The following is a 72,089-nucleotide window of genomic DNA, read 5'->3' on the forward strand; positions in this document are numbered from 1 at the left end:
TTTTTTTACTATTGAAATCTGCTTTGTTAATTCTTTATTTTATTTTTGTTATCTGCAGAGCCTTTTCTCTCCGACGGCACTGAGTTACTCAACACTCTACATTGTTCGCTATGAAGAGCTAGGTGAAGGTGCGTCAATAGCTGGCAGGTTGTGTCACATCTGCATCTGCAGTGAAGGACTGAAAGCAGGCAGTAAATGTGATTTGTCTTGCAACATAAAAAAACAAACACTTTTATGAACCAAAGTATCATTCTGATAAAGAAAAAAAACTAATTTTAGATGTCATTGAAATTGCTGCTTATTGAGTCTGTCTGTGCTACTGTAGTGTTGACAGGGGCATAACTACAGGAGAGCAGCCTCTGTGATCACAGGCGGGCCCTATCTTCTAACCTTACTTTCTTCCAGTACGGGGACTATACTTCAGATCAGGTGTTTTTGTGGCTACTCTTTTTCTGGGTGTGAAGATCATGATGGCCACACTTGTATTATGACCCCTGTGAGATGGGCACCAAGGTCTATACCTGAAGCCTCATACATGTACCAGATAATCTTCTGCCAAAATAATTGTTTGGGGTTTTATCACAGGCATCATTAGTAATCACAAGCAGCAGAGCTCTAAATGATAGCTATGGATTAGTGGCATGGCGCTCCTTTGTATCCTGCACCGTATAACACCACTCACTCGTCCGATGTCCCTTTCATCTCTGCCTAATTCTTGAGTTAATGAGGCAGAATGAGAATTTCAACTTGGAAGTCATCAGGGCTGATTTTAGACAAAATGGTGCCCAGGGCAAAATAGAAAACTGGGACTATTTAATACGCCAACTATCTAATGTGGATATCCATTCTGTATAGACATACATCCAACATCAGTATTCAACTGCCCAGTATTCAACTGCGCACGGTCAATGAAAAAGAATGGATCTTTGCATTTGGGTCATTTTGAAATGAACAAAATTAACTAAAAATCTTGACCAGCACTTGCTGAAACTTGCTGCTTCTACTCGTTTGGTTAATTACTTTAGAACAATTGTTAACCTCTTGAGGACTGCAAGGCTAAACCCCCCTAGTGACCAGGCCATTTTTAGTAAAATTGACCACTGCAGCTTTAAGCCCAAGCTGCAGGGCCACACAATATAGCACACAAGTGATCCCCCCCCCTTTTCTCCCCACCAACAGAGCTCTCTGTTGGTGGGGTCTGATCGCTCCTCCGTTTTTATTTTTTTTTTAAATAAATATTAGTGTTGCCTTTTTTTTAAAACCCTGTTTCTTTAAATACCCTCCCCCCTCCCCCCAGCCAGCCAATCATAGCGATCAGCTCTCATAGGCTTCACCCTATGAGAGCCGATTGCTCTCTTGTCCCCCAGGGGGACAGCCGTGTCATACGGCTGATCGCAGCACTGCACCATGTAAATAGACGTCGATAACGCTGTCTAACAGTCTCCCGAGCGGCAATAGATGCTCGGAGACTGAAGGCGGGGCAGAGCTCCGCCCCCCAAGCAGGAGATGCGCGCGCAGCCTGCACACGATCTCCTGCAAAACGGAGCCCTAGGACTTTACGCCAATCGGCGTTAGGCGGTCCTGGGGCTGCCGCTGCGGCCATGCCCATCAACGTGACGCGGTCGGCAAGAGGTTAATGCCTGATTTTTTTGTTCAAAAGGATACAGAGAAATGCAAGGGAGATAGCAAAGATTAGTGAAGATGGGGGGACATTACATGTTTCCCTTACATCATTAGAAGAGAAACAGTTTAAGCATATGCAGTGGTCCATGAGGACTCCCACTTGGGATACCAAAAGTGATTCATCAAATATGGGCCATGTGACATCCCCCTCCAATTCCTGGTTTCATTGTCACAGTTTGAAATTTAGCCCTCTGTCACTGGGGGACTTCTGAAGATATTCAGCACTGTAGGCAAAGTAACCTTTTGATTTGGTTAGTGGGTCCACACACAATGTAATTTTGATTGTATTTACAATCAATACAATCTGGGATCCTGTTCAGAGATCGGGTATGCTGCCACCACTTCTCAGATCTGTGAGAAGACATTTTACACAACCTCCAACGTTTGACACCAAATTGGCATGTCATTTAACCCTCCTGGCGGTCTATTAAAAACCACCAGGGGGCAGCACTGCCGTTTTTTTTATTTATTTTTTTAAATCATGTAGCGAGCCTAGGGCTTGCTACATGATAGCCGCTGCTCAGCGGCATCCCCCCAGCCCCTCCGATCGCCTCAGGCGATCAGGAAATCCCGTTTCAAAGAACGGGATTTCCTGGATTTCCTGGAGGGGATTTCCTGGAGTGCTAGCTGCGTTCAGCAAAAAAAAAAAAATTACGCAGATCGGCCCAGCAGGGCCTGAGAAAACCTCCTGCGCGGCTTACCCCGAACTACGTTCGGGGTTACCGCCAGGAAGGTTAATTAATGCTTGAAACTGTCTAGAGTTTTAATGCCTTTAAATGAATGCTGTCCTTTACCTTCTGATTGCAGGAATACAGTGGCATAACATGTATTCATCTCCAGTACTTAATGACACTTTCAGTTTTGGCTGGTTGTGCTGGATATTACTGATCGATGCTGCAATTTACTTCATCATCGGCTGGTACATAAGGATTGTTTTCCCAGGTAAGGTATTTTTTTTATGGGCATAACATGCTATACATCTCTGTATCTAACTGTACTGCTTATTAAGGACTTTTCATTGACGCCACTATCTGTGCCTCTCTATAAGGAAAATACGGTATTGGTGCTGTCTGGTATTTCCCATTCTTGCCATCTTTCTGGATGGAATGCTGTGGATTCCAAAGGGCATGTTCCAGGAAACCAAGCGGATTGTTGATGTCTAACCTTATTGCGCATGGCATGCCTGACAAAAAGGGTAACTACAGCTTATAAACATCAGCATTAGCATGTACAGTATATGTGTGATGAGCTAGTTTTCTCCTATGCAAATGTGTACTTACAAAACCCAATTAGAAAAATGAATATGAGCATTTCATACATATTTGATAACATTATTCACATTGCATTATACACTGGTTACACATATATTTTATAAAAAATAAATAAAATAAAGCTGTAACATTTAAATAAACCTATGCACTTTGCAGTATTCTAACTTCAGCTCTAGTTTGAATAAAAAAAACAGCGTTACTCCAGCTGCATGCACTCGCTTTGTGCTAGGGATGTTTTTACCATGAGAAAAGGTCTAGTATAGTTTCCGTAACGCTCAGATTCAATTTCAAGACCATTGCGCCTCTAAAATCACTTAAAAAAGTTTTTTGGGGTTTTTTTGTACATAAAGGTCCTCTTGGACCCACTGAAGACTAAAGCCGCATCTACACGCGTAGATGCGGCCGAGATGTTCCTTATCAATCGAGCCCCTGATGCGGCTAGATTGATAAGATCCGACAGGACGGTTCTCCCCACCGCCGATTCCCTGCCCGCTCCCCGCGAGGGGACAATGGCAGGGAATCGAGCGGAAGATAACCGAGGCGGTGCGGGGACACGCGGGAATCGAGCGTGTATTGATTCCGGCGCACGCACGGCGAGCGGGGCTGCGGAAGAGGCGATCCAGCGGCTAATCGAGCCGCCGGATCGCCGCCTCATCTACACGTGTAGATGAGGCTTAACAGCAGATCTGGAAATATTTCCCTTTTTTCTGCCTTCCAAAAGTTTCCACCACTTTTCTCAGCATGGTACTCCCTGGTACAACCCCCAGTACGCTCCTCTACAAGTTACTTGACCTATTGCTGGGAGATGCTTTGGCCCATGCTTGTGACTAGCGGGAAATATAGCAATATGATTCTACTCAATAATGTTAGCTTTCAGCTATCTATTCTAAGCCTTTAGACACATTTATTAATAAACGCTGACGTAAGTGTAGGAGTGTAGGATATCATATACCCATTCTGTTTTCTTTCTTTAACATTGAATCAAAATAGTACCTAACTAACTAACTAACTAACTAACTAACAGGTGAATAATCAACAAGATATCATATTTTCTCTTTACAGATGATGAGCTTTATCCATATAATGAACAGGAACCTACTGATTTGACACTGGGAGTCTCACTTCATGGTTTAACAAAAGCATATCAGTCAAAGGTTGCAGTCAAAAACCTGAACTTAAATTTCTACGAAGGTCACATAACAACGCTCCTGGGGCCAAATGGAGCTGGAAAAACTACCACACTGTAAGAAAGACAACTTGATCTAAGTATATGTTGATGTAACATGCTCAAATGTCATTGTACTGCACTACAGTACTTTCTGTATAGCAAAGAAAACTCTAAGGGGGGTGATAACAGAATCAGAATCTATGGTATTATGAGCTAGCAACTAACATTTTTGAGAGGCATACAATATCAGCAGGTATAAGACAAATGACACCATCGAAGAGCAAATACCGTAGCACACTAGAAAAGCTGCAAGCAAAAAGGAGGTCATAGTTATAGTAACTAAACCTACCAGAGAAAATACTCTGCTTGATCTGTTCATTTCAAATAGACCAGACATGGTGTCAAATGTGCAAGTTGTGGAGCATTTTAGGAATAGTGATATCAATATGGTAACATTTTACTTGGCATTTTTATTGCACAAAATGTTTTTGGTGCACTTAAAGGGAAAGCGCGCATGCGCAGTACTTTCACGCCGGCCGCCGTGATGACGCGAGGCGGCCGGCGTGTGACGTAATCCGCGTCATACGCGGAAGCTGCAGCCCGACACTCCACCGAGTGTCGCCCGGGCTGCGGCCTGTCAGCTATACCGGAGCGGGGAGAAGGAGAGGAGCCAGGACGCCGGCGTGGGACCTCCCGACCAGCACTGGGCTGGAGAAAGCCCCTGGTGAGTACAACTTTTCTTTTTTTCGTGAGCTCGGAGTCCCTTTAACTCTTAAAAATCTCAATTGAGTTTTGATTGTTACCTTTGCTACTTTACTACAGGAGAGGTAAGCTTACAGTAAGTCTCTTTTTCATATTGATTTTGTTTTATACATTTTGGGCACCTCCACTGTTAGTTTGTACTAATTTTTTATGAAAGTAGAATTTCTTTTTAAAGAGAATCTGTATTGTTAAAATCGCACAAAAGTAAACATACCAGTGCGTTAGGGGACATCTCCTATTACCCTCTGAAACAATTTCACCGCTCCCCGCCGCATTAAAAGTAGTCAAAAACTGTTTTAAAAAGTTTGTTTATAAACAAACAAAATGGCCACCAAAACAGGAAGTAGGTTGATGTACAGCATGTCCACACATAGAAAATACATCCATACACAAGCAGGCTGTATACAGCCTTACTTCTGAATCTCAAGAGATCACTTGTGTGTGTTTACCTTCTGTCCCCAGCTTCTCTCATGCGCTGAACATTACAGGCTTCCTGCAGACAGCTCTGCCTATGTCGTTAATTCCTTAGTATGTGACAGACCAGCTCCTTTCACAGCCTCCAGAGGAGGATTTTTATCCAGCTCTCTTCTATCACTGATAAGATAGCAGAGAAGCTGCTGGCTTATGTAAATAAAACACACACTGGAGTGTGCATAGAGGAACAGTTCAACACTGAAGAACTTGGCAGCCTTCCAGACACAGGCCGACAAGTCTGACAGGGGAAAGATACATTGATTTATTACAGAGATGGTTATAGTAGAAAGAGCTGCAGCAAGCCAGATCACATTAGAATAGGTTTAGGAACTTGTAGGAAGGTAGAAAAAACGTTGTAATTTTTGTTACAGAGTCACTTTAAGAGTATAAAGTGATGGTCTGATACTGGTTATGAAACCTTAGGATTGAGGTCCCTTTTACACGTCTATGGTGTCTTTCACACTTATTGCGGGGCCTTGTGGTGCGCCAGAAGTATCTGAGCCAAGGACAACAGCGTGTTATTGCAAGCACTGCTCTTAACGCACGGGTTTGTGGCAATGGACGTCGCACTAAGTGTAACCGATGGAGCGCAGTGCATTGCCGCGTGAATGCGTGGACCATTGGGAATCCCAGTGGTGTACTTCCTGCTCGGCAGGGAGTACATCACTGAGCAGGGGTGCAGCTATGTATATGACGCTGTTGGTGCACTCTTAATGTAGTGAGGCATACCTACCATAAAATTAACCAAATATAATACGGGGCCTACTTATAAAGATCTTAAAATTAAATGTATTGACTGCCTCTTGTTTTACGTTACTTTGAAGGTCAACATGAACTGTTACAGTTTGAAGTATATAAATGGTAAAAGGTAGACAAGGAAAAAAAAAGTGATGCAATGTAGACAATAACCTCACTGAGAAAAGTTATTTCGTCAGTTTTTCTTAAACCAGGATTGTCGCCATAAAAATTTTATTTCAACAGCAACGGGTCTGAGTGTATTTAGTGATAAAGATGCTAATCCTGCATTCAAAACTTTAAAAACCTTTTCTGCTGTTATGGTTTGGATTTATCACATGCTTTAGGAGCACTGGCTCTTTAATTGCCATTGCCATTGGCTGGCAAAACAGTTGCATGCTGGGGATCTTTTTATCTATAATATATTCCTCCTCTTCCTTGTATTTCTCCCTCCTTTTATGACCTAAGGCAGTGCACTCCCTAGTATAGACCTCAGTGGGAGTGTCTGGAGACTCTGTGGAGAGGGCAGGTAATGAATACACAATTAGCAAGAGGAGAAAAATAGAGTGAGGGAGGAAATGCTGTCAGGATTAGCTTCATTCAAAGGTTACCAAGATGGAAACTGTCTAGAATAGGATGATCTGCTTTTCCTTTATAAAATTCACAGGAATCATAATGTGAACAGTGCAATACATCTATTATGTAAGTAGAACTTGTATTTATCTACTTGTATATATGTTTTTATTTCTAGGTTAGCATGGGTGTCACTTGTTCTTTAATGGATGATCATACTGCCATGTCTAAATACAGGATCAGAGAGAAAGCGGAGTAGCTATATTTAAGAGTACAATTGGTGAACTTGCATGCAGCAATGTAAAGAACAATAAAACACATTAATGCAGCACTAGTGCCTGCTTCTGTAATAAGCAGATATAGATACCTATTTGTGTGCATACAGTATAATTGAAGATTGCACATTGAAACTAATTTCTGGTACACACAATGCAATTACCCCATCAGATTGACGGTCAAATTGATCATTTCTGACAGGTTCTTCTGTTTTTTTTTATCAATTTTCCGATCACTTCAGTACAAAATTGATCAGAAAAATGATCAGACATCAGATCAGACCTGTCAAAAATTATTGATTTGACCATGAATCTGATGGGAAATTGCATTGTTTGTACCAGGCATACGTTTGTTGTATTTTGCATGTATATAAAAAATTGTTTTTTTACAAAAAATTCTCCATTCACAGCTCAATGTTGACCGGACTGTTTGGTGCCACTTCGGGCACTATCTATGTGTATGGGGATGATATCCGCACACGTTTGGATCAGGCCAGAAGGAGCATGGGAGTTTGCATGCAATACGATGTGCTGTTTGATCACCTTACCACAAAAGAGCATCTTCTGCTATATGGATCTTCTAAAGCTCCACACTGGGATCAGAGACAGCTACATGAAGAAGTAAAAAGGTATGAGTAATTATTAGCCACATAATACAAAGGAGTGAATAGACACATACACAGCTGTCATCTTAAAAATAATTGTTATACTGTAGACACAGTGATGTAGTTGTTAGCACTCTTGACTTGCAGTGCTGGGTCCCTGGTTCAAATCTGGGCCAGGAAACTATCTGCATGGAGTCTATATGTTCTTCATGGGTTTCCTCCGGGGCCTCCTGTATCCTCACAAATTTCAAAAACATACAGATAAGTTAAAGAAAATCTGTGTTCACAAAATGAAGTATAAACAAACATCCCTGCCTGTTTGGGGTCATCTCCTAGCCCCCTCTGTAATATTTCCGCTGCTCTCCGCTGCAATAAAGAGGGTAAAAAACAGTTTTATAAACTGTTTTGTAAACAGAAAAGATGGCCACCAAAACAGGAAGTACTTCAGCAGAGCAGTGAACTCAGTTAATACTAGAGTGACCAGATTTTTGAAGGCTCAACCTGGGACGGGGGGAATTGGGGGGGGGGGGGGGGCGGCTGCGCCGCGGCGAAAAACAGGGGATGCGGCGCGCGTAGCGTGCCGCGGCGAAAAATGTGGTGTCTGCAGCGCGCGCGAAAAATGGGCGTGGCCATGACATTCTATGGGCGGAGCTAACGTAATGATGCAACAGCGAGGCATAAGAAAGCAGTGTTTACGCCGTGATGTGGTCAAACGTGGATTCACATCATAGGTGTGCAGAAACTGTGTGATGCTATTTAATAGTATGCCATAACCCCAAAGCAGCAAACACAGCCAACTATGACCATTAAATAATAAATGCAGCAACAGTTACCCCAGACACCACAAAATAAACGCAATGGGCAACATTTCAGCACAAAATAAACGCATTGCGGGCAACATTTCAGCACAAAATAAACGCATTGCGGGCAACATGTCAGCATAAAATAAACGCAATGGGGGCAAACATGTCAGTACAAAATAAACGCAATGGGGGCAAACATGTCAGTACAAAATAAACGCACTGCGGGCAACATGTTAATACAAAATGAACGCACGGCGGGCAAGCATGTCAGTACAAGATAAACGCACTGCGGGCAAACATGTCAGTACAAGATAAACGCACTGCGGGCAAACATGTCAGTACAAGATAAACGCACTGCGGGCAAACATGTCAGTACAAGATAAACGCACTGCGGGCAAACATGTCAGTACAAGATAAACGCACTGCGGGCAAACATGTCAGTACAAGATAAACGTACTGCGGGCAAACATGTCAGTACAAGATAAACGCACTGCGGGCAAACATGTCAGTACAAGATAAACGCACTGCGGGCAAACATGTCAGTACAAGATAAACGCACTGCGGGCAAACATGTCAGTACAAGATAAACGCACTGCGGGCAAACATGTCAGTACAAGATAAACGCACTGCGGGCAAACATGTCAGTACAAGATAAACGCACTGCGGGCAAACATGTCAGTACAAGATAAACGCAATGCGGGCAAACATGTCAGTACAAAATGAACACAATTTGGGCAAATATGTCAGTACAAAATGTGGGCAAACACTTCACCTGCAAGAAAAAGCATTTACTCACCTGGCAGAAGACGTCCCCTCACGCAGCCGGCCTCTGGTGTGTTCAGCTCCCCCTGGCCTGGACGATCTTCAATCTCCCGCTCAGCCTCTCACAGGCAGAGCAGGGCTACGGCAAGATGGCGTCCGGAGGCGGAGCCCTGTACTGGAGACAAATAGTCTCCAATACAGGGCTCCGCCTCCGGACGCCATCTTCCCGTAGCCCTGCTCTGCCTGTGCCTGCCGGAGGAGAACATTGCAGGCTGGAGCGGGGCTGCGGGGAATGAACTAGCGCAGCGTCTAGTAGACGCTGCGGCTAGTTCACTGTACGGTGGCCAGAGTCCCGAGGCCGGGACGTCCCGCTGCTAAAAGCGGGACGTTTCCCGGGACCTCATGCAGCCTGGGACAGCGCCCTCCGAAGGCGGGACGCGTCCCGGGTAAAGCGGGACGTATGGTCACCGTATTAATACACAGTGAGTACTCAGAGAATTCAGTGAGTTACACATTGAATTCAGTTTCCAGAGGTTATGTGCAAGTTTTGAAAGAGCTCTGTGTCAATGAAGCATGACAAGCTGTGTCTTTAGAGCCTGGAGTCTCGGCTCTGCACTGGTGTCAGCCTGACAGGCAGCTTCCTCCTCAGCCAGCTATTCTTTGTTCAGTTTATCAGTCTGTGTTTATCAGCCTCACAGATCATAGACAAGCTGACAGTGAGAGCAGGGACGTTGTCTGTGAGGAATAAACATCACACGAGCACTGGAGCGGCGTGGAAGGGGTTAACTTGTTCACATTACTGAAGAGTTGACAGCCTTCCAGACACAGGCGACAAATCCGACAGGGGAAAGATAAGTTGATTTATTACAGAGAGGGTGCAAGTAGAAAGTGCTGCAGTAAGCCAGAGCACAATGGAACAGCCTTATGCTGGGTACACATGTTGCGATTTCCCGCGCGATTCGCGGGATCGATTCGATTATTTTCAACATGTTCGATCGGGTTTCGATGGATACAGCCGTCGATTTTGCATACTTAATATGCAAAATCGACGGTTGTATCGATCGAAACACGATCCAATATGTTGGAAATAATCAAATCGATCCCATCGATCCCGCAAATGAAGCGGGAAATCGCAACGTGTGTACCCAGCATTAGGAACTTGTAGGATAGGAGAAATACTGCAAAAACATTTGTTACAGAGTCTCTTTAACCTGCCTGGCGTTCTATTAAGATCGCCAGGCAGGCTGCGGGAGGGTTTTTTTTTAATAAAAAAAAAACTATTTCATGCAGCCAACTGAAAGTTGGCTGCATGAAAGCCCACTAGAGGGCGCTCCGGAGGCGATCTTCCGATCGCCTCCGGCGCCCAGAATAAACAAGGAAGGCCGCAATGAGCGGCCTTCCTTGTTTTGCTTATATCGTCGCCATAGCGACGAGCGGAGTGACGTCATCGACGTCAGCCGACGTCGTGACGTCAGCCGCCTCCGATCCAGCCCTTAGCGCTGGCCGGAACTTTTTGTTCCGGCTGCGCAGGGCTCAGGCGGCTAGGGGGGCCCTCTTTCGCCGCTGCTCGCGGCGAATCGCCGCAGAGCGGCGGCGATCAGGCAGCACACGCGGCTGGCAAAGTGCCGGCTGCGTGTGCTGCTTTTTATTTCAGCCAAATCGGCCCAGCAGGGCCTGAGCGGCAGCCTCCGGCGGTACTGGACGAGCTGAGCTCGTCCAGACCGCCCAGCAGGTTAAAGTGAACCTGAAGCGAAAATAAACTGATAAGATATTGAACTGTATGTGTAGTACGGATAATAAATAGAACATTAGTAACAAAGAAAATAGTCCCATACTTTTATTTTCAGTTATACAGCTTCATTTATAACATGTCATCAGACTGTCACAGTTGCAGTGTAGAATCCGCACTCTGCTTTTTAAGCCGTAATTATTTGTGTGGTTTTAGTTTACGCAGACTTTGACTGTCTGTTGTTGTGACTTAGATGAAGATCAGATCACATTTTATGACCAGTTTGTGCAGAAATCCAGACAATTCCAAAGGGTTCAAATACTTTTTACTACTACTGTATGTATATGTTTACCTCATCGTGTCACATGTCACTACAGGTGCACTTTAATTGGTTACCCCAAAACAGTTTTTAGTCTACAATAGGGCAAATGACTATAGCAGGGACTAGATAGACTGTGAGCTCCTCTGAGGGACAGTTAGTAGCATGGCTATAGACTCTGTAAATTGCTACAGAAGATGCCAGCACTATATAAACAAAAAATAATAATGAACATCAATTTTCTATCTATGGTATAAAAGTAGATGGAAAAAGCAGTAAATACAAAGAAGAAATTTCTACATGGTGTTTTGGTGATTGATTATATTTCAAAGAAAAGTTTTGCAGCAATTCAACAAACGAATGCGCGAGAGGATGTGAACTTTTATATCTCACAAACCTTTTCCTATAATGCACTGAAACTGATTAATTTTCAGGAACAGTTATTTCCTGGCTGTTTGGGATGAATTGTGGTTATGAAAACAAATTTAAGGCATACTCATAAGACCTTCTTCTGAGTACCTGTCTAGACATAACATTAAATATCATTCATCACTAATGACTTCTTAAAATCCTTCCCCGAGTTGTTAAACATCACTTTTTCATTCTTATTTATTTAAATGAAAGTACAACACAAAACTGCTTCTTAGTGGGTAATTCCCAGTCGAATGTAAGTGAGATTCTTACTTCCCTTTAATATACGATCAGAGCGGTCTTTGCTGTCCCTGTGCCTACTGTCTCTGGTGGAAGTTATGGACAGAGGTACTGATTCATCATAGTTAAATATCTCCAGCTCAGAACTTTCTGATCAATGGTCCAGAAAGATGATAGGAGATGGCAAAACGATGCCTTGTTGCATTTTTTCTTCTACCGAATGATCCCTTATTGATTGCTAAGTGTTGATGGAGCATTTTGGAATTCTGTATATACATAAAGCACAATATAAATGCAAATCAAGGTCTTCTTCCTGCTGAAATGCATCTTTTCTGTTGCTGAATATTTTCTTCCGTTCACAGTATGTGCCATTCTTTGTACATCATGCATGCCGTCTATAAAGGCACACTATATTTCCTTCTTCCTTAAAAGAGAAGAATAAAGAAACAGCCATTGCTGTTGCCTTTATAAAGACGGCAATATCTAGACTGTTGGGCTAACAGTTTGGCTGCAGATAAGTCTGAGTCATACGCCTATAACATGAATGCAGCCCAGGGGGATCTGAGCAGATTCAGAACCCCTGGTCTGCAAACTTGCTTTGGGTCAGTAACTCAATGAAATTATGAAACGCAAACCTGAAGTGGAAATACAGATAAAATATGAAAATGGATGAGATAAACAATTGTATCTTTTGCCCTATTAATACAAATTGGACTTTTCTGAAATACTACAGACTTAAATTGCCAGATGGTTAGCAGATTCCACAATCAGATAGATCCCTCTGTGAATCTGATCAGAGAGGGACTTACTGCTGCCAGTGTAGTGCATGAAATCCATTGAAAACCTGTCTGGCCTCTGCCTGCCAGGCTCCCACAGGTCTTCACCATGTATAGTGTACCCCCTGGACCCATGGTGAATGTCACAGGCTCACTTGTCTGCTAGCGCCTCCCCCCCCCCCCCCCTCCTGTGTGTTCCTCATCTTTCGCATCTTTCTCCATGGTTGCCAGGGGAGCCTATACCATGTGTCTTATGTCACATACATGCAGCCTATGTCATGTGACTTACATTACATACATGCAGTGGAATCACAGGGTACAGGCACCCCCGGCGGCCATGGAGAAAGATGTGGGACACCGGATGAGGTGGAACAGTGGACAGATGAACCTGCGACATTCACCAACAGCCCAAGGAGTACATATTTTCCATGGGAGGTGACAGGCCAGGGGTCTGTCGGTCATGAAGAAATCTAACGCTGTTACCGGCTTGTACTCAACCGAGATATTTCCTAAGGACTCCTTGTACCTAACCCTAATCACTCCACCCCTGCTGTTAACCCTACCCACTCTACCCCCCAAGCCGAACCTTAACTACCCCCCGTCTAAAACCTAACCCCCCTGCCTAATTTTAGTTACTCTTTGCCATCATAGGCATCATTAGTAAAAGCCACAATTAGCAGCAAGGAAAATAAATTGTGGTGCTCGCTAGGCTTATCGGGAAACATAATTTAACTTCCTTGCTGCTAATCGTCTCTTTTATTATTGCCGCCTGTGGTGGTACCAATTTTGTATCAGTGCTCATCCTGTGCCATTTTTATCTTTTGCGGAATGGGGCTGCCTATCCAGCCCACTCATCCAGCTATTTGTGCTAAAAGCATGGAGTGGGGGTGGTCAGCCCCGAGGGAGCATAGATAGCTGGATAGTAATAATAATAATGTGACATAAGTCTACAGATGTCAGCTAACAGCTTTTATTACATTTGTTTTTTGACTTTTTTTCCTGACCGAAAATTCAGACTCAGACAATGCAAACCCAAGTGTTATATGTAACTGTTTTACAGTGTTATGAAAATCCAACTATCTGCTTTGTTTACAGTACACTGAAGGACACTGGACTATACAACCATCGGCACAAGCCTGTGAAGACCTTATCTGGTGGCATGAAAAGGAAGCTATCAATCTGCATAGCTCTGATTGGTGGCTCCAAGGTTGTCATATTAGATGAACCCACCACTGGAATAGATCCGTGTTCAAGACGCAGCATCTGGGAGGTTATTTCCAAAAACAAAAAAGGTACAAGGAGAAACTTACTACTGCTATACCACTGTTATATTCCATTTGTTATTTATTATAACTGTAAGAAGTCTTTGGGACCTTCTCACACTGGGAATCACAAGTGCACTGCGAAGCGATTGCGAGTTAAGCATGTAATTCTTCTTGCGTTTTGTGATTTTCATTTAATTGGTCACAATAGCAAATGCAGGAAAAATGCAGCACTCACTGCGGAAGTGTTGCCGTGATTCCTAATTTTTGTGGTGCCACCCTTGCGATCGGCCAAAAACAGGTGATAACCACAGTGTGACAATAGAGGTTTCTGTGTGAAAATAAATCAGGGCCCTCCCCGCAACTAGCTCTCCTCCACATTGATTTACAAGTAATCCCGCACAAATTTAGACTAATAACCACCCACCTATTATGCGCCACCAGAAACGCCATAGTTCATAACTGGAAAGACCCTACGCCACCTTCTACAGAGGACATAAAAAGACAGGCCCTCCTCAATTTAAATATGGAACACAGACTTCGAGGCACCTTTATGGAAGGGGAAGTCGAACATTTCTGATTTATACCCAATTCGCCACCATATTTTTTTTTTTTTTTTTAATTAACTTTTCTGTGCAATTTCACATTGTTCATGTATTTCAATGCAAAAAATGTGTATTCTGTATGAATACCGATTAAGTTAATTTACATGAAAAATACACCTAATTAACTTCAAAATTGCATGTGATTTTTCATGCAAAATGTGATTTTTCTCATTTCCCACTGACTGACATTGAAACAAACATCGCGCCTATTTATAGTAGTTAAAGAGGCACCAGCAGAATAAAAATTAGTAAAATTAGTAGTCTATTAAAACCAAATAAAAAATTGGGAGACCGGGGTGGATCCATCTCCCCAATATATATGACACAACCACCATATATGGTATCCAGAAAAATATATATTTAATCAGTACTCCACATAAAATTATACAATGTGTTTCGCGGGTCCCAAGCCCACTTCCTCAGGCAAATACAAGAGCAGGAGTAACTCCGAGGTTGTGCAGATAGGTGCAGCGCCTCTCAGCTAGATTGTTGCAGGCAATTCTATAAGCTCTCAGCAGTTACACCTAACTTTTGTAAGCAGGGCCAGGCCAAAGGCAGAGGCGAGAGAGACTCCAGCCTCAGTGAAGGAGGGGGGCGCACAACTCACTCAGCTATCATTCCCCTATTGTGTTTTAAACAGAGAGAAATAAGAAAATAGGATACATAGCAGTGACTGCAAGCCAGATAACTAGAGGCCTGGGAGCCTCTTACTCTAATAGCAAGCAGTGTCTGACGGCAGGGGATGGAGGGGCACACTTTTGTGTCTCAGCCTTGGGTGCCGGAGGAACTTGTCCCGGCTCTGTTTGTAAGAATCCCTTAAAAAAGATTGAACAAATAGTATGAGTGTTCAGGGGAAACGTGTACTGCAAGGCAAGGAAGGTGCCACCCACTGAAAATGAAAGAAGCAAAATAAGTCTATGTGTTAATATCAGTATTACACACTCTCAGGATATAGTAGTAAAAGTAGCAGCAACCTCATTGAAAGGGACTCTTTCCATGTGCTATAAACTGATTAGATTTTTATAATATTGATTGATTGATTGATTGATTGATTGCTTGATAAATAATTGAGGGGCGGGCAGCTCTTCCTATGGTAATTTATTTTTCCAGGTTATTGTAATGTGGCTTAAAAAGTATGTACTACTCCAATTTATGTTTAAATTTCAACATATATCACCAGGGGTGCCTTTAGTCATTTTGTCACTCCAGGCGAGAAAACTTGTGGCGCCCCCCACAAGCCCCTCCCCCCCAGGAAAATAATCATAATGCAGCATCGTTTCACCAGAAAATAATCATAATGCGGCAGTGTTTCATCAGAAAATAATAGTAATTATCGTAATTCAGAATCGTAATTCACCAGAAAATAATCGTAATGTGGCAGTGTTTCACCAGAAAATACACTTATTGCAGCAGCATTTCACCAGAAATTAATCATAGGGCAGCAGCGTTTCACCAGAAAATAATCGTAATGGGGCAGCGTTGTCAGAAAATAATCGTAATGCGGAAGCGTTTCACCAGAAAATACACGTAATCCGAGCAGAGGGAAAGAGTAGAGAGGGAGAGGCAGCATAAGATATAAGAGGGGGGGGGGGGGGGGTAGAGGAACAGAGAGGGGCAGAGACAGCATAAGATGGAAGAGGGAGCAGAGGAACAGAGAGGGGAGAGGGAGAGACAGCACAGCACTAAAGCACAGGTTTACAGCTTTACCAGCCTACAGCCTAACCAGCTTTCAAAGAAAACTCTAGTATCAAAAGAGCAGGGCACATTTTTGCAGTTATAACAGTACTGGGAGTCTGCACACAGGACAGGAAGTGTTTTTAGCAGCCTGCCTGCATACCTTCTCTTCTGCCTGTGCATGCAGCCTATCATCTCTCTGGAGCAGAAACTTCCCTTCTCCCGGGCTGTGTTGCTGTCTTGTGCGGGGGCGGGGCTCCAACACGGACACATCACATTCTTCTCTCTGTGACTGCATCTGTCCCCTGGCTGTCTCGCTCCAGTGTCTGTGTGCAGCCAGTGACACAGGTGGGGGGTCAGACTGTCGGGGGCATAAGCTGGCTGGCCGCTGGCTCATGGTTTGCCTGGCGTGGGGTGGAGTTAAAGGCTGGGCCACACGAGGTAAACACTTTACCTGTGTGGCTACTGAGAAGAAGGGGCACGACTTTAAAGAAGGAGCCTGGCAGAGAAGAGCAGTATTGATTGCTCTATTGGCTGGGGAGAAGTGAAGGTGGAGACACTGCTGAGCACATGGTAGCGTGCCGAGCACCGGGGACTGAGTCGGGAGGTAATATAATATTAAAAAAAAAAAAAACATGGTCACGGTAGCAGCGGCGGGGGAATGCGCCTCACCACCTCATGGCGCCCCAGGCAACCGCCTATACTTGCCTGGTGGGTGAGACGCCCCTGTATATCACTGTGGTTTCAAAAAGCACTTTCTATCAGGTTTAGAAACTACAGCTACTTATATCTCGTTCTAAGCATTTTCTACTGTATAGTGTATAATTATAATAATGTAAAAAGCACTTTGAATGCTATCTTTACTACTCTGCGACTGCCTAACGCCGATGGCTGGCCACAGAGTGGCTCTCCTGGGACCGCCTAACGCCGATAGGCATGGGCGGGGATTAGCAGGGAATGCGTGCTTGCATGTGTAAGCAGAGTGGGGATCCGTTAGCAGCCTGCCAGCCGCGATCAGAGCTGGCAGGCTGCAATGTAAAAAAATCCCAAAAAGAAACATTTGTACAGAGCTGCGATCTAGCGCAGCGCTGTACAGGGGGCAGCCCAGTCATTTAGCTGTCCCTCTGATTGGCTCACAATCTAATCCCTCTTATAGGCATCAGCCTATGAGAAGGTAGTGTAGAGTATGGAGCACAGTCTAGAGCCAATTTAGGGGGCAGAGAGGAAGAAAATAGGTTTTTCCATTAAAATAAATCTATTAAAATTAATTTTAAAAAAAGCCATTTGGGGCAGTCTCTGCTGAGAATGGCCTCAATTCACGGAGCATTATCAAACGTTTATCAAACACTTTATCAAACGTTTGATAATTTACCTCATGGGTAAAATCTCATTTTAAATTCACTGAGGTGTTATATATTTATCGAATGTTTTACCGATAAAACGTTCAACAAATATATAACACCTTAGTGAATTAAAAATGAGATTTTACCCATGAGGTAAATTATCAAACGTTTGACAAAGTGTTTGATAAACGTTTGATAATGCTCCGTGAATTGAGGCCAATTGTGTACAGGGTGCTACCAACAGTGCATGTTTTGTGGAAATCCACAGAGGTAGTTAATCAGCTCTGCTGAGACACTAATTATCTCACCTGTGAATGTAGGTTGGTTTTCTGCAAAACATGCACTGTTGGTGGGCCTTGAGGACAGGGTTGAGGAACACTGCTCTACAGGATCCAGAGGCTTCCCTCTTTTTAGGTATGTGTTTTTTTACCTGGGTTTTTCTTGGGGAACTCTGCAGTAGAGGCTTCCTATGTTTTCCATGACACTCGCCACAACCCTCCAGAAGATTTGGGCTGCAATCCTCTTCATGCACAAGCTTGGCTGTGCTGCACCAGTGCAAGAATGGCCACATCTGCACAGTAGCATGGAGCCGCATGCGCACGAGCAGTTTAGGCTTACTGCACAGGGGAGGCCATACTCATTCAAGCACATTACAGCCGCACATGTGCATGAAGAGGAGCACATCCCGGATCTTCAGTCTGACAAGCTTTTGCCGGATTTCTTCGACGAGCAGCAACGGAGGTCCACAATACAGCAGGGGACGCATCACAGGATTCAGAGGCTTCCCTTGTTGTAGGTAAGTATGTGTTTTTTAACCAGGGGTTCACCTTGGGTATACTTTAAATGTCTCACCATTTATACCAGGCAAAAATGGACTAGCCAAAAACACTTGTTATGCAGATGTTAATTGTTTTAAGTTGCCTGGTTGAAGGTGCACCTTGTTTTCAAAATATCTGGATAAATATGATAAAACAGTATGGTCTGCTGATGATAAATGGTGTTGGAAGTCCTCTACTGTTCAGGGGCAGTTGCTGTACTTTCACATAAGACGTCTTTATCATTGGATTCCTCTACTGACATGCTTTCAAGCATAAACTATTATTTGAATATGAAAATGTATTTTGCACAAAAGACATAGCCTAATGATAGTCTATGTTCTAATTTCAGATAAAACAATAATTTTGTCCACTCACCACTTGGACGAGGCAGAGGTACTAAGTGACCGCATTGCTTTCCTTCAGCAAGGAGGTCTGAAGTGCTGCGGGACCCCGATGTTCCTAAAAGAAAAGTTTGGAAGTGGATATCATCTCACACTCACCAAAAAAGTATGTAAATGCCCTGCCCGCCATAAGGCAAGAGTAATATGAAAGGGCATACGCTCAGGAGCAGGGGCATAACTAGAGGGGAGCAGTCCCTGTGATCGCAGGGAGGCCCAGAGCTGTGGGGGGCCTCAACTACTAACCTCCCCTTCCTCCGATACAGGAGATTATACTTCAGATCAGGTGTTTTTGTGGCTACGCTTGTAATGGTTGTTAGATCATGATGGCCACACTTGTTGTATGACACTTGTGAGATGGGCCCCAAGGCTGTGAAAGGCATGAAGGGGAGGCAAGGGAAGGGGTGTGAACATTGGGGGTCCACATCAAGTTTTGCTGGTGGGCCCCATGAATTGCAGTTACACCACTGCTTAGGATGTAGGCACCACAACAGGAAAGTCAAAATACATTTTTTGAGGCTGGGTGCACACATGACTGTGCGTGAAAGGTTGAGTTTTAGGTCACACGTGGGTTTTTTTTGTGTGCGTTTTTAGTGTGTTTGCGTTTTTCCCTGCATATGTGTTTTTCCAGGCGTATTGCGTGCATTTTTATGTGTTTGCGGTTCGCATATACAAAACGCATATGCGTTTCCATGCATTTTTACATTGCATTCCATGCAAATCACTAGGAAGACAACAGGAAGCGGAAATACATCACAATAAAAAAAACGCATATAAAAATGTATGAAAAACGCATATAAAACGCAATACATTGCGTTACTATTGACTTTTATTATATGCGTTTTTGATATGCGTTTTTTTTTGCAGCCCATTGACTTCCATTAGCGTCAAAAACGCTATGTTTTCCGCAGCACTAGCATTTCTGCTAAGTGTGTTACTAGCCTGAGTTTTGCATTGTACATTCTCACGCTATCCAAAACTTCAAATAAGTTTTGGCGAGAGTTTCAGATTAAAAAATGTGTTTATTCTTATCTTGTTAAAGTGTACAGGAAGTGACTTGATATTATGAGATAAACATGTGTATGCACATTTTCATTCCTACATAGAACTAGCCTATACTTTTTTTTTTACTTTCTCACTGTAAGGGTTAAGAACCCAGGGCTATGAAAACTGCGTGGCTCTGACTAATAAGTAATTACAGGTCATAAAACTTCTGCGTGGCCAACAAAAACATCTGTGAGAGCAGAGCACTGTATTTTAAAGCAAATGTGTGACTTTAGGGTAGGGAAAGGTCAGATACTTACCTCCATCCACCATCGCTGTCCGGGACCCTCTGAAAGATTGCGGTTGTGTTACTGTATGTAAATGAGCGAGGCCACATTGGACTATCCAGAGCCCAGAGGCTTCACTCTACTTTGGTAAGTTTCTACTTGGGGCACCTTTTTCCCTACAGGTATACTTTTAAATATACTATAAGTTCTATAGAGCTAGAAGTTTTAAATCAGGATGATACCATTTATTGGCTAACTAAAAAGAATAAGAATAAGCAAGCTTTCGGCTTTGCAGCCTTCGTCTGGCTTAAATCCTGTTTGCTTGCAGGCTGATGGTACAGACAGCTTTATACATGCAACATTAAAAGGAGATAAATAGTTTTTTTTCAAGCATAAATACATGACATTAAGATGCCTTAAGTGAAACAGAGCATCTAAATGGGGTGGGAGGTTGTCAGTGTGCCAGAGTACATTTTTAGTATAGCCAAACTCAAGCTATTGGTGGGACAGTAACATAGCTGAGAGGCAGAAAGGAAATTTAAGGGGCTGGGTTATGGTATAGGTACTGGATTAATGTATTTTATAGTTAGATGGGTAATTTAGGCACCAGGTTTTCATAAAAGTGCTTGACTTTGGGTGCCACGTTATCTTTGTTTATGTATTGGGGGGGGGGGGGTTAGTGTTAGGCATATATAGGGGGAGATTAGTGTTAGGGGTGGGTAGGGGGCGGTTATTGTTAGGCGTAGGTAGGGTGCAGTTAGTGTTAGACATATAGAGGGGGAGGTTAGTGTTTTGCAGTAGGAGTTTAGTGTTTGACGTAGGTGGGGAGAGGTTGGTGTTTGGTGGAGGTGGAGGGAGGTTAGTGTTAGGAGTAGGTGGGGGAAGCTTAATGTTAGGCATAGATAAGGGAGGGTTAGGGTCTATTTCCACTAGGATGTTACTTTTCCCATATGCAAATCTTCGTGTTTTTATGCAAATTCGCATTAAACCAATGAATGTCAATGGAGTCATTTTTCATTAAATGTGAGTTCTTGTATGCATCTAAGGATCATTACATGGGAAACTAATGCATGGTGCAGAAATCTGCTGCATGCAATCTATATTTCTTTTCGGCATCGCACCCCATGCAAGAATTCGCATTCAAAGAAAATTACTCCATAAACGTTGGTTTAATTTTTTAGAATTGGCACTTAGTGGAAACAGGCCGTTAGTGTGAGAATTAAGTTACACAGGGGGATTGTAGAATATTTGTATAATGACCGATATTCTACTGTCGGTAAAATTACCAATATTCTACTGTCGGCATTACCTCACGCCCATTTTACCAGGTGCCCCTATTAGATGTGTGCATACATATAAGATAATTCATTAGGGTACCATCGTTTGCTCCTAGAAATTTAAAGCAGCAAAAAAGGATCTAATAAATGTTGTTGTGAACAAAGCAAACGACATTAGTAGATACATTTACGTTGCCAGTGCCATTGTGTTTGTGCAATGTAGCCAAAATGTATAACAAATGAATATCTTTTCTTAGTCCAGCACAACTGTCAGCTCCAAAGCCGCCATCCAAATTATTCTCCTCTGGGTTTTAAACATCAGTCCTGATGAATTTTACGGGGTTGACCTCTAATGTGAACCAGCTTATTGACTCTAGTAGAAGTTCTAATTCACAAGCTAGACAGGCCTCGATCACAAGGCCGTGAAATACAAACAAAAGCAAAATAATGATGCTCTGTACATGCATAAACTACAATAAGTGGGTACCAGAACATGGAGCAGATTCTAAGTTCCTTTCCACTGTTCCCATAATCCCATGAATAAAAGAATTGTGACTGAATACACAGAACATACATTAATGAAGGCACTGGAGATATTCAAGGCCAAACAATTAGATACAGACATGCTGCTCTTGTTCCATGGAAACTCGACAACTGAGAGCTGAAAACTGCATGCTAAATACAAGGATTTTGCAAACCAATTAGTAATCTCATTTGTATCCTTTCCACTGTTCCCTGCTATCAGTCTGACCTTGAATGAGCAGTACAAACAATTTAAATGTCTGTTGAAGTTTCAAACATTGTAGTAATATTATGATGATATGAGGGGAAAGGAAAAAAAGTGTTTATTGTTTGAGTGGGACACTGAAGAGGGTTGTGAATCTATTGGCAATTCTGTTACAATCTGCAGCATGTAATTAGTAATATTACTGAAAATAATATTTAACCAACATATGGTGTACTTTTACTGAGCACATTATTATTGTAGCAAGTATGTAAGTTTGTACATTAACCCTCAGAGCAGGGCAGGATTTACCATAAGGCACTGTAGGCAAGTGCCTACAGGTGCATGATAATGGAAAAGCGGCACACTTTCCTCCCAAAGTGACTCTGCCTCCTTCCCTATACAGAGTCCTGAGTGGAGTGAAACTGAGAAGTTACTCACAAGGTGTAACGATCGGTGTCAGCACACAGAGAGAATCTGATTATTGGTGATCTGCAGTATCACAAAGAATACAGATTATACCTGATTATTGATGATCTGCAGAATCACCGATAATCCAAGTATAACTAACCTCTGGACACCTTTATAGTGTGAGTGTTTGGTGCAACAGTAATGACTTTGAGTAAGACCACCCGAGGAGCAGGTGGTCTTTGGCAGTATGGACCATACCGCCTTTTGGGAAGTGCAAAAACCTTCCAGCAGCCTGAGACCTCCAAAGGGGTGGAGTCCCAGGGCTGAAAGTAGGAAGGACCTGTGAGTGAGTGACACCTGAAAGGTGGATGTCACTAGCAGGTCTGGAGACTATCTCTTAACCACCCTGGCGTTCTGATTAAATCGCCAGGGTGGCTGCGGGAGGGTTTTTTTTAAATAAAAAAAAAACTATTTCATGCAGCCAACTGAAAGTTGGCTGCATGAAAGCCCACTAGAGGGCGCTCCGGAGGCGATCTTCCGATCGTCTCCGGCGCCCAGAATAAACAAGGAAGGCCGCAATGAGCGGCCTTCCTTGTTTTGCTTATATCGTCGCCATAGCGACGAGCGGAGTGACGTCATCGACGTCAGCCGACGTCCTGACGTCAGCCGCCTCCGATCCAGCCCTTAGCGCTGGCCGGAACTTTTTGTTCCGGCTACGCTGGGCTCAGGCGGCTGGGGGGACCCTCTTTCGCCGCTGCTCGCGGCGAATCGCCGCAGAGCGGCGGCGATCAGGCAGCACACGCGGCTGGCAAAGTGCCGGCTGCGTGTGCTGCTTTTTATTTCATTAAAATCGGCCCAGCAGGGCCTGAGCGGCAGCCGCTGGCGGTGTTGGACGAGCTGAGCTCGTCCAGACCGCTCAGCTGGTTAAGGAGAGAGATAGCTCTCGAGGTCGGGCAAGCCAGGTCGGCAACACACAGACAGACAAAGTACATAGACAGAAGGCTGATTCGGTATCCAAAGGCAGGCAGGGTTTGGCAACAGATAGTCAGATTTGCGTAGGTACCGAATCAGAAAGCAGAGGGATAGTCAGGAATGCAATAGGTCATAACAGATATCAACAATGCCTAGTCTTGGGTGTGAGGTCCATGGTCTCTACACCCTGGAATTAGTCTGAAGTATAATATGATGGTACAGCGTATTCCTAGACTTAGGTGTGAGGTCCGTGGTCTCGACACCCTGAAACTAGTCTGGAGTATAACAGAATGATAACACAGAGTCCCTAGTCTTGGGTGTGAGGCCTGTGGTCTCGACACCCTGGAACTAGTCTGGAGTATAACAGAATGATAACACAGAGTCCCTAGTCTTGGGTGTGAGGTCCGTGGTCTCAACACCCTGGAACCAGTCCGGAGCACAACAGAATGATAACACGGAGTCCCTAGTCTTGGGTGTGAGGTCCGTGGTCTCGACACCCTGGAACTAGTCTGGAGTATAAAAGAATGATAACACAGAGTCCCTAATCTTGGGTGTGAGGTCCATGGTCTCGACACCCTGGAACTAGTCTGAAGTATAACACAATAATACACAGAAGTAATCTGGCTCAGTGTGAATTCCCAGGTCCTCCTGGTTCTAACACACTGTAGGATCTGACTAAGGTCTGAGTGCTTCCACGTAAGTGTTCGCAACGGCAGACAACTTGAGACTGACCAGCAGTGACTATATATAGTGCGGCGCTCTCTGGCGCCACCCATCAGCGATCAACCAATAGTCACTTGCTTTGAGGTCAGCTGACCAGCCTGGTCAGCTGATCCCTCCTTGTTTGTCATAAAGGTTCTGCATCTCAACGCACGCGCACGTATTCCTCAGCCCGTGTGAACTAACAGGCCCAGCCACACCAGACGCACGCTGCTGCGTGCAAACCGCCGCTCTGAACGCGGAACCAGCCGCCTTGCCGCCAGTACACGCGGCGGCTTTTCCGCGTTTTATCACACAAGGCTCTCAGCATTCTACTGATGAGATCTCCGTTCAGTCGGGGGCACCTCCAACAACTTAAAGCGGATTCGGGATGAAAAACTAACTATAACAAGTAACTTGTCTATATATCTAAGTTTAGATAGTTTACACAGCAAATCTAGCTGCAAACAGCTTTAATAGAATATGACTATTTCTTTCTGTGATACAATGACAGCAGCCATGTTGTTTGTAAACATTACACAGAGGCAGGCTTATCTGCATCTTGAGCAAAAAAAAACTAATCCCCCCTCCTCCTCCCTCCTCCCCTCTGCCTCTGCAATCTCTGGCTAATAATACCTCCCCCTCCTCCTGCCCAGACTGAGCTCCCATGAGCCCTTGCTACTGTCTGAAAGAGCCTTGGCTCTCTGAAAACCTGTGGGCGTGGCTTGTTTAGTTTATCGGGAATTAGAGTATTAAAACAAAAACAAAAAAGTATTTGGCTTGAGGAATGCCCTATAAACAATAGGAAAGGAACACAATTATGCAATGAGTAAAAGTTCATCTCGGATCCACTTTAATACCGGGGGTACCTCTGGATAACTACTAAAAGGTGCACCTGTAGCAACTTACACTTGGCAGGGGAAGTAAGGGAGAGGTGAAGGCTGGGCCACCCAGCACATTTGTAGTGTGGCAGGGATTTGAAGTTCCATGGAAGGCGGAGTCTAAGGTGCCAGGTTATCTGTGCCTATAGGCGCCTGTGATGTAAATAACAATAAGTAATTCAATAAAGAAATTCCCTTGATTATGACATAAATAAGCCTGCTTACCTTAATAGCAGCTGCAGAGAACTAAGAGCTCCTTTTTGCTCCTAGTGAAGGCTTAAATAAATGAAATGCAGAAGAAAGCTTTGTTCAGCGTCTATGTGTGTGCGTATGATGTCATGCCATGGCATACGTGTGATGGCTGGGTGTGTAGAAAGTTGAAGATGGCTATGTTACTGTAGTCTTCCTGGCAGTGGCCATCATATTTGTTACAGGTTTGGTCAGATCATACAACTGATTTTGAATTATGGGTTGCTAGTCAAGTGTAAGCCAGGGTTCATAGGTCAAATATCAGTCTGCAAAGACCTAAGCAGGACATAATTGTAGCCCCAGGAGTTGGAGATTTTTTTCCAAAAACGATTTTTCATTCTAATGATGAAAATTGTTGTGAGACTGGGTGGTACTGCCAAACCCAACTGATTCATTTGATCAAAATTGTCTTGTCTTTGGATACCACTATACTGGTCTCAAGCATTTTACCTTTAATCACTGTAAACTGAAATAGATTCTTATGACATATTGACATGTTTTATTCCAGTTCCCTAACAGAAAAGATGATAAGCTCTGTGATTCTGAGTGTGTGACAGCTCTTATCCAGTCGCATATCCCTGAAGCCAAGCTGAAAGAAGATGTTGGAGGAGAACTTGTTTATGTCCTTCCACCATACAAAGCTGAGATATCAAATGCCTACTTATCTCTTCTCCGAGATCTGGACGCGAATATGAGTTCCCTTTCTATAAGCTGTTATGGCATCTCAGATACCACAATAGAAGAGGTACGTTGATGGGGTCTGTAGAAATCGGCTACTGTCTTTACCAAACATTTAGTCAAAATGTAAATTCATAAAGGTTGTTACCAAATGGCAAGCTGAAATTACCAATCAGTGAGGTAAATTACCGACTTGTGAGGTAGATACCTCAACACATGTCAGTAAATGTCAATTCAAATAAATTAGAGCATGTGGTAAAGCCAAGTAAGATGTTCGGTATTAAGACCAGTTCTGATCACTTGGAAACTAGCTATCAGAGTATCAGCATGCAATAACATATGACAGACTGAAGCACAGAGCCAATTGGAAGAGCCTCCCTTTCCTGCTACTCTCTCTATTGGTGCCGATATGCTCTGGGCAGGACAAATTTCTCTCCCCCAGGCAGCAGAGAAGAGAGGCGGCACAGAAGAGATTTCCCTTGCAGCCCTTCAGACAGGGATTCTTTAGATTCCTGTTTCAAGATGCCGTGGAGCAACTGATGAAATCATCTAAGCATGGTGTGTCTTATGTTTACTGGAAGTTCACCTAAACTCTGGCCATTAAATGAAATGTTAAAAAAGACTAATAGACAGATTCAGAGGGACTAGAAGGGGAGATGTAGATTTAAAGGGATGCCAGAGATGCCTCTAACTATTGTAATTATGTCACCACACAGAAGTGGGAGATCATGTAATAGAACAGAGACCTACTACTCAACTGGTTTACTGTTTACGGAACAGGTCTCTTTGATTTGAAGCCATGTTTTTCGGTTAATACCCGAACTTCTACCGCACCTGTGAAAATCTTTATGAATTAGGACAAAAAAGTCTAAAATACCGAATGCAGTATTTTTCCAACCTGATTTTTATTATTGAACAGCCCTGGTTGCTATTATTTCATATAGGAAAAGTAATTGGTTCCCTATAAAGCTAACCTTAAGAAGTGGAGGAAAAAAGTACCAAATGTAAGCTAAAATAGTTACAGAGCCCCACTTACTTGCCTGAGAAAACAAAGTGGTGAACTATCAGTTCTCCACTTGTGAGCTGTTAGTTCACAGGTGTACCCTTATGTGTAAAGTTGCAGATTCCTTATTGACATTCATGTATGATTATTTTAAAAATACAAACGAATAGCAAAAGTGGTGGACATTGTGATTGAAACAAACACCGGTAGTCTACGCTGTTTCACATGGCATTCATCACTATAAAGTCACATTAATCGTGGACCTTTTTAAGGAAATACTGTAGTTGTGTTAGCCTATTTGGAAAAAGAGGAAGAGATGCCAGTAAATAATATTTTCTCTCTTCTCCCCATAGCAGTGCAAAACACCATTACATTCAACTTTAAAGCATTTATATTCTCTATATTAATTACCTGCATTTTTCTGACAAACAGTCTGCTTGCCAGTGGCACAGCAAGAGGGAATGCAGAGGTTGCGATTGCACCGCGGCCCCTGGACGAGAGGGGCCCACCAGGGGTCCTCCTTCAACCATCTTATTAGCTTTAATTTGGTGTAATGCTGGTAATGAATACCTCTATATGTGCAGTGAACAGTGCTAATCCTTAAAGAGAGACCGTAACCAAGAATTGAACTTCTTTCCAATCAGTAGCTGATACCCCCTTTCCCATGAGAGATCGTTTCCTTTTCTCAAACAAATCATCAGGGGGTGAAACCCCTCCCACAATGTGATGTCAGCGCCTCACAGCTCTGAGGTCCTGACATCACACTGTGGGGGCCTTGTTGCACTGTGGGAAATAGCAGCTGTTTCCAACTGCCAAAAAAGCAAGGAGCATCTCTTTCCAGTGACATCACCTGCCAGCAGTAAAAATGTCACCATGTGATTAACCATTTCAGCCCGCAGGGATTTTTCACCTTATGCATCGGAGCAATTTTCACCTCCCATTCATTCGCTAATAACTTTATCACTACTTATCACAATTTATTGATCTATATCGTGTTTGTTCCGCCACTAATTAGGCTTTATGTGGGTGGTACATTTTGCTAAAAACCACTTTACCGTAAAGGCATTTTAACAGGATTAATAAGAAAAAAATGGAAAAAATTCATTATTTCTCAGTTTTCGGCCATTATAGCTTTAAAATAATCCATGCTACCATAATTAAAACCTATGTATTTTATTTGCCTGTATGTCTCGGTTATTATACCATTTAAATTTTGTCCCTATCACAATGTATGGCGCCAATATTTTATTTGGAAATAAAGGTGCATTGTTTCCGTTTTGCGCCCATCACTATTTACAAGCTTACAATTTAAAAAATGTTTGTAGTATACCCCCTTTCAAAAGCATATTTAAAAAGTTCAGACCCTTAAGTAACTATTTATGTGTTGTTTTTTTTTAATTGTATTTTTTTTTTCCATTAAAAATTTTATTTGGGGAATATTTTGGTGTGGGACATAAACAATCCATTTTTAATGTATTTATATGTGTTAATTGTAATGAAAATAATGTGTAGATGTAGTTTTACTATTTGGCCACAAGATGGCTACCTTCATTTTTGGTTTCCCTCCTTGTACTTCTCGCTAAGCGGAAGTACAAGGGGGATGCGGAAATCTGTCCGGGCAGAAGAGCCGGAGCCTCACAGGTGAGCGCTTCGGTTTTTCTGCGGGGAAAAGAGATCAGTGATCGGGAACCATGATCCCAGGGCTACCGGGGGAGACCACGGGGAGGCGGGGGCGTGGCCGGGAGTGCGCCGAAGCGCGCTACCGCACCAGAGCAGCTACCCGGACGTGAGCTAGAAATAGTTAATGTCTGAATGTAAATCAGGGAGAGGAAAGATTTTACAATGGGAAAACACTGACTAAATCATATATACATAATTATTGTAAAAATTAAAAACTTTTTTTATTACATTATGTTGACTGGAGTTCCCCTTTAACAAATTGTTTCCTCACCCTGATTACAACTTTATGATACTTCAGCTGTTCTTGGTAGGTTTTGGGGCTCCACATCAACAGAGTGCATGGGGCCCCATGTAAAAGTCTCACTGGGGTCCCAAGCTTTTTAGCAGTGCCACTGCTGCTTAACCCTTATAAACTTAGCTGTGTTGACTGTACTCTGACTCCACAGGCTGTATGTGTTTTCCAGGTGTAGCTCCTACAACCTACTGAATCAGCACGACAGCCTGGAAACTGGTATTATTAAAAGAAACAGCAATACTAGGAACCATATTCCTGTTAATTTAAAATCTGCTTTAATGATAAGACTGCAATATCTGCAATTAGATGACTGCTTTTCTACTTCTACAGGTGTTCCTTAAACTTACGGATGGAGTCGAGGACGAGGACTATGACTTTTTACAGCGGGCTGTGCCAATTCCTAACAATGAGGGTTTTGTAATGGAGGATGAGTCCTCTACAAATTCTTACAATTTCTCTGATAGAGATGGTGAGTTCTAAACACTTCTTAAAGTCTTACTTAGCTTGGAAAGTAGGAAGTTAAAGGAATATTGTAGGGGGGGTCGGGGAAAATGAGTTGAACTTACCCGGGGCTTCTAATGGTCCCCCGCAGATGCCCTGTGCCCGCACAGCCACTCACCGATGCTCCGGCAACACAGGCACAGTGGTTTTCAGACATTAAAGGTGAGTGGCTGCGTGGGCACAGGATGTCTGCGGGGGACAATTAGAAGCCCCGTGTAAGTTCAACTCATTTTCCCCCGACCGCCCTACAGTATTCCTTTAAGGTCATAGAATATATGGGACTAAAGTGTTCTTATGTTTACATTTCTTCTGTTTACAATCAAACCAGATTCATTGATATCATCAATGGAGAAGGCAAACATAAGATTAAAAAAAAAACATTCTTTAGCCTAGATTTGTATTCACTTTAAAATAATTTTAATCATTTTTATTTGAGTATCTACAACTACCTGAAAGCTGCATATAGTCTAGCTTGACCAGACGCCTCTGGGGACCAGGAAACAGATCCAGTCACTACTGTTTACATTGTACACTGCTGTCAATCAAACATGTTTTAGACAGGGAGAAATAGGGAAAGATGTTAAGGAGATTATCAATAAAATACATTGGGGTATTTGCACAAAAATGCATTAAGCAGAATTATGTGCATAAAGCAAAAAGAAAAAAAAACTCAACGTAAGTTTTTACTTACTGTTTTTTCCTTCATTTTAACTTTTGCAAAGTGCTGAAATTGTACTTTGTAAAGAAGAGAAGGAGAATTATCTCTTTGGACAAAACTCAAGAGAAAAGTTAATTTCATATGGTCAATGGCCCATATGCAATTTACTTTTTCTCCTAAGTTTTTTCCTAGTAGATCATTTGTCATCGTCTCTTTAAAATACCCCTTTTTTACAGTTTACAATTGAAAAAGTACCAAAAGGTAAGTGAAAAAAGTAGTATCAAAAATATGCTGTGTATGTTCTTGTTCGCTGGTGGCTTAAAAGGCATTTAATTTGTGAAAATATCACAAAGGAGAAAATTCTGAAGAAAAAGCTAATTGCATATGGTCCAATATGTCTTTTAGATATGCAATGTTCAAAGATTGTCCAAAAGGATATGTAGCAACTATTATGCCCACTCCAGAAATTAAAGGTACCCGCTGGTTGTACATTCTTAGCAAATGTATGTAGTAATAGGGTAAACTGAATAACTATACTTTAAATGGATAACATTCCCTCATGTTACATAGATGTGGTAGGATTGTACAGTCAGGATTGTATCATCAATGGGGACCTTAACCTGCTGGGCGTTCTGATTTCCGTGGCCATGCGGCCGCAGGAGTTTTTTTTTCGCCCGATTTTTATTTTTATTAGGTAGCTAGCCTAGCGCTAGCTACATGATTCCCCCCTCTCTGCTCCCTCCCTCCCACCCTTCTGATTGCCGCCAGCGATCATGCCCATAAGGAAATCCTGTTCTGAACGGGATTTCCTTTAGGGCTTGTCCGTCACCATGGCGACGAACAGAGTGACATCATCGACGTTGTGACATCACATGGAGTCCCGATCCACCCCATAGCGCAGCCTGACGGGGATTAGCGGAGGGGGTGGGGGGCACTTTCGCGGCGGGTAGCTGCGCATCGGCGGCGATCAGGTAAGACACGCAGCTAGCAAAGTGATTATCCAAATCGGCCCACCAGTGCCTGAGCAGTGCCCTCCGGCCCCCTCCAGGTCGATCGCTCCCTCGCCGTCCTCCTCTGCCTCCTGGATTGTCCGGTAGAAGCCCCATTAACTTTGCTAGTCGAGGTGTACTGCACATGTGTGGCCCGGCCATGCTCCGTCACCAGAAGCGCTCTGCAGCTGCGCAAGTACTACTGCACAGGCGCAGAATGGTCCCAGCTTCAGGAGCATGACAGAGAAGTGCAAGCGGGCGGTCTGCATCTTCCCCTGACTGGCGAAGCTAATCTGGCTTCTACCGGACAATCCAGGAGGTGGAGGAGGACGGCGGGGGAGCGATTTGTTGGCAGTGGGATGGAGGAAGCCCCAGGTATGTATAAAACTTTTATATCCTTTCATCTGAGTTATGCCTTTAACCCTCACCACATGATGTCTTAAAATATTACAGAAGCCAGCCATGTGTTACCCAGCAGGATGAGAACCAATTCCACTGTGCTCCATCTGTCTGTGCATGCATGTTATGCATTCCTGACTACAGAACTCTGCCCAACTACATGTTTCATGCCCTAAAAGGTGGTTCATAAGTTTGATTCATAAGCTTGAATAAAAAGGCATGGGGTGAGCACTGCCTGGTAGAGGTAAAGCACATGGAATAACAGTAGATTCTGCACATAACGAATTTCTGTATGATGGGGGAGAGGTTACTACTGTACCTGAGGGCTGCACATGCACTGGACAGCTATTTTGTATATGGTGGAACTATAAGGAAGAAGTAGCCTGATGCACCTGGAAAGGGTCTGCACTTTACATGGGAGCAGCCATGAAAGCAGCAGCTGCACAAAAAGGTGGGAAGTTGTTGTACATGGAAGAAAAACAGTTCTTTACTTGAAAGGCAGGGCTTCCATCACAGTGATATAGGTGACCAGTACCTGGCTTTGGGGGAAGGCCCTGGAGTTTATCTTTTTGGGATGGAAGCAGAAGATTCTGATGTATTCTGATGGAAGGGGAAGGATGATCAAAGACTAAGGGACAAAAAGTCTAATGAATACATACATCTTCATTCTGAGAGTCTGTAGATAGAAGTAGCTCAAAAACTATAATTATTATTATTTTTTGTTTTGTTAAACAGACCATCCTCTAACTCAGAATGAAAAAGCAAAAGGAGTGAAGCTCCTGTTGAAGAAGATTGGTGCCATATTCATTAAAAGATTCCATAACTCCAAGCGCAACTGGAAAGGTTTAATATCTCAGATCCTCCTCCCTGTGGCATTTGTGATTGCAGCAATGGGCCTTGGATCACTTTCAACGAGTTCTGCAGATTATCCCAAACTCCTGTTATCTCCTGAACTGTATGGCACCACAGAACAAGCTGTGCCATTCGGGTAAATAATCTTTTAATCCATATTACATATTATGTTGTAGGTCTTTGGTGCTGGTCTGTGGGTTGACTCTGACTGTTCTCACCATTCGTCGCTTATGTTTATCCAAGATTTTTCTTGGCCTGCCACTTCAAGCCTTAACTTGAACTGAGCCTGTGGTCTTCCTCAATATGTTCCTAACTGTGGAAACAGACAGCTGAAATGTTTGAGACAGCTTTCTGTATCCTTCCCGTAAACCATGATGATGAACAATCTTTGTCTTCAGGTCATTTGAGAGTTGTTTTCAGACCCCCATTTTGCTACCCTTCAGAGAAAATTAAAGTGAGGAGTGAAACTTACAATTGACCCCCTTAAATACCCTTTCTCATAATTGGATTCACCTGTGTATGTAGGTCAGGGGTCACTGAGCTTACCAAGCCAATTTGAGTTCCAATAATTAGTTCTAAAGGTTTTGGAATCAATAAAATGACAACAGTGCCCAGATTTATGCACCTGCCTAATTTTATTTGAACAATTATTGCACACTTTCCATAAATCCTATAAACTTTATTTCACTTCTCAAATATCACTGTGTGTGTTTCCTATATGATATATTTAATTTACATTTTTATGGTAACCACCAACGATTTATAATCTTTAAATTCATGAAGATTAACAAGGTTGCCGAAACTCGAAACTTTCGCATTCCACTGTGTATATATATATATATATATATATATATATATATATATATATATATATATATTTCAGTTTATCTTTTTCTCCATTTTAACTATACTTTATATTCATTTTTCAGCTTATATAATAAAAGCAGTGCAGCACAACTGGATGCAATGAATTCATTTCCTGGGATAGATAATGCCTGCTTGGACAAAAGCATGTGAGTTTACAATCTGTTGTGTAAAGGTTTGTAATTCTGATTGCTTCCAATGAGCTTCTACTCTTTGCATGTTTTTGATAGCTATAGCTTCTCTCCACGATGATATTTTTTTTGCAAACTCTTTCTCTGTTCTAATCCATACTCTGAGTCAATAGAGAGAGAGAGAGAGAGAGAGAGAGAGAGAGAGAGAGAGAGAGAGAACGAGAGAGCACCAGCATCTTCTACAGCATGGTTCCCCAACCCTGTCCTCAAGGCCCACCAACAGTACATGTTTTTCAGGAAACCACAAACATTCACAGATGGGGCAATTGGTGTCTAAGCAAAGCTGATTAACCACCTTGGTGGATTTCCACAAAACATGCACTGTTGGTGGGCCCTGAGGACAGGGTTGGGGAACACTGTTCTACAGCACTGTACTGAGTATATATTGTCTTGTCACTTAACTGTTCCTCAGAGGTTCTCACAATCTAATCCCTACCATAGTCATATGTCTATGTATGAATTATGTAGTGCATGTATCATAGTCTAGGGCCAATTTAGGGGGACACCAATTAACTTATTAGTATGTTTTTGGGACGTGAGAGGAAACCAGAGTGGCTGGAGGAAACCGACACAGACACAAGGAGAACATACAAACTCTGTGCAGATAGTGCCCCAGCTGGGATTTGAACCAGGGACAAGCAAGAGCTCAAACCACTACGTCACTACGGTTGGCAACATTTGGTAACACTCTGTGTCCCATTTGACACATGGTGGCATTACCTCCTAGTCTCGCAGAGAACAACAACGGTTGTGCTCCAATGCAACTCCATTGGGGGGGAGCCTGTCCACCGCCAGTGCCTAGCACTAGCAAGTGCACTGTTGGTGAACAGGAGCAACTGACATACAGTGAATTCACACCTTCAGCTGCCCATAGTAAAGAGGCCTAAAAGTTTCAGACAGCATGGTGCAGCAGGATTGTTGCTAGGATTTGGTGAAGGACCAGCACTGAGAACACTGCAAAAAGAGGTCTCATTCAGATTTTCATTGTAATAAGTCTGCAGCCAGTGTAATAAGATCACCAGATGTCCATATTAATTCTGGGCTACAAATTCAGTACATGGGGGAAGCTCAGTATGATAGGAGGTCAGCAATAACAGACTCTGCACTTCTCCCATGGCAGGTTTTATAAAACATTAGGCTTTACTAATATAGTACTGTTTCTAAAATTTAGTGTCTTCTTCTATTGCGATCACTTTCATATATGTAAACCCAAACATGCTGAACGCAAGCATTGCGTGCCTAGTGCACATAATGAGCTGCAAGTTGATTTATTTCACGGTCCATTTAGAGAGGAAAGTTAAGACCAGTAGCAATAAATAACTAATGACAAGAAATCATGGTGTCAGAAATGATAGAGTTCATCCCAGGATATTGCTGTCAGTAGATGTGAGAGAATGGAGTGTGTGAAGCATGACGTTGGGAGATATCTGACTACTGATTACATGAGTGAAATCATTATGTCCATTTGCTATGTTTCTTGAAGACAATGCTTGCCTGAGAGCAGCTTGGGGGCGTGGAACTTCACCGGTGACCAGACAGTAACATATAGCACCTGCAACTGCTCAACAGCATCTATGGTAAGTACATGGCATGCTCTCCATTTGACTTCATAAAATAGACTGGTTATGTTAAAGCAAACCGGAAGTTAAAAGAAACTAAATAGATAAATAGATGTATAGATAGTACTACTCCTAAATAGAACCTTCCAAGATCCCATAGTCTTAATTTGTATTTAAAGCACACTTAAAGTGAAACTGAAGATCAGGTAGGTTTCACTTACATGGGGTTTCCCCAAGCCCCTAGCAGCCTTCCTGTCCTGTGGCGGTCCTCCACGATCCTCCGTCCTCCCGCCGCCAGCTAGTTTCGTTACCGTCGGCTCGTAAGTCAACAGCAACTGTGCCCTGCCGGCCTACGTGTAGCTTTCTTTGCATTCCCGAACACTCTAGCGACCTGGAGGTCCAGCGCGTGACAGGATGGCTGCCCAGGTAAGTGAAAATCTTTAGTTTTTTAAGATCTTCAATACTGCTTTAAATTGCAAAAAAAGGATTTCTACTTACCTTTGGCTTCTTCCAGCCCTTTGGTTCTTTAAATAATTTTACCACGCATGTGGAGAAACCTCTCGGTGATGGGAGCGAGATTAAGGAGGTGCACGAACGGGACCACGCATGCGCAGTAAGCCAGGGACTCAACCTCAAGTTGCTGGTCTTTAGGAAGGGGCAGCAGCACATAGCAGAGGACCCAGAGGACACCGAAGGACCTAACAAACTAAGGAAAGCTGGAAGAAACCCCCATAGTCTTTTTTTAGGCCTGGCCTGGCCTCCTATGGCTTCAGAATGTGCTGTGTGACTTAAAATCTCTTTAGGCCATAATTTCACAACAAACATTATTCATGAAGAGATGCCCTTGTGCTGCCTTTAGAAAAAAAATAGTTATAAATATACTGTACAGTAAAAGATGGAAATGGAGAAATTGTGATTACAATAATCAGGTACTGTAGAAAGAGCCATTATTAATGTGCTTTGTTGAGGTTATCATGTAATCTCCAGGGTTTTTTTTTTCAGCAGTTCTTTTGTCCTGGCAATTGAGCAACTAAAATAAACAGTATTTTCATTCTTTTTAGTTTGTTTATATACTGTCTAAGATTGGAACTTGTGAAATAAAAATGAAATGTGTAAACGTACACAGCATTGCTAGCAACATCAGGCTTTGTGCGCCTTATACATTCAAAATGTATGCAAAAGTGGGTGAGAATTTGCATCTCAGTGTTTGTGAATTCGTTTTTGTGCACAAGTTTTGTATTAATTTTCCAAGTCCACGGACTAATGTGATTAAGGATCTCCGCTTTCTGTAGAATTTCTTTGGAACACCGCGGAGATCGGAATTTCCCCACATTGATTTCCGTGGAATGTCATTTTATTTGTTATTTTGTCAATAAAGTTAGTTAGTTGTAAAAATAAACATTTTCAGGAATCCGCTTATTTTTTTGCAGTTGTACACTATTATGTGAAATCCGCCTTTCCCATTGGCAACTACAGTTAACCTCTGCATTGGCCTAATGAACGCTATTATGCGGAATCAGCATTTCCAATTCGTGAAACTTCTGCATTCTCTGATTGGCCTAATACTTCCTAGTTTTCTGATTGGCCTCAAATTTCTGCTGCAATCCAATTTCCGCAGTAAAATTCGGCATTCTCTGGTTGGTCCAATGCTTCCGAGTTTTGTGATTGGCCTAAAATTTCCGGTTACGGAGTTACGGTAATGCGCAATTTCCGTGGAATTCCATTTTCCGTATACCGATTTCCGCCGAACGGAAATTGGAATTCCGTGGGAATCGGAAGCTCATCCCTAACTATGATTGGAGCTGTGCTGGCATTGAGAACAAAATCACACCGACAGTGCTTTTATGAAAAACATATTATTTGACTAGCATATGATGGGAACAGGGACAATGAAAGGCACTGGATGATCTTTCATCTGGGAAAATGGATCACACACACACACACACACACACACACACACACACACACACACACACACACACACACACACACACAGCACACACACACACACACACACACACACACACACACACACACACACACACCCTGACACACACACACACACACACCCTGACACAGGCACACACACCCTGACACACGCGCACACGCACACACACACACACACACACACACACACACACACACCCTGACACACACACACCCTGACACACACACACACCCTGACACACACACACACACCCTGACACACACACACACCCTGACACACACACACACACACACACACCCTGACACACACACACAAACACACACACACACACCCTGACACACACACACACACACACACACACACACACATACACACACACACACACATACACACACACAGACACACACACCTTACAGTAGTGTGCAAACAGCCTAAGCTTCATAACATTTCTGCCAATACCTTTGTTGCAGTAGTGAATTCTCAAGCGTGTGTGTGCCTGCCCGCGTGTATGTCTGCATGCATGCATGTATGTGTGTGTTATCTGATTGATCACCTCAGTTTACATAAGGTTTTTACCCATATGGTTCTGTAAATAACACTAATGATCAACACCCAAGTGCTTGTCTTAAGGTGGCCATACACTCGTTAGATTAGCAGCAGATAGATCATCAGATAGATTTCTGATCTATCTGATGTGTTTTGGAACATTTTTTACTAGGAACAGATTTCCAATAGATCTCAGTTTGAAATCTATTGAAATTGATCTGATGGCATTTTTTTTTGCAATCAGATTTCCATTAGGGCCAATGCAAAATGATAAGCAATCTCAACAGATTGACCTAGATTTTTAAGCCTGCCAGATCAATTGAAATCGATCAAAATCGATTGAAATCAGCCGCAAATCGATTTTGATCGATCGATCGGCCAAAAATCGGCTGAGTGTATGGGCCCTTTTAGTTTACATCTCACATGGAAACATTTCCAATGTTTAAACCCATATAGGTAATTTTAAATACACACATCGTACCTCCCAACATTTTGAGATCAGAAAGAGGGACACCTAAGCCACCCCCCACACCCCTAATCAGACCCCTGTCACACCCCTAGTCATGCATACCATAAATATTTTATAAGAAAAATATGTCATTTTATAATTTAAACCACACCAGTCCTTTCTATCCTGGTTCATTTTCCTTCATAACACATGGAAATAAGACATCTATGAGTTTAAAGGGAACCAGAGATGAAGCACCCTTGTGTATTTTACCATATATATCAGTAAGAACATTAGAGAAAACACTTACCATGCTCTCTGTTTCATCCTCACTGCTAAAAGGGTCTGTTATCAGCTGTGATAAGAATCCCGGACTGAGCATTCAGTCTGGCTTTGCAGGGAATAATTATAGCTGACTCACTATAGCAGAGCCACAAGGGGGCAGGCTTGGGCTTGAAAAGACACCATAGAAGACAGACTCAGCTATAATCTTTCTGTAGCAAAGCTAGACTGAGTGCTCAGTCAGGGATTCTTATCAGAGGTGATAACAGTCAGATTAAACAGAGAACAATGAAACAAAGAGATTAGGTGTTTACTGTCATGTTCCCGCTGATTTATAAGGTAAAATACAAGAGGGTGCTTCATCTCTGGTTCTCTTTAAAGGATGAGTATAAAGTTTAGATTCAATTTAACACATTTTTCAGTAGAGAAAATGCATAAGTTTACATAGGTCTGTACATCAGTGTTGAAAGAGGGACAAATGAGGAGGAAAGAGGGACAGGGCTCCAAAAGAGGGACTATCCCTCCAAAAGAGGGACAGTTGGGAGCTATGGGAGAGGGCATGGCAGGGCAGGGGACATAAAGCAGGGCAGCGGGCACTGGAGGGGAGACACACAGCATGGCAGGGCAGGGGACACTGGAGAGGGGGACACACAGCAGGGCAGGGGACACTGGAGAGGGGTACACACAGCATGGCAGGGGACACTGGAGACGGGGACACACAGTATGGCAGGGGACACTGGAGAGGAGGACACACAGCATGGCAGGGCAGGGGACACTGGAGAGGGGGACACACAGCATGACAGGGCAGGGGACGCTGGAGAGGGGGGGACACAGCATGGCAGGGGACACTGGAGAGGAGGACACACAGCATGGCAGGACAGGGGACACTGGAGAGGGGGACACACAGCATGGCAGGGGACACTGGAGAGGAGGACACACAGCATGGCAGGGCAGGGGACGCTGGAGAGGGGGACACACAGCATGGCAGGACAGGGGACACTGGAGAGGGGGACACACAGCATGGCAGGGGACACTGGAGAGGAGGACACACAGCATGGCAGGGCAGGGGACACTGGAGCGGGGGACACACAGCATGGCAGGGGACACTGGAGACGGGGACACACAGTATGGCAGGGGACACTGGAGAGGAGGACACACAGCATGGCAGGGCAGGGGACACTGGAGCGGGGGACACACAGCATAGCAGGGCAGGGGACACTGGAGAGGAGGACACACAGCATGGCAGGGCAAGGGACACTGGAGAGGGGAGCACACAGCATGGCAGGGCAGGGGACATTGGAGAGGGGGATACACAGCAGGGCAGGGGACACTGGAGAGGGGGACACACAGCATGGCAGGGAAGGAAACAGACATACAGCATGACAGGGAGGGGACACACATGAGGCAGGGGTCAGAGCACTTATCAGTTCTGTAGCAAGGAACTGCCGGATGCAATTCGTTCTGCAGGAGTTCTCCTCCACTGTGCAGTCACTGTGACAAGGACCATGCCAGGCAAGTGAATTGATTCACTTGTCTCCTCCAGCAGTTTTTGTCTTCCTGCTTCCTCTCTCTGTCTGGGTCATGTGCTCTGCCAGGTCTCTGAAACAAGGGGCAGAGCTAGATGGAGTTCAGTGTCAGTCCACACAGCCAATTAGCTTCAAGCAAGCCACAAGTGTGTGTGTGTGTGTGAGATCATCAGACTGTCTCCAGAGCAGGAAGAGAGAGACAGCAGTTATGGGTACTGAGGCAGAGCAATGTAATTATCCAAAGGACACCTAGTGTGTCTGCTAAAACAGGACTTAAAGAGGAGTGGGCGGGACCCGGGATGAGGGGGCAGAGCCCGGGATAGTCCCATCCAAATCGGGACTGTTGTGGACTATGCACACATGCCATAATTGTCACTCCTTGATTCCAGCAAATAGAGATAGAAGTACACGGTCGATGTGACGTGTGTATACGGTTTTTGCTTGTATATCAAGATGTTGCTTGTATAAGTCAACATTTCACAAACATGTTTGCTTGTATTTCAAAGCGCTCTCAAACCAAGTTACTCTCAATCCAAGGTTTTACTGTATTGGTTTACTCTGCAGCATATTCTGGGAGCCAGATACTAGTAACACCAGTTGTACTGGATCCCAGATACTAGTAATAATCTGGCAGAGGTTCTAATTCTTCTCATCATGTCAAAAAATAAAATAAAAAAATGTCTGCAGCTCTACTGTAAGAGGGGAGAAGATATTGGACATTGCTTGTGCTCATGTATTAGGAAGGGTGGAGGGTGGCAGGGGAGTAATAACAATAGGCCAAAGTTTATTTCCCTTTGATAGGGCTGAAACACACCAGAAAAGCTCCCCAAATGCTAGAGGTTTCAAAAGCTCTTCCCAATGTAATGCTATGTTTTGTTTTTTTTACAAAACCTCATCACTCCAGTGTGCATAGACACATAGGATAACATTAGCAGGAGGTTTCAAAAACTCAAAATACTCAGAAAAACTCCTCTGGTGTGCACCAGGCCATACTACTTGTTTTCCTTCAATACTACTTCTGTTCCTTTGATACTACTTGGTCGCTGGTATCTGCAGGGACAAGCTGCAGTTGGTGCCCAGGCTTCTTACACAGTAGTAGTATTCACAAATAAATCATTTTGCAATCTACTCAATAGCAGGTTAGGGATCTTTGCTGCTTTGTCTATACTTCAAGAGTACCTAAAATATAAATTACAGTGTGCTTTAAACCTAATAAATTGCCAAGATATATGAAATCACACATAATAAAGTATGATTTATTTACCCCCAGGGTTCGTATCCCCTATATGGGCTTGAAGTCCCTGTCCGTCCCCTATAAAATCGCCTAGCCATGGGCGCAAAGGATACTGGGAGATTTGTTCTGTCTTCTCCCCCCCCCCCCTCCCCCCCCCCCCCCCCCTTCATGTCCACATCCCCTATGAAAAGATATGTAATCTGATCCGGGCAGGCAGACATCTGGGATAAGAATTATAGCATGCTGTCTCCGATTTCTTATCTTTATAATCACTCTGCAGAGTGAATTCAGTCAGCCAGTTTAAAGACACAGTAATGTAATGGGTCCACACCTTCAGTACCAAATCTAGCCTGAGCTGAACCAAATTAAACTGTCTCCCTTATGCTAAAGGAGACCTTCAGTTTCACATAGTAATGTGGCAGCAGGGGCAAAATGTGCAGCTAACCTCTGGGCCCCTGCCTACCACGAATATGCAACCCACGAGCTGCATAGCTTATAAAATGCTGTAAGCTACAAACACAGATAAGCAATACAGGGGGGGGATGTGGGGGGGGGGGGGGGGGCTCCGAGCTCTGTCACTGCTCAGGAACCCCAAACTGCATACTACACCACAAGGGACAGAGTGGGCATACCTCCCCACTGCCCTTACCACCAGAGAAACCCCCCACCACTACTACCCGAATTAGCTCGGAGTGACTTAAAACTACTAGGAAAGTATAGAGGACTAAAAGAGACCGGAAAGCCCTCCTACTAAAAAGCCAACACTCATAAAACAGAAGGTATTTTTGATCATTCAGCTTTAATTGAATGACTGTGGTCTCCCACAATGTTACTGAAATTTTAGTTTTGGAAGTATAATCTTTCTTTAAAGGATACCTTAGCACAAAAATAATAAAAAATGGGGTTTGCCTCCGTCCTCCTCCATTACCCCCCCCCCCCCCAAACTTACTTCCTGGTAGGAGTGGTCGCAGCTGACTGCGCAGGTGCTGCCCGGCGATGCACATCCGTGTGGGGCACGAAGGAGAACAGGGGGAGTGGTGAGCATTAGAATAGCCCACCACACATGCCTGCTCCCCCTTTTTTAAATTGTTTTTGTGCTAAGGTATCCTTTAAGCTAATACTGCACTCGAGTCTGACCCTAGCATCGCCTTAGTAGTATATCAATTGAAAATGCATGTATTTGGCAATCCTGGCATTTGTGTCCCATAACAGCCTCCATTTTAAAATTCACTCATTACTTACAGTATGTATATATTCAGCCTTGGTAGATAATGAAAAAGGCAGATGGTCTACTAATTTTGAAAGTAGCTTTTTCCTTGTTAATCGCTACAGTTCTTTGTTAATGTTTACAAGGCAATGATTCTCATCTTGCCTCAATGTATTATGTCCAAGGCATATGTTGAACTTTCTGACACGTAATATCCATGTAAACATCAAAGACAATCTTCTAAGTGCAATAAAATAACCAATCAGACTATAAAATACTGTAACCACATCAGGAAATAGATCATTTCTGATTGGCTGCTTTAGTGCATGCACTGTATTAACCATTTGTGTACTCTGCTGTATTGTATAAAATCATTTGTGTTTGTGTTGTGCAGGCTTGTGGCTCACCTAATGACTCTCCACCCCACCGTAGAACCTTCTCAAAACAGATGATGTACAATCTTACCGGAAAAGACCTGGAGAACTATCTTTTGGCTACCACTGTGAAGTTTGCTCAGAAGCGGTATGAAAGGGGAGACCTTCTGATGCTATAAAACATCTTTGTCCAAAATATTTGTAATGAATGATAAACAAGCTGTTACTAGGGATTACACACTTGGGCTATTTGCTAAATGCAGGCCAGGTATATAAAAATCACACATGATTTCTAATGTTTCCAGTCCAGGAGGACCAGGGCCGCCATCAGAAATTTTGGGGCCCCTTACACATATTCAGACCTGGGCCCCCCCCTCCCTGGGCCCACCCACTGGTTGCTGTGCCCACACACTAGCCACCCCAACCCCGTGTACATGCATGAAGTGTGTGATGCGGCAAAAAGTGGGCATGACCATGGCATGTTGTGGGTGGAGCCAAATACTAGCAAAATAGAGGTAGTCCCCGGTTAACAAATGAGATATTGACTTGTAAGTCCGTTCTTATCCTTTATCCATTCTTTTTTGTCCCCCTCTTTTCTTCCTGTGCCTCTTTTGTCTGCCTCTGTTCCCCCTGTGCCTCTTTTATCCCCGTTACCTCTTGTCCCCTTCTGTCTCAGCTCGTCCCCCTGCCCTAGCCAGGTATAGGTGTCCCCAGTATAGGTAGCTATGTATAGGTGGTTCCAGCCCAGGTATAGGTAGCCAGATAGAGGTGGTGCTCCAGTATAGAAAGTCCGCTGTAGCGGGCTCACTCATCTGGTCCCCACGTTCAAGCGCTGATGTCACTCTTCTCTCAGTGCTGGAACGTGGTGTGCTGGTTAGTGAGCCACAGGCCCTTCCAGCGCTTTGGGGTGGCCCAGGGCCCCCAGAAGCCCTGGGCCCCTCACTGCAGTGCCAGTTGCCCCCCCCCCCCCTGATGGCTGCCCTGAGGAGGACCCACTGCCAGCTCTGACCTCAGCTGTATGTTGACTTTTGCTCCTTCAATGCCATGCCTGATGTCTTCCTGTACTCTGATCTTGACGCATATAACTCATTTTATTTCCCTGCATTATTCTTGCAGTGTCAGGGTATCAGCAGCAACATGTGAAGAATGATCCATTGGGTCACAGTAAATGAGTTCCTATGGGGGTGATATTCAGTACAAGTTACTAGAAAGAGTGGGAAAAACAGGAGGTGAGGTACAAGAGACTTGGAACTGAATGTGGCAAGAAGCTTGTGAAATGGACTATGTCTGTCCTTGGTGCAGCTTTTTATACCAGATGTTTAACAGAGACTTCATCAGCACTGTGTTTTCATCAAACCTAAGGGCCCGTTTCCACTAGAGCGAATCCGCATGCGTTGTCTGCATGCGGATTCGCATAACCAATACAAGTGGATGAGACTGTTTCCACTTGTCAGTTTTTTGGTGCGTTTTTCTGTGCAGGATTTTTCTGCACGGTAGGGCCTGCAGAATTCGCCTGCGTGTGGAATGCAGGCGATTCGCAGGCTATGTATTTAATAGGGGAAATCGCACATGCGTTTTTGCCGCGATTTCGCGTGCGAATTCGCACTAAAACTAATGTACATTGAGCCAGGCAGTGACATGGTTAAAATCGCTGATAGCCTGCCTATGCGAGATCGCTTGCGAAATCGCGGCAAAAATCGCATGCGGAATCGCATCCGCATGCGATTTTGTCAGCGGTGGAATCCCAGCGATTCACACCGCACTAGTGGAAACGGGCCCGAAAGAAGAGAAAAGTAGAGGCTTAAGTCTTAAGGACACTGTTGCCTTTAGGGCACGTACACATGTGCAGCTTTTCCGCACCACCAACCCGATGACACCATGCATGAGCAGGCGATTGAACGACTTGTATTTTCCGTGAACCAACTAACTGAATGACCAACTCATTTGCATACTGCGCATGCAAGTGGAACGACGGACTGCATACAAAACAAGTACAAGTCGTTCAAATGATTTGTACACACGGTCAGTTGCATGATATCAGCCCAACAGTCGTGTGAGTCGATCTGCCTGTCGGATCAGGCAAACCGCCTGTTATCAGTCACTCGTGTAGTTGTTAGTCATACATTTACATGACAAACTATTGTCCAACAGACCAAGTTTGGACAATAGTTAAACAGAAAAGTTGCACATGTGTATGGGGCTTTACAGAGATCACCTTGTTTTAAATACATGGTTAGACCATTTTTTCCTTTTTACAGTCAGACATCAATATTTATTGGAAGCTTCTCTTTCATTATTAATAATAATCATAAAAAAATCTTTCCTTTGTAGATATGGCGGATGGAGTTTTGGCCTAAATGCCTCGTATATAACCAGAATTTCACCATTGCTCAGTAATTTCAGTTACACCCTGCCTGGCAATCTTACTCTAAGCAAGGTAATGTTCATCCTGTGATTTGAGAACTATAAAAGGTTTGCATGTTCCCCTTCTTGCTCTTCATGTGTAAGTCCCACCTACACTCAGAACTTCTGTTTTAGTTCTTAAAGGGACTCCGAGCAGTGCAGAAACTATGGAAAGATGCATATTATTTTAAAGCTCTCTTTCTCCTCTTTCCAATGATATATAAACCGCCGCCCTACGCCTTTTCGTTTTCGCTATTTTCGTGATTGAAATTGCCGCGGCCGCGATTTCAATCGCAAAAATAGAGAAAACTAAAAGGCGTAGGGCGACGATTTGTCACCAGAAAGAGGAGAAAGAGAGCTTTAAAATGATATCCATCTTTCCATAGTTACTTGTATTACACAGGGCGACTTTTTCCTAAAGTCAGCAGCTCCATTCAGCAGAATGGAGCTGCTGACACTGGGGAAAGTGTCGCCCTGTGTAATACAAGTAACTATGGAAAGATGGATATCATTTTAAAGCTCTCTTTCTCCTCTTTCTGGCGACAAATCGTCGCCCTACACCTTTTAGTTTTCTCTATTTTCGCAATTGAAATCGCGGCCACGACAATTTCAATCGCGAAAATAGCGAAAACGAAAAGGCGTAGGGCGGCGATTTATATATAATTGGAAAGAGGAGAAAGAGAGCTTTAAAATGATATGCATCTTTCCATAGTTTCTGCACTGCTCGGAGTCCCTTTAATGGAGTAGGGAAGGTTGGAGACCACTGTCATGTTGGCCATCATGTCCCTGTTGGGAAATTTCATTCATTTACTGTCTTTTGTGAAACACATGATAGGGACAGAAATTAGGAAAATTGCTCTAACAGTATCACAGAGTGACAAAATTGACAGAGATTCTATAGCGTGTTGGTAAGGCTGTTTCCTTTTATGTAGTATTTCTGGCTTTGACTAGGGTTCGAATCCCAGCTCAAGCCAGTACCTGTTGCTATTCAGGGTCACTGCTTCCATTGGATTAAACTGGGCAACTTCCCAGAGCACAAAGCTTCTGGAGCACCACAAGTCAAGGACTGTAGAGATCACATGTTTAGTGTCAGTACAACATGAAAATGGGAGAGGACCCACATTCATGTCTGCTCAGGGCCCCATCCTTGCTATTCCTTTTGATGAGCTTTACCGTCACCTCCTGTCCTTTGTGGCAACCATGAAGGTGGCAAGAGATAAATAAAATTCTCCGTAGTGTGGACCGATATGGGGATTAACACCCCCCCCCCAAAAAAAAGAAGTTAGGCTGGAGTTAAGACAATGAAATTTCTGATTGTAAATAGACAATAAAGATGTTTGCTGTATTGCAACTAGCTTCTAAACACACCAAACTCTTTCCTCTGTACCCAGAAAGGTCCTAATCTTCAGATTACAAAGAACAGTGTGACCACCGCAGACCATATAGAGTACAATCATTGACAGCTGATGTGGCAGTTCCTTTTATTGTCCAGTTTATCACCGCTGACACCCACTGACTCTGCTCCAACCCCCTGCAATGATCATGCCTACATGTTCTATTTCTATATATTGCTCAAAGGACACTATCATGAAAATCAGTACAATTTAAAATATGCATGCATTAGTTGTACTAAAATGCACTATAATAATTTTTTCTGCTTTGTACCTATCACTTGCAGTAGGCAGTGGAGATGTCACAGATCTCACCATTTTTGGACTGATCCATCTATCCTCTCATGGGGTTTTTTCAGGAAGTCCTTTATTTTCAAGAGCACTCCCTGGATGGCAGTGGCACACTCCAACTGCCAGAATAGTGTGCACAGTACACTGGATTTTACTACCATTGTAAATGTTCTTTCCAGTGAGTGTTTTTGAATATGATAAAGAAAATATTAAAAATCCCACACAGGTAGATGGTCTGGTACAAAAGCTGTCAGATCTGACAGATTTTTACTAGCTACTGTAAATGACAGCTACATAGGAAAAATAAATCTGTTGTGCATTTTACACTGAGACAAATGTACAATTAATACACGTATTTTATGTTTTACAAATGTTCACAATAGTTGTCCTTTAACTCTGCTTTAGAGTCGGTGTCAATGTGTCCAGATATATAAGCTGGAGCCACAATCTCTACACTGCAGGGATCTAGTAGCAATGGGAGGCTTGTGATGGACACAGAGAAAACAGCCATATTCAGTCTGTCATGGAATGTAGAGAGGAGTAGTGTATACACTATTCTCACCCGACACAGATTTCAATTTTGTTGACATTCTACTTTAGTAGGTCATGAAAGGTGGCGGCTTACACTGCAAGGCTGTGTTGTGTTGCTAGATACAGAAACTTTCTTTCGGTTATCTGAATAGATCATCTATTTTGTAAGTCTATAATAGTTATTATTTAAATCTACATTTACCTGAATCTTACTAATAATAAAGATATCGAGCCTTATACATTTTACTGGACAGATGGGTGAAGTTCCAGCCAGCTGTCATACTGTTCATACAGGGCGTCTGCCTCAAGTGCTCTGATTCATCTTCACAGTTTATAAGATGGAAGGAAATGAATATTAAAAATTCCCCTTTATTGTGTGCATCACTAGTTATTTAATTCCTCATGCATATAAACAGCCTTATCCAGCACCGCCATACCATAATATCAATCTAATTTACAGCTTACCTTTCTCTCCTCATTTTCCTTATGCCTCTCCAACATCCATATAACTAGAGTGATATATACATAAAACATGAAAAATCAGTATCATAACACCTGAGAAAAATGAAGAGTAGAGGTACTTAACCATAATACTTTTTTGAGGCCTGCAAATCTGTCACCAACCCTATACTTTTACTTCCACTTGACAAAGAAACAAGAGTTTTTGGGACTCTGGTTTGTTCTTACTTCTTGCGTATATAAATATGTTTACTGATATGTTTAATTAGAAGTGGGGCTGGTTAGTGAATCTATGCAGGATCATGAAAATGTCGTATGCAAATTCATGCAGATTTAATAGGGATTAATCAAAGGCCAACTTCATGAAATTTGATTGGTCCATGCTCAAACTGAATACATTTGCGTACATGATTAGTTCAGCAAGAATATTGGGATACTAATCTAAAAGAAATTCAGCTATTTCAACAACTTAAATACGTAAAGGGCCGTATTAAATTAATTGTTTTCCTAATGTTTCTCCTAGGAAATAATTGTTCATAACATTTTAGCACTCTGCATTTAAAAAAACTGTTTTTTGCTGACTGGTGGCTTAAAGAGAAACTGTAACCTAAAAAAATTATATAAATAAACATACCAGCCTGTAGGTTTTCATCTCCTGTCCCCCTCTATCACATTTTCGCTGCTCCCCACCAGGATCCCGGCCCAAAAAAAAGCAGTTTTATAAACTGTTTCTGTAAACAAAAAAAATGGCTGCCAAAGAGGAAGTTCATCATAATATTGCATGTTCTTGTAAACTGCATTACAGTTTCCATGATAGGTTATACTATTAAACAATAAATTCAGCCTTTATTGTTTATTTCATAGTCTAGAAGAAGGTTTACCTTGTAAAGAATGCTGCAATCTTTAGTAGTTATTACTGATAGCAGGTCCGTGTCTGCATTCTGCAATAGTCTATGAGCTATGCTTCTCACAATTATCAGCTTTTATCAGTAGATGATATTGAGTTACTGAGAGCAGGAAATGTGTGAGCTCTGCTTTTCACAGTTTTCAGTGTGTGAAAGACTCAGAGACTTAGAGCAGGGCTATCAGTGTAACCTCCTCCTGTCTGTAAACAATTACAGCCACTTCCTCTTTGGGCCGACAAGCCTGACAAAGGAGAGTAAATTTGATTTATTACAGCAATTGAGCAACTAAAAAAGGCTGCAGTAAGCCAGAGCACTTTAGAATACGTATAGGAACTTGTAGGATAGTAGAAAAAAGGCTGAACATTTTGTTATAGAGTCTCTTTAAAGGGCATTTTATTTACCGTATATGATGTGAAAACATTCCCTAGGAGAAAATGTTGGGGAAAAAAAGTGAATTAAACAAGGGCGAAAGTAACTGTGCGGTTTCCTAAAGTTTTTCTACATTTGCTCCCCTCCCCATTACTACTACTACTACTACTACTGGAAGATAGTTTGACAGATTGCTAGTAGGTGTGTTTGAGCCTTTAGACTCCGTCTACATGGAGCGATGTTACTTATTAATCGAACTGGATTTACATTCAATATTTCATATTCTTTGCTTACAGTATTAAACTATGAAACTATCGTATAAAAAAAGTTGAGACCAGGGCTAATATGATTGAAAGTAGTGCTTACAGCTGCTGCATCCGTATTTTAATCTGTCTTTTTCATGTTCACTTTTTTTTTTGTGCTACCATTGGTTGGTTGTTAACTTTTTATACGCAAAATCAATAAAATTATTTGTGAAAAAAATGCATGGAAAGCATTTGCTCAGGTCGCCCATACCATCCATCCCCATTCCATCTTTCATTTTCAAAACATTAGTGGAAGAATGGCAATTGAAAGTTGTTTGTATTTGGTTTTGGCATGGTCAATATCTTATGAGTCCAGTTAATACTAGCTTAATAATGGCCCTGATAGACAAATAAATGCTGTGGTCTGTCTGGAATGCATTCATTGGTACTACTACATACGTTAGTCTAATACTTTCTTCTTTCTGTTCAGGTTTGGTACAGCGATAAGGGTCCTCACAGTCTACCAGCCTTCCTAAACAGCTTCAGTAACTTCCTCCTGAGAACTAATCTGCCAAGTGATGAGGCTGGAAATTACAGTAAGAACGTTTTAGTTACATAATTATCTGCCTAAAATTGGAATATGAAAGGGATGCCTATTAGCTTATAATGTTGTGACGTGTGCATAAATAATTAGGTCAGGACTGAATTTCTGGTAAAGGTGTGAGAGGGCACTGCAAGGGGTTGTAAATGACATGCAAATAATTCCACATTGATGCAGGATAACGCATATTTTATTCAGCTTAAAAATGGTTAGTCGATTCCTGCTAAGGTGGAATTTGATTGGTCCATTTTTAAGCTGCATACATTTGTATAATCCTTCATCAATGATGCACATCTCATTGACCAACCCTAATTGCTGCATATGCAAGTGGAGGGTGCAAAAAAAGAAGGCTTCATATGGGAGCAACACATGAAAGGGGGGTTGTTTTCCAAGTCAGTTGTACATGAAAGAGATGGGCTGCTTTACATGGATGTTACATGTGAATGAGGGAGCTGCATGTGGAAACGGTAGGGGATTGCTGCACATGGAAGGGGATCAGCAAGAAAATTAACCTAGGGATGGATAAAGTATTAATCCTGCCTTAAGAGTCACTTATTTCCCTGATAATTTTCAGAGCAGTGGTATGGCGTCACAGTCACAGCTCTGATAAACAAAGACATCAGCAGATTTCACTGCTAGATATGAAACGTGGTATTATAGTGATAATTAAAGGGAACCTGAGATCTACTGTATTTATACTTGTCTGGGGCTTCTTCCAGCCCCATGAGGTCCATGGAGTCCCTTTCCATCCTCCTCGGCCACTCTATTCTGCCGCCCGATAACTGGGCCAGCCATATTCTTCAGCACATGCACGGCTAAACCGCACGCTCCCACGCCTGGGAGTGTTCTGCGCCTGCGCAGTAATACTGCACAGGTGGAGAAAGCTCCCAGGTGCATGACCGGGGTGCATGCGTGGCCGAGCTGCGCATGCACTAAAGGGAACTACTGGCCGCAACTGGCCAGATTAGCGAGCGAAATAGCGGCAGAATGGAGCAGCCAAGGGGGATGAGGAGGGAACTCATGGGGGTGGAGGAAGCCCCAGGTAAGTAAAAATAAAGGCTATTAATTCATATCAGGTACACTTTAAAGGGAACCTAAAGCAAGAGGGCTATAGAGGCTGACATATTTATTTCCTTTTAAACAATGCACATTGCCTGGCTTGTCTTGCTGATCCTCTGCCTTTAATACTTTAAGCCATAGACCCTGAACAAGCATATGCAGATCAGGTGCTCTGACTGAAGTCTGGCTACATTAGCTGCATGCTTGTTTCAGGTGTGTGTTTCAGACACTATTGCAGCCAAAGAGATCATCAGGATAACCAGGCAACTTGTATTGCTTAAAAGGAAATAAATATGGAAGCCTTATATTGTGCCTTCCAGTACCACTATATAAAGCATAAAGAAAACAATAGCAGGAAAAGCAAGGTACTTGGGGAGTAATGCATTGACAGGTGTGAAAGTTATTATGTTCAAGTAGATAATATTATCCCTCTTTATTAAGATCTTATACAACAAAACCATTTAACTGTGTAAGAGCTTGACAATGAACTAACAGTGTTCAAAGGTTGGGAGTATTATAGAATGTCTTACCGTGCACAAACCTCACATGACGTATGTAGTGTGTAATGGATGCAAGTACAATAACTCAATAAAGTAAATTGACTGTCCAAATAATATCAAAGTTTAAAAAGGTAGTTAATAAATATAAAACCACAATAACCCACACCAAATAAAATCTGCAAGAAAACAGCCTGTATAGAGCTATAGTGTATTCCCAAAGAAAATCTTCCTGTTATTGCCTGATACGTTTCACAAGAAAAGTAACCTTCTCAAGATGCAAATAAAGGCTATAGTATGAAAAATAGCTAGGAAAGAAAGTGAAAGCTATACCTTGGGTGTTAACAGGGCTGCCCCTGCCATGAAGCTACCTGAATCATGTGATTCAGCCATCTAAATCTAGGGAAAGGCACCATTAACTGGCTCCATTTGAATAGCAGAACGCAAAGCCGAGCACAACCACCTAATGCAACGCTGGGTCCTTTTTTCTTCTACACTGCAGCCTATCACCATACAGCATTGTCCCTCTGTAGTCTCCAGATATCAGGTGTCATGCACAGAAGCCTATGAAGGGACACTTCAGCATGCTGACTGGCTGTAGGGGAGAAAACGAGAGAACCTAGTGCTGGAGTAGGTATTTGTACTTTTTTTAAAACTCTTTTTGAGCCATCCATATTTTTTATATACATAGTCAGTGTGGTTTTTGGATTAGTGCTCCTTGTAACTTCAAGTTAAGAGTTGGTCTGTATCCAATGTTTGGTGCGGCATAATTCCATTTTTATGTCCCAGGTATTTATGCTTCGCTGCACACTCTGCGATTTAGATGGGGAGAAAGAAAGAGGTAGGCCCCTTTAGCCCCAGGAAATTTCTCATAATAAGGAGGGGGGAGGAGGGAACAAATACTGGAAAGAGAATTAGGCACATGGGAGCATTACAAAGGGAAGAAGCACGTGGAACATCAACAAGGGAATAAGACATATGGGAGCACCACAGAGAACAGTATGTACATGGAAAAGAAGGAATTGGGTACATGGGAGCATCAGAATGGGAGGTAGACGCACAGGAACATCACAGAGGAAATAAGGTGCATGGGAACTTCTCATTGGAAATTAGGTACATTAAAATATCTAAAAGGGAATTGGACACATGAGAACATCAAAAAGAGCATTGAAGGGAATTGGGTGCATCGGAACATCACAAAGGAAATTAGGCACGTGGGAACTAGAGTTGGGCCGAACGGTTCGCCGGCGAACGTGGTTCGCGCGAACGTTTTGCGGAAGAAGTTCGGTTCGCCCCATAATGCACCTGAGGGTCAACTTTGACCCTCTACATCACAGTCAGCAGGCCCAGTGTAGCCAATTAGGCTACACTAGCCCCTGGAGCCCCACCCCCCTTATATAAGGCAGGCAGCGGCGGCCATTACGGCCACTCGTGTGCCTGCATTAGTGAGAGTAGGGTGAGCTGCTGCAGTCTCTCATATAGGGAAAGATTAGTTAGGCTTAACTTCTTCCTGGCTGCATACCTGTTCTGTTCAGTGAGCCCTCAGCCCACTGCATACCTGTACTGTGATCCTGCCACTGCATACCTGTTCAGTGATCCTGCCACTGCATACCTGTTCTGTGAACCCACCCACCACCACATACCTGTTCAGTGATCCTGCCACTGCATACCTGTTCTGTGAACCCACCCACCACTGCATACCTGTTCAGTGATCCTGCTGCCACTGCATACCTGTTCTGTGAACCCACCCACCACTGCATACCTGTTCAGTGATCCTGCCACTGCATACTTGTTCTGTGAACCCACCCACCACCACTGCATACCTGTTCAGTGATCCTGCCACTGCATACCTGTTCTGTGAACCCACCACTGCATACCTGTTCTGTGAACCCACCCACCACTGCATACCTGTTCAGTGATCCTGCTGCCACTGCATACCTGTTCTGTGTACCCACCACTGCATACCTGTTCTGTGAACCCACCACGGCATACCTGTTCAGTGAACCCGCCACTGCATACCTGTTCTGTTCAGTGGACCCGCCACTGTATACCTGTTTAGTGAACCCGCCACTGCATACCTGTTCTGTTCAGTGGAGTTTGGTGTGTCAGTGTGAAGCAGTACCTTAATTACACTACCTGATTGATGTATACACATGCAAGATGTTTTAAAGCACTTTAGGCCTGTCATTTAGCATTCAATGTGATTTCTGCCCTTAAAACGCTGCTTTTCGTCAAATCCAGATCTTTCCCGGGGACTTTTGGCGTGTATCCCACTCCGCCATGCCCCCCTCCAGGTGTTAGACCCCTTGAAACATCTTTTCCATCACTTTTGTGGCCAGCATAATTATTTTTTTTTTTCAAAGTTCGCATCCCCATTGAAGTCTATTGCGGTTCGCGAACTTTAACGCGAACCGAACCTTCCGCGGAAGTTCGCGAACCCGGTTCGCGAACCTAAAATCGGAGGTTCGGCCCAACTCTAGTGGGAACGTCACAGAAGAAATGAGGTACAAGGGAGCCTAACAGAGAAAATTAGGTACATGGGAGCATCACACAAATATTTAGGCACATGAGAAGGAACATCACAGAGGAAATTAGGTACATGGGAACATCACAGAGGAAATTAGGTACATGGGAACATCACAGAGGAAATTAGACATATGGGGACATTACAAAGGGTTTAAGACACATGAGAACATAACAGAGGGAATTAGGTGCATGGGAACATTACGAAGCGAATTAGGCACATGGAAATATCAAAAAGGGAACCAGGCACATGGGAACATCAGAAAGGGACACAGGAACTCGTCAAAAGAATTTCAAAAGTTTACAATGAAAATTGTTAGAACATACATCTTTTTAGTATTACTTTTTCTGTTTTAAGACTCTAATATATTTATCATAACCCATTTGCTTTAGAGTAACAAGTATAGAATATTCTTTTTGCTTGAGATCACAGTATAGACAAGACACATTTCATAAAACCCACTAGACCTATCCAAATATGACACTCAACATTCTACACGTCAACGTTCAGAGAAACAGACAAGACTTCTGGTACATCAGGGCCCTGTTTCTTGTACTTCATGTAAAATTGATACTTGGCGCCGGCGTTTGAAGTTACATGGGTATATCAAGGTACTTCCATCCATTGAATATGAATGAGCAACTTGCAGCTCACACAGCTGTAAGCCACTTCACATGTTAGGTAAATAGCTCCTCGTCCCTGCAGTCCCTGCCGTGGCTTGAAGACTTGCATCACTTTTCCCTTTTTATCTCTCTAAATTAAAGTCTAAATAAGCATTTCACTGTCCTGTAAAAATGTCTTCAGCTGTACAAAAGAGTTCAATTTTATATGTGAAAGCCAGACCTCTAATTATGAGCAGTAGCCTCCCACCGCGCCACGAGAAAGAGATGATAAATATTTGATAAAAGTTTAGTCACTTAGCAACAGTGCAAACAATAGTGCTGGTGGAATAGATTCTTGCAGGACTTGTGATTCTTTCACTGAGGAAACTAAAGCATTTTGATGATCTCTAGATACCGCTTATTTTCCATAAACACGTTAGATTTAGGCCTGCATTTATCTTGCAGTGAGAGGCCATTATGCAGGTCCTGCATTCAATCCCACTGACATTACAGCTTAATTATAGTGCTATCCATTATGATTATAGCTTTTAGCTTCTCCTCCAGATCGCCAGGGAGATTCCCTTGAGTCAGTTTCCTAACTACTCCTGCACTTGTGCCACTGCTAAAAATAGCACTTGTTATCTCAAATACATTCAATAGCTTTGCTGGCGTCTTCAGTGGGGATCATTCACAAGAGAAGACATAGTGAAGTATTGGGTAGCTCTCAGTATTACCGGAGTGGCCTGCCATTGATTCCTAACATGCCTGCCATTGCGTTATTTGTAATGTTCTCCTTGTGTTTGCATATGACCCTCTCCAGGTGTTTCAGTTTGCTTCCAAAATCCAAAGAACAGTGGTGCTTTCTCTTCTGATTTCAGCTAGGGATGGTCAGAAACCTTGATTTCAGATTCCACCTAAATTTTGATTTATGCTAATGACGATTAACGATTCCGCAGATTTCTGATTTACGATTTCTGTTTTACGATTTCAATTTCCGAGTGGTCTTTTTTTTGGTAATTTTTTTGCATTCTCTGATTAGCCAAATACTTGGCTCTGCATTCTCTGATTGGTCCAATGCTTCCAAGTTCGGTGATTGGGCTAAAGTTACTATGTTGCAGTAATGCAATATTTCCATAGAAATCCAATTTCCATTTTCTGTTTTCCAAGGAATCTTTTTTGGTCATTTTTTGCATCCTCTGATTGGCCAAATACTTCCGAGATGACTCTGCATTCTTTGATTGGTCTAATGCTTTTGAGTTCTGTAACTGGGCTAAAATTCCTGAGTTGCGATAATGTGGTATTTCTGCAGAAATCTGATTTCCATTTTACAATCGGAAATGCCAAATGGGCATCCCTAATTTCAGCTTTCATGACGGTTTTTTCTCCATCCCATTTGGGCTCTCTGACCAAAACCATGAAGTTCTTGGTTATTTTGTGTTGCTAGTGTTCCACTATATATAGTCATAGTTCTATGTGCTTTGTACTGATGATGCTCAGATATATTGCTAGTCGGAAAGTAAGAGAAAAAGTACTATGGTTTTCAACAAAGTTAGAGCTATTTAAAGGACACTAGGAGTGAGAAAGATATGGAGGCTGCCATATTTATTTCTGGCTGCCCTGCTGATTCACTGCCTCTAATACTTTTAGCCATAGGTATTAACCACTTAACGACCAGCTAACGCCGATGGGCGGCGCCTGGTCGTTAGTGGTATAGCATGGAAACGGCCACTCGCACGAGCGGCCTTTCCATGCCAGTTCACGGAGGGTGCCTCCGTGAACAGTGTGCGAGCCGCCGATCGCGGCTCGCACACGTAATGTAAACCCGCGGGGAAGAAATCCCCGCTGTTTACATCATACGGCGCTGCTGCGCAGCAGCGCCGTAAGGCAGATCAGCGATCCCCGGCCTCTGATTGGCCGGGGATCACCGGCATATGATAGGCTGAAGCCAATCCCACAATGCGCAGGATGGATATCCGTCCTGCACAGCTACGGGTAAAAGGGAGAGGGAGGGAACTGTGGAGAGGGCAGAAAACGCTGCGGAGGGGGGCTTTGAGGAGCCCCCCGCTACTCACTAATGGCCGGCGGCGATCAGACTTCCCCAGAAGGACATCCCCCCAGTGGAGAAAAGAGGGGGGGAAGTCTGATCGCCCGGCCACAATCCTGATCGGTGCTGCAGGCTGTAGAGCACACGCAGCACCGATCATTAGAAATTGCCTTGGTCCTTAAACAAGCATACAGATCCAATAATTCTGACTGGATTACCTTCATGCTTGTTTTAGGTATGTGAGTCAGATACTACTGGTGCCTGTAAGATGAACAAGACATCATGCAACTGTTATTGTTTAAAAGAAAATAAATATGGTAGCCTCTATATCCCGCTCACATTGTCCTTTAAGGGTAATGTTAAGTGTTAGGTTTACTTAAAGGTAAAGTTAAGCCCCATCTACACGGTACAATTTTTCATCAGATCGACCAGTGATCTGAAAAGATATTGCATCATGTGTAGACGTTCAAATTGTTTCTGATCGATTTTGCAATCGGTTTTGGATTGATAAGTACCCAAAATCGATCACAAAATCGATCAGAATCCGATCGAAAATTATCTAATAGATCCGTCGATCCGACGGAAAATTGTACCGTGTAGATTAGTCTTTCGTGTTAGGAATGGTTTGGAGCATACTGCTTCCTGATATAATTATTATGTTGACTAATCTTATTCATTTTAGTTTATTGTGATGTCCTTATTTCTGTTCCACGTCAAAGTATTGCTGAGATATTGTCACCAGAGATGAGTGTACCACACAACATCTTTCTTTCTTTAAAATATCAGTACAGCGTAAAAGTATAATTCTAAATAATGCTGAGAAGGCAATTATTTTAGATAGAATGTGTGAGAGAGAGCGTCTGAGGAAGGCGTGGCTATGCGCCAAAACCGGTAGTGACGTCAGACGCAATCTGTGCACCACTCCCCGCCAGATGGACGCTCTCTCTCACGTTTCTTCTACACTACCAGTCTACCACACTACCAGCCCTGGCCAGGCTGTGTCAGTTTGAGGAGACCTGCTGGGGGCTTTGAGCAACATGCAGTGTATATCAGCAAATTGTAAGTGTAACTTTTAAAGCGTGTGATTAATTCTCTTAGTTTAATGTACCATTGGAGTGGTTTCTCTCCCCCTCCTTCTTATTTCAGTAAGCCAGCCTGGGTTACTATTTCAGTAAGCCAGCATCTAATTATTAAGGGGATCTTGGGACTCCCTAACACTGCTACTGCCTACTTAGACTGAGTGCGCTCTAGTGGCTGCCTTGCAATTGCTTTGAGTCTGACAGGAGAAAAGCGCTATACAAATATTGGAATTATTATTATTAACTCAGGTGCTTACTCAACCAGAATCAGAATCAGAAGTTTTATTTCGCCAAGCATGACTGGGTCGTGCCCGGAATTGGGTTTGGCACAATACATAGCTCCCGAGAGGTACATAGGCAAAAGGCAGGGAAAAGCATCACAAATACAATAAGGACATGACAGTAAAAAAATCATGCTCAAAAACATATACATGTACTCAAGAAAGAGGAAATATATTATTATTATTGTTTAGTATTTATATAGCGCCAACATATTACGCAGCGCTGTAAAGTGTATATATATATATATCTTGTCACTAACTGTCCCTCAAAGGAGCTCACAGTCTAATCCCTACCATTGCCATATGTCTATATTATTTAGTGTAAGTACTGTAGTCTAGGGCCAATTTTAGGGGAAGCCAATTAACTTATCCGTATGTTTTTGGAATGTGGGAGGAAACCGGAGTGCCCGGAGGAAACCCACACAGACACGGAGAGAACATACAAACTCTTTGCAGATAGTGCCCTGGCTGGGATTCGAAACAGGGACCCAGCGCTGCAAGGCGAGAGAGCTAACCACTACGCCACCGTGCTGCCTTGTATATATATATATATATATATATATATATATATATATATATATATATATATATATATATATATATATATGTACACAAATATACATTCAGCGGCCGTATGCATTCTTTCAAAACACTGCTGAAGTCTAACCAGGGTGCAGGAATAAAGTTAAAAGTGATGGCAGGTTGCTTCGAAAAGCGTATTATTTTTGCAGTCTGCTAGTATGCAGGTGGTAAGGCACAGACAGAGGGTGGGAGAATGTTACGGGAGTTCAGGAGGCTGACGGCTGCAGGGAAGACAGCCTGTAGGCATTCTTCAGTGGTGTGTAGCAATGATCGAGTGTGTTCGGGCCTCTGGTGGGACAGGCAACATGCTGATGGTAGCGTGGCAGCTCTTGTCGGACATTTGCCCTGTTGAAGAATGCGAAGTTAGAAGAGACAGAACAGAAGAAGCTGATTGGGCAGTTCAATGTACGTCATATTCTTGAAACCTAAATGAGTTCATGGTGGTCTAAACCTTAAAATAGACGAGATGTACTAGATGAATTAAACTGAAAGTTTTTTTTTAAAAAAAACAGTTTTTGCTGCCTCCTGTGCTGGAAGAATAGTAACTGCAGTAAGTGAAGTATGAGGCTTGTTTGTTAAAAAAAAAAAAAAAGGAAGGTAGGAAGTTAAAGTGCCTACTTTAGGTGTAGCATAGCAAGCAACCAGATTCCAGCTGTTTTCAAATGTAAGGCAAGAACGGTAATCAACCAGGTGTCTGTTATGGGCAGTAAAGGTACTTTTACCATCTCCTCCAGCAGTTCAGTCTTTACAGCCTCAGCCTTCAGCTAGTCTCCCTGCCTGGCTCTGATTGCTACTCAAACCAAACGATTCATTGTTGTCACTGCTGAGGCTTCTGTTCCTTTAGCTTCCCATTGGGAATAAAACGGCAGAGACTGTGCTAGAATGAATGGAGATAAACTGCTCTGAAGTACAATTCATCAGAAATCCCTCCTAGTAGAAGAGCTTCTGACACTTTAAAAAGGGGGATTAAAATGGCCAGATAAAAGTCTGCTGCAGCTTTAGTGATTTGAAAGGGAGTCAAATCCTATTTTTCGAGGTTGGACTTAGGCTTCCTATGAAAAAAAGGAAAAAAAATAATAATAAAAATTCCAATAAAGAGGCTTTTTATTGTGCTGCTTTTCCGCTTTTGAACTACGGTTCAGGGAGTTGGTGAAGACACATGTGATTTATTCTCAGAACTGGGAAACCGGTGGAAAATACCCCACCCTCTGGAAACCTGAGAGGCAAATGACAAGTCTTCTAGGATTTTATAAAGCGGTCTAATGTATTGTTACCTATTCTATTTTAGGTGTTGCCAGTGTTGTGTTTATACAGCACTTTGCACATATATTCTCAATATTCTAAATTTGTTAGTACATGGAAAATACACATAGAAAAGGGGGCTGCACATGTAAGCTGAGGGGCATTGCTGCACATGAAAAGGGAGCCACAACATAGTCGGCCTAAGGGCACAAACAGGGGCATAGCAATATGGGTTACAGAGAACTTGCGACCATATTGGGGCCCTTGGGCCCGAAGGGCCCCCAAGGGCCCTCCCTCCACTATAGTATTAGCTCTCTATTGGTCCTGTGCTCATAATAATCACTTCTGTAAATACTTTGAATAGTGGTAATCATTAACAAACTGCTCCCTATCCCCTTCTTGTACCTCTGACACTGTAGTTGCCATTGGCAGGTTTTGGTGCCCCGTATCAATTGTTACACAGCTCCTTAGCTACGTCAGTGGGCACAAAAACGATAAATCCGGCCTTGGATTCAAATTGCTATAACACTTCCTTTTTGTAAGTTCTTACCATTGTTTTTGCCAGTTATAAGTGCCCATTTAACACATACTTGCGTTTTCAGCATTACTGACTTGCTCTTGGCCTCTGCAGAAGTACATACCGCATATAAATCAAGCAAACACCTTTATTTGATCTGTTCTCTACAGCATTGTTATATTAAGTGCTTTAATATATTGCTGCACCTGCTTCTTTCAATGTGTTGATTCAGTAGGTGAGATAAATAGCCAATCAGCATCCATCTCTCTGACAGCATATAGAAAGAACACTTTGAAACACTACACGTGGAAGGACTTTATTGAATGCATTTATTTGGATTACTTTGTCATTGCATTTAATAGGCTGCATTTGTTAGGTCAATGAATGTAGTCGGCACAACAATAAGCACATAAATAATATTATTTGTTGCTTTAGGTATTTCTGTCTACAATCAACCCTTGCCTGGAGCAGTGACTCAAGCATCTGTGTAAGAAATTATGCCTTAATATATATAAATATTTACTGTATAAAATGATGTTTCTTTTTTTAACTTAATGTTGCATAGAATAACATAAAAAGATAAAATTGAATATTCAGAGCTGTTATGAATACCTTTTTTTCAAACATCTTTACTCTTCAAACTCTTTTACTCTTCATCCTTTACATTTTTATTCTTTACTTTTTTCAAGACGTTTCGAATCAGGATGATACCATTTATTAGCTAACTTTAAAACTGGAAGAGTAAGCTTTCGGCTATTGTGCCTTGATCAGACTGAGTCCTGTATGCTTACAATATATTAGAACAGACAGCTAAATACATGCAACATCAAAAGGGGATACATGGATTATTTTTTTTTGGAAACATAAATTCATGTCATTACAATTACTTAATTGAAACAAAACAACCAAATAGGATATTGAAGGGATGTTAGCTGATTTATGACAAACAGATAAGACCCTTTGTTTACTTAATCCTCACATAATTGAGACTTGACCTGGCACACAGGCATCATATATTCAAAGTTAGAGTTAGCTGGAAGCAGAATATGCAGTTATTCAAGGCTGAAAAAGAATTATGACATTCAATATCATCATCAACCTCAAATCGATTTAAAGGAATACTATCGATTCACATATTTTTTTCAATTGACACAGGAATTGTTTGGGAAGTGCTGCTAAGTACTGGTGTATACATTTTTGTAGCAACTTCCTTGTTTACTGTTATCAAAATACATTCAAACTTTACTGACGCCAAAACTGACGGCTGACTGAGCCATGAGGAGAGGGGAGATTCCCCTCACACTTGATCAGTGAACTCTATGTGTAGCTCTGTGTGTGACAGAGAAGAGTGCTCCCAACAGCTACAGCTCCTGTGTCCTGTGTTTCTGACTGACATGTCTGAAGAGAGCAGAGGAAATGTAACTAATTGTCACAGCTTTTTCATACTGTTTTTGCTTTCAGAGTTTGATATGTTTGATATTTTCTTTCTGTAGTCCAATATGCAACTCTGACTTTGCATTGAAGCAGACACCCCTTCTGCAATTGATTTGTCCCAATATAGCTAAATCCTACCCTCAATAAATTACAGCTTTTGCTTCTGATATTTAACATGAAAAGTAGGAAAATGTTTACACAGCTACTTAGACATTATTTGCACACTGTCATTTTAGAACACTTGGGTATCGATAGTATTCCTTTACGAAATTGGCATCCTAGCTCAATATTTTATCTACAGAATAGAATCAACGTATACATTCTAACAACTTGTCAGCAATCAGAATTCAATCTGATGAAGGCACAAAAGCTGAAAGCTTACTCTTTTATGTTTTACGTTAGCCAGTAAATGGTATCATCCGGATTCAAAACTTTGTTCTTTTATTAATGGCTAACATGGTACAATACTCTTTACTGTTATTACTTTTTTTTCAGTGATGTTTTGTCTATAAATGTAGCATTTAACTTTACCTTGTGGAGTACAATAACTTTGAAATAACTTCTGCTTCAAGCAGGGTTCACAACAAGCATGCATTTTGCATTGTGTGTACAGTACTAACGTTTTTGCTAAATTTTGTGTGCCTTTTCTGCGATTTCCAAATGAATATCATTATTTTTTTTGCTTCACTGTCACTTTAACTGAGATATAGATAACAGGGTTTTTTTCTGTATTGTGGCCTGTTCTGTTACAAAGCTGCTTGTGTGACAAGACCATGCTGCTGAAATCTGGCTGCTAGAAGCAACACATAAACTATTTTAACTTCATTTTAAAGTCCTGTGAAATCCACAGGTACATCTTAAATCACCTTAAAGCTCCACGAAGGAGCTGCTAAACTACCCATTATGGTTCTGCAACCAAGAAGCTTTTCAGACTGCCTTAAAAATGCAAATGTTAGCCACGAGCGTACAGATAAACCCTCTGGAGCATTGCAGCACAATTATTAGCCAATTATTGAACAGCAGTGGGATTGTTCTATAAAATTCAAAAGTAACTGAAAATCACAGGCGCAAAAAAAGAATCCCGTGCCAGCGCTCACCCACAAACACATCAGCTTGCACACAAAATATATTGATGTCTTTTATGTTGCCTCATGCTCCTCTGGGATTCTAGACTTCTAGAAATTCTTCTTTCTGTTAGAGGCTTAATACATTTCTGGGTATTATGGTCACACTCATAATTTAAAAGCCGTGCCGCAGTAATGTAGAAGATGTATTTACCTGTCTGATTTTCCAGGCACTCTTATTTATCTCTTTAACAACTGTGTAGCAGTTCGCCATGTATTTTTATTCATAAGTAATAGCTGAGAGATGAGAGAAACCAAGAATTGTACACCTGCTGAGGACACGGTCCCGACTCTGAGGTTCATTCTTCTCCCTCTGCAGGACTGTAACCTTGGTGAATACGTTGGTGGCTCTCTCCATACTTGTAGGCTACTCCATCACCACAGCAAGTTTCGTTACCTACGTCGTGAAAGAGTATGACAATGGGTCAAAGAGGCTGCAGCACATTGCTGGTGTTGGGGAGGTCCTCTACTGGCTGACAAACTTCCTCTACGACTTGGTAAATATTTCATTTCTGCTCTGCTTCAAGACAATAAAGTGTATTTACCTGTGCATGCTGTAAGTACATAATCACAATGCTATGGAATCCACACTTAGTTTTAATTGCTGTCATGCATTTCTTGTACCCAAGAGCATCCAGTTCACATTGAAGCTATGAATGACCCAGGAACAAGGAATAAGGAAAAATCTTTTTTATGGGGACAGAGACATTAGTAAGAACCCAAACAAACCTCTTTCTACACAAGGGATGTTGAACTTCAGTTCTCAAGGGCTGAGGTCCTCAAACATTTTTTACACAGCTGAAACTAATTGATACCACTGAATTTGTAAAGGTGTGGATCATTAAATAGAAGACATATCTCCATTTCTTAGTTCATCCTAAACACTGGCATTGATATGGCCCTCAAGGACTGAAGTTTGTCACCTGTGTTGTGTTCTGCACTGTACTTTCTACCCAGTACATCCAGATGAGACAGCAGTGGAACCTACTCCTTGTGTAACACAAACTATTTTTATCATATCTAGCTGAGGGATTCAGACCATTTTAACATTCTTTACTTTATGTTCAACTTAGCAGCTGATAGATGCAATTCAGAAAACTTAAAAAATAAAAAATAAACTGCAGCATACATACGGTTAGTTTATCAATGATCCATAAGTGAAGATTAAAAGTAGTCAGTAATTCACTATCTCCCCTATACTTGAAGGGGACCTTAAGTTTGACACTATAATGTGGTAGCGCGGGTAGCTAGTCTCCAGGCCCTTGTTCTACCACGAATGTGACCTTCGAGTTGCATTACCCATAAAGTGCTATAAGCTTTAAACACAGGTAAGCAATAGGGAGAAGGGGGCCACGAGTTCTGCCATTGCTCGGAACCCCAACTGCACACTACACCTCAGGGGGTAAAGAGTGCTTGCAGACCTTATCAAGCTCTTGCACCTGGCTGATTGACAGGAGAACAAGAAAGTTGACAGCTGTAAAATAATGAAAAGCTCCTTCAAGGAGGTAGATCAGAATGGAGTGTGGCAAAAGATGTCAGTTGTTCCCAGACAGTTCTATTCTAAATTTGGAACAAGAGCAAACAAAATGGAAAAGGGAAAGTTGGGAAGTTGGTAAGGTTGAAAAGGGGAAACACACAGGTACACCACGGAAGATACTGATGAATCCTTGAAATAGCAAATGGGCGCAGCTAGCCATAAAGTAAATTTCCCAAGACAGGCTGCATCTGAACGACTATCAGCATAGATGTGCAGAGTCCAATTATTGGCATGGTACACAACTTGCATTCAAAACTGATGCACCACATTAACATAATGGAAGATGTTAGCTTCCCCAACAGTTTGCATGCAGATCATTCCTAACTGGAATGTTTGGTTCTTAATTGCACAATGGTTTCCAAAACATAGAGTGATTCCATAATATTTTCTTCTACTTCATCTGAAAAGACTATGAACTTTGGGTTTTGCCATTGGCTTTGATTGGTAATGTGTGTGCTGCTTGATAATAACAGATATTAACTTCTCATTTTAAATGATAAAGTTGCCTCCTTATATCTGCCTGTTCATGTGTTACAAATCAGTTCTCTTTTTGTCAAACTAATGAAGGGACTGTGCCTTCAGAAAGCTAATCCTGTAATGCCTAATACACATGCTCAGATTTTCTGACAGATTTCTTGCCAGATCAATTATTTTCAGCATATCCGATCTGATTTCCGATCGATTTTCCATGGTAGTGAACAGAAAATCAATTGGAAAATCGATCGGAAATCAGATTGGACATGCTGGAATAATCGAGCTGGCAAGAAATCTGCCAGAAAATCTAATCATGTGTATTAGGCATAACAATTTGTTGTACTACAGATAATGAGAGCATACACTACTCAAGCATTTTGCGTCCATTAATGCTATGCATTTCTCTTCATTACTTAGATTTACATAAGTTCATTACTTAGTTTTACATATGTAAGGAGGGCAGGCAATAGATGGGAAGAAGGAATGCACATTTGCAGATATGCCAGAGGATAAGGTGTTATAATGTGTGAATAGGTTTTGAGTGGACATCCACGTCCAGCCCATACGTATGTGAACTTTGCAGAAATCCAGATTTTCCATTAAACCATGATACTAATACACAAGCTGTAGATGTTCAATCTTGGACAGTCTAAGAGGCCTTAGTGCATTAGACATGATAGTCTTTTCATTTGCGCTAAGAATAGGAAAGGCGGTAACATATGGCTATATTAACCATGTGGCCATTCATGTGACCACTTTCCATATTCCATAACACTAACTTTATTTCTGAACTCTTAAGTATGAATGATTACACACATATAATAATAATAATCGGAACATTTGTATAGCGCTTTTCTCCTGTCGGACTCAAAGCTCTCAAGAGCTGCAGCCACTGGGACGCGCTCAAGAGGCCACCCTGCAGTGTTAGGGAGTCTTGCCTTAAACTCCTTACTGAATAGGTACTTGACCTAGCCAGGATTCGAACCCTGCTCTCCCATATCAAAGGCAGAGCCCTTAACCAGTACATTATCCAGCCACCCCCATATAAACTACACTACTTATTTCAAGTCACATAAGTGTCTCCTCATAGTATTCTTATATATATTTGGTCATTCATGTATTACAGTTCAGTAGGGAAGGTCAATGAGTTGCAAATAATTCCAAGCCAATGCAGGATTATGTACATTTTGCATGCAAATGTATGCAGATTGTGAATATACCAAAGGAATGAAACAAAGGTGGAATTCATCAGGTTAATTTTCAAGTTGCATACAAACTTTGCATTATCCTGCATAAACTCAGAATTATTAGCATCACTGACCATTCCTAAAATTCAGTACTATATTTAGCTGTCTGGTGAAGGGGCGAAGACTTCTGAAAAGTTAATCCTATAATTTTTGTGTATGCATTTTTCAGCCAATCTCTTTAGACCCTATGGTCTAGTGTGCTTTTTCTCCCAAGTTTTCTCACACAGAACCCTCCCCCCGAGAAACTAATAACCCCCTCATGCAATTAATAAATTCCCCCCCCCCCCTGCAACTAATAACCCTCCCACCGGGCAACTAGTAACCCTGCAACTAATAACTTGCCCCATCACCAACAATTAATAAACCCCCCCTTCCCATGGCCACAAATGGGCATCCCACTTTATGTAACTACAATTCCCATTTTTTGGTGCACAAGGAACTGTATTGAATGTGACATCTCTGAATTTCTGACCAAATGTACTAATGTCTGAATTTTGAGATCAATTTTACTTTACTGTCAGATCTCTTTCAGACTAGGGATAGAATATCGCAAATTATTTTCTGTGACTAGTTCACTTTAAGGAACAAAGTGCTAGTGCTCAGAAACATATATTAAACAACAGTTTATTAATTTATTTTTGTGGAAAAATCTTTATGCTAATTCTTACACTTGAGTATTTTATCAGCAATTTTGTATTTTTCTAGCCATTTTAGCTCGTTCTTGAACGCAATTACTGTACTAAATACATTTGAGAGGAACTAGTACCTAATCCAAGTGTCTCGATCTCTGGAAACATGCTGCTGCTGAGATTTCTGCTCCGAGCAACCCCAGCCTGATAATTGTTATGCCGGTCCGCCATGCCTGCAGCCTTACCCTGCGAGCGCTGAGTAATGTTCAGAAAGTTAATATCAATATTTAATAGGAAACATCTAAGTATCACAGACAAGCTGCCTGAAGCCCTTGTAGGAAAGCAACGCTGCATAAAGGGAGGAATCGCAAGCTACCATTCATCCAGCAAAGTTCTGCCGCTGTACCTACATTATGTGTCTTTTACACCTCATTAACCCTTACCATGACCTTTGATGAGTCAGTGTCGGTCAGAGTATATTTCCAGCAGCCTCTGTGAAGGAGCCGGCTCCCTGTCATTTGTCATGCGTTCGTCCCTTCACTTTATGAAGTAGGAAAGATGGCGAGCTGTTGCTGACGAGGCATCTTCGGACACCAAAATAAAAATGAAGTAAAAGTTGAGAGCCACATAAGCAGTTTGTCACGGCTGCAGGATTAAAAACCGGAGTCTTCTAGTTTCTGTCTTAAAAACATAGCAGAAAAAAAAAAGAGAAGACAGACTTGTAGCAATAAAATTCAGTCCTTACTCCCTTTGGAAGCGATATTTGATAAAACATTTTATAGCAGTGTATTTTTGTTAATCTAGCTGCGAATAGTAATTGAGAATCTAGAAATAAATATTTCATGTTATACTGCACCATCAACAGTTTTGTGACTTACAGTATATATATTTTTTAATATATTCTAATTTGTTAGAGTTACAAAGCAGTGCATGTTTCTTTTGTAAATGTATCATCATACAGCTAAGGGAGGAAGGAAAAATAACCCCCCTTCTTTAGATGAAAAATAGCAGTCATGTAACCAATGAGAGATGCTGCTGCAGACTAAGGCTTGGTAAACACTTTCAATTATGATTGGCCAATCACTGACCAATCTTACCATCTCACTGAACCAATGTTACCACCACTATAAAGTGCCCGGTACACACCTTCAAGTGTGATTGGCCAGTCACTGACCAATTTTTACCACCTACATGTATTATGAGAGCTTACGTACACAATGTGCTCATAGTATTCAAAATCTGCTGACCCTCATACTATTGGGCTATTCAAATGTAAGGTGTGTATCAGGCTTAATTGGCTTTTGGAAAATTTTCCCCTTTACTCTCACCATCCAATACCCCCCCCCCCCCTCCTGTAACCTGTATGAGCCAAAATCAATTCCGGGGACAACATCTTTGTACCTGGCAAAATAAATCATCTGATTCTGATTGCCAAATTTGACCACCTCCATGTAGTATGAAAGCGTGCAGAATTTATATACCATGAACAGATTGTGTGGGTGAACTTTCACACTACATGGAAGTGGTAAATCATTGGCTAATCAAAATTGCAGGTGTGTAAGATTCCTAAAGCAGGCCATACACACATTAATTTTCTTGTTCAATACTCTGCAGATTTGATCATTCTGATCAAATTTTCCAGAAATCTGCACAACATATTTGATCAATAATAGTTCCGATTGATTTTGGGCTAAAATCGATGGGGCAGGACGGAAAATATTTTGCTGATGGGGGGGCAGACTCTAGAGAGCACCCTAGCGGCTGCAGCTCTGGTTCTTTGAGTCCACCAGGAGAAAAGCGTGATATAAATATTCGGTGTCTTGTCATAGTGTTGCACTGCATTAAGCAATGTAATGCTGTGGTTTGCTTGATTTTCAATATAGTTCCCACTGAAATCTATTAAAAAATGATGTGCTGTGCATAGTAGGATTTATCATTTTTACACAATCTAATCTGCATGGCTTCATTTAGTGGGCCTATTTTCTGTACTCATGTGATTTTAATGAACTTCTAATGACATAAATACTCCACCAGAAGTTGAACGTACAGTCTGCTTACATTAATGGCAATGCGTAAGAGTGCCTGAGGTGTTATTTAATTGGTGTGCATTTGCCTAAGTGGCTGATTCCTCCTCATAGTGTATAGCTTGTACGGCTTGAAAACTAAGCTATAACAGACAATTGGTTGTGTGGATGCACTGTATGTCTGCTTCCAATCACACCCACTTCCTCTACAAGAACAATTTCCTAGTATAGTTCAGGTTGTGGGGTTCCACAAGAATAGATTTGCCCTTCAGTCTTTCCCTCGTAACCAACTGCCACCATGACAGGCCATGGGAAAAACATTTCTACAACAAGGGTATAGACAACAAGTGAACAATATTCAAGATTTTTCGCATACCAAAACTAAGACTAATTTTTTGTCATAACTTACCTGGTTGGCCGTGGAGTTAGTCACAATTCATGCAAACTCACGATGTTAATGCACAATTGTGCTTAGCATCTTCCAAATGCACTTGCACAGTAGTTTACCTTAAACAAATATGTGCATGAGTCTTGTGAATGTGAAGGGTCAGGCCACACTTAAACATGGTACACACCTTGAATATCGATTGGCCAATGATTGGCCTATTCTAAACTATGCTAATGCCAGACACCAGCCTGACTTTGATCCTAGTAATTCTTCCTTTCTCCAGAAGGGCAATTGCAGTGGTGGAGACCTGGTGCCAAGGCGGCAGCAAAGTATTCTGCCTTCCGCTACTACAGTTTGCAGCCTATCATTCCTTGCAAGATGCTCTGGTGAAGGCCCACAGCTAATTAGATGCCACAGAAACTGAGTACATAGCTTACACAGATACAAAGAGGCTAGAAAATAGATTGATATTGTACTGTCACCTTGCAATCTGACTCCTACAAAGTATTAATTTACTAAGCTGGGGAGCCACAGATCATTTTTTGTATGGCAAAGCTGGTTGGTGAAGTAAAATTAATACGGAGAAGAGAAAACAGAAAGATGAGATCAAAAATGTGGAAGAGACCATGAAATCCAGTAGACAGATAAGGAAGGACAAGAAGTTAGTCTTTAATAGTGCTGGTGTTTGAATTTGGCATAACATATTTGGAACACATGAATACTGCCAACCACCATGCTTCAAACCCGTTCCAGGACCAAACAAGTAGACAAGGGGAGCTCACTACTTGTAATTCACAGCTCGTTTCATGTGACTCCAATGCTTCCTCCTTCTAAAGCTACAAGGAGGAAGTATCGGAAAATGTGAAAGGCACCACAATCCGTAAGTAGGGAACTCCCTTCCCCCATCACTCTGTCCACTTGTTCAGTACTGATATGGTACTGAAGTGTGGTGGTTGGCAGTATTCTTGTTCTCCAAATTCGTTATGCCAAATTTGAACACCAACACTACTCTTTAGTCCAATATGATCATTCATACATCTGAAATTATAAATTGTATTAGGATTAGATAAACAAGCATATTAAATGAAACAAGGGGCATGCCATATATTTTCTTTTATTCAACTAAATACTGTCTGGACTGATAAAGTGAAACCCCTAACAATCCATAATCCCTGCTAAGGGACATATTGGTACGCCGACAGTGAGCTGGGTGGAAGGGTGAGCCGAATGATGGCTCAACCTGCTGCTGCTCAAATTCCTGGCAGTGTTAAATACTATTTCCCCTCCAAGTCATAGCAACTCGGAGGGAGAAGTCATTCGGGATCCCTGAATTACCCATGGGCAAGGTGCCTACTATAACACCAGTGCAGGTATGTCAACCGGTCCTACGAGGGCCGAGATCATCACACATTTTTTATACAGCTCAAATGAATTGATGGGTCTGAATCAGGAAAGGTGTGATCCATCAGGTAGAACACATTCCTTTCTTTCTCAGTCCATCCTAAACTCTGGCATGTATCTGGCCCTCCAGGCCTGGAGTTCAACACATGTGCACTAGTGCTGTAATGGCGCCAGGTTTTGCTGAGTTCTGTGTGTCTAAACCACCTGCTTCATCTGAGGGTTGCAAACCTTTGTCACCTAACAGTAGACACATTTGAAATCAATCCAGCTAAGTTTACTATAATGTTTTCTGGTACTCTCTACACTCGGAGAATAAATCCAGCTCATACATCTCACTTCTTAGGCATTTGCTTTAAATTCAACTAAAATATGTAAGCGTACAACCCGTAGCAAGGGTCGGCAATCCTAGTAAATTCTGCTATGCTTACAGAAACATTATAACTGCCACCAAGTTTGATTAAATTATTTTATGAGAGGAAGAAAAGTACATCTCCTATGGATATAAACTAATATGCTACTGGGAATATCTGAGGTTTTGTCAGCTGTTTGCGAATGATTAATGGATTTGGAAAAAAAAATGAGTGGTTGTTCCAATTCTTACTTTTGGAAGGTAAAATAAACTTTAGGCGTGAGCCAAAAATGCCTGACACAGATTTGATGCATCTCCTGTAGGTTTCTTTTTTGTTGCTGTAAAAATGCTAAATTTCTCTCCTAGGTTAGAGAAAACACTAGAAAACACAGATTACAATGCTAATGGGTTGCGTATAAAAGTAAATATTAGCAGTGAGAAATGAATTTAGTAAGTGCAAACCTTGCACAGTAATAATCATACATAAGCCGGTACACAGGCAGCCGCTACGCTAGCACAAGTACACCTCTGTTACATTTGTTTTCTCCATCAATAACAACTGAAAGATAAAATAGTGTATATCTACCGAAAATGTTTAAATGCGATGAGTAAACTTCAATTCCACTTTCATCATGAATTTGCCATAAACATTGATGGGTGCTGTACAGGTCTTTTTGCATGTATTTATTTCTCTTTCCATGTCAGTCTGCAGCAATTTTGAAAAACTGTCAGTAAGCTCAAATTGCACATTTTTGCTCCATTGGCAACAGTACTGGGTTTGGAGAACTGTTGCCATTAGACTGTCCAGACTAAAAAAACTCCTACCAGGCTGTAGGAGTAATAAGTGGCAGTAGTCAGGAGCAGTTGTAACTCATTTTCAATTAAAGGACCCATTCATTAATTGGCAGGAGACTTTGGGGTTGATTCACAAAGTTAACTTATTTTTCACCTTAACTGTCAGGAGAGCTAATGCATGAGATAAACTAATACGGGGAGATAATTCATGAGATAAACAGATAAGGGGTTTGATTCACAAAAGGGTGGTTACATTGCCCACTGCGCTGCAATGTTATCAGCCTATGCTAAAAATAAAACCTTTTTGGCTTTGGGCCAATAGCATGACAAGCGTTACCATGGCAACATGCAAAGTCTACGTGCGGTATGGAAGTTGCATAGCTCGCGCTACGCTATTTCCTAATGTGTCGCACACTGTTTTCATACATTGCCACGTGGTGGGCAATGTTACTGGCCTTTTGTGAATCAACCCCAAGGAGAGATGAATCATGAGCTAAGTCAGTTAATGAGAGATAAATCACGACTTAAAGAGGTTCTCTGAGGGTTTTTGAAAACAAAAAGGGACACTTACCTGGGGCTTCTACTGGCCCCCTTCAGCTGTCATGTGCCCACACCGTCCTCTACGATCCGCCTTTTCCCACTGCCGTCACCATTCATTTAC

Source organism: Hyperolius riggenbachi, chromosome 7 (genome assembly GCF_040937935.1).
Source record: "Hyperolius riggenbachi isolate aHypRig1 chromosome 7, aHypRig1.pri, whole genome shotgun sequence".
Lineage (NCBI taxonomy): Eukaryota > Metazoa > Chordata > Amphibia > Anura > Hyperoliidae > Hyperolius > Hyperolius riggenbachi.